The sequence below is a fragment of the Lygodium microphyllum genome, chromosome 7 (assembly GCF_053477565.2).
Source record: "Lygodium microphyllum isolate KBCC chromosome 7, Lygodium_microphyllum_v1.1.10, whole genome shotgun sequence".
NCBI classification, from domain to species: domain Eukaryota; kingdom Viridiplantae; phylum Streptophyta; class Polypodiopsida; order Schizaeales; family Lygodiaceae; genus Lygodium; species Lygodium microphyllum.
In genome coordinates this window covers 119731935-119804023 of record NC_141141.1, presented here as the reverse complement: position 1 = coordinate 119804023, position 72089 = coordinate 119731935, and the positions used below count along the sequence as shown (strand labels likewise).

The 72089-nt window shown below is 36.5% G+C and overlaps 1 protein-coding gene across 1 annotated transcript; it reads right to left on the bottom strand.

Annotated features, from left to right (window-relative positions):
* Window positions 1–28462: 28462 nt before the first annotated feature.
* On the bottom strand, window positions 28463–29903 carry LOC148033879 (17.5 kDa class I heat shock protein-like). Its single transcript, XM_087682380.1, has 2 exons — window positions 29659–29903; window positions 28463–28847 (listed from the first exon to the last, which is right to left on the bottom strand). The coding sequence occupies exons 1-2, from the start codon at window positions 29765–29767 to the stop codon at window positions 28684–28686; spliced, it is 273 nt and encodes a 90-aa protein (XP_087538506.1). The 5' UTR covers window positions 29768–29903; the 3' UTR covers window positions 28463–28683.
* Between the last annotated feature and the right edge of the window lie 42186 nt (window positions 29904–72089).

The window sequence follows — 72089 nt, the reverse complement described above, 5'->3', positions numbered from 1 at the left end:
CTTTTTGACTTCACCATTTGCAGCAACAAAAGAAATAGTACCTGTGCCCGCAGCAGGGCATTTAGTATCATTTCCAACCGTCACAGTGATGGATTCTTATAGAGGCTGCATAGAACTGTATAGACCTTTCTTGTTGGTCATGTGACGGGAGGCCCCACTATCCAATACCCATGAGTCAGTGGTAGATTCTTCTTGCGCTGAGGAGCACACTTCCTCAATGGTCACCATGAATAATTCCAACTCTGCTTCAGCCGTATTGGCTATCTCTTTCCCTTTATATTTAAGGGTACCATTCTTTTCATCTGTCTTCTTGACACGACAATCTGCAATTGCATGTCCTTTTTTCTTACAATAGAAGCACTCTCCTTGAAACTTCTTCTTACCGCCCTTCTTCTTTTTGTCACCATCATTTTTGGTGGAGGAAACACCTTTGCCTTTTGCATTGGCAGAGAATGCAGCATCTCCATTGTTGCTTCCTTCTCGGGCTTTCAGCCTCAACTCCTCCTCCATTAATAATGCACAAAACTCCTCAAAAGTCAAAGCTTGAGGTCTCACCTGAGTATTAAGGGCAATTACTAGTCCATCAAACTTTTATGGACAAATCCGAAGACACCTCCGAGCTAGCTCTTCGCTAGTCTTTTGTATCCGAGCACCAGCCATCTGGTCGCGCAGATTCTTAATCCAAGTGATGAATGCTTCAACCGTCTCTCCTTCAGCAAACTTCTCCGCTGCTAGTTGATTCTCCAAGTTTTGAATCCTTGTTTGGTTTCGTGTTTCATACTGACTCCTTAGTACATTCCAAGCTTGTGATGCTTTGGTTGTATGCTGAATCAAAGTCAAAACACTGTCAGAACAGCTTGTAACTAAGGCACACAATGCATCTGCATTCCTTCATTTCCAAGCTCGTAGAAGATCTGCATTCGAAGGAATCATCACACTAGGATTTGATGGGTCGGGGGTAGGCTGTGGTTCTGCATCAGTCCCCAGCACAGTCTCCAGAAGCTCATAAGAATCAAGGATAGTTGTAATTTTGAACTTCCACAAGGTGTAGTTTGTACCATCTAACTTGCCTTCGTTGAAGGTTGGTGGACGAATCCTCAGTGTTTGAATAGCCGGTACAACAGCACCACCTCCTGCACCGCTTCCTGATGCGCCAGAACCACTTCTCGGAGTCGACATAGTTTCTCTTTGCTGTTGAAGCCTTTGTCTCTTGCACGCTCTCCGATCTCTAGAGCCCCCTGGGCTCTGATACCATATAAAATATTACACGGCGCAGCGAATAGAATCTGAGAAAGAGATAGAGAGTACACAACAGATAAGAGGAGAATCAGTAAATTCTTTAACTCCAAACAATTGGTACAAAGATGGCTCTGTCCACCCATGTGCTTCCTCTATGTGAAGCTTAGATGGCGATCTAGACAGAAGATAGGTGAAGAGCTTAAGGCTAGCTGGAATAACAACTCTGACTGGGTGAAAGATGAGTCAATGATGGCTACGAAGGGGTTTAGCTTTTATAGTCGGCGAAGGTCATTAGGTCAGCTTGCTGACCGACCTACCATATGAGCCTCCACTAGTCAACCAGGGAATATTCCAAGGAATATTTCCTTTACCATATGAGCCTCCACTAGCTGGCCCCCCTGGGACCCCCCAGCCAGGGGCCGCTTCCGCAGCCCCTGGACCCCACAATAGGGGCCCCTTTTAACTCCCTTACACCGCAACTCAATGCAATGTGCCTCGAGTTGCTACCAGCTTAACCACTCCGTCTAACCCAAAGATTAGACCCACAACAATCACCTTTTTTCCATCCAGTCACATAGACCTCATCTGATATACAAGTCAGGACTCAACCAATGTCCGGGCTCACATTTGGCTTCTCCTCATAATGGGGGCCTTACAACTTTGAGCACCATGGATCATTGGTAGCACCTAATGAGGGTGGGGCATTGATCATATCTAACAGGCTACGCAAGATCACTTTGTTTATGCTTATTCATGTATTTATTTATTTATTTTTCAATATTGAGATACAAAGATCAAAGGCCATGCTATTAGTGAAGAGGTTGGCATGTGATCATGTCTTACAATTTGTTAATGAGGGGTAGGATAGAAGGAAAAATAACTTGTAAGATAGATCGAGATTGTATTTCCTACAAATACATGCTTGCTACTCAAAATTTCATCTATATCTTTTATTATAGTAGATGGCATTATGTTGGTAATAGTCTAGTTGCATTAGATCATAATCTTGACGATTTTAGCAAAGATTCTATAATGGACATTGATATTTGGCTCAAAGAGGATATTATTACAATACTAAAGGCTAGATCATCATGTACACTACATCAAGTGAGGGTGGATTTATAGAATGAAGATAACATATTACCATGTTCATTTGCATTCCCACTTAACAACAAATGAGTAAGTTTGTACACCAAGTCATATATATATATATATATGTATATGTGTATATATATATACATATACTCCACTTCTTAAATGGTAAAGATCTACGCTAACTTTTTTGTGGATATCAAAGAGAAGAGAGAGAAAGATACAACACATGGACATTGAAAAATATGTCTCTTTACTTTCAATATGAATATAATCCTAAATATTGTAGCAAATTTATATTTTCTTTCTTCATGATCCATATACATGAGGTTGTACAAGACAATATACAAAGGCTATTTCTTTTTGTAAGGAATATCATTTTTAGGAGTTTTTTTTCCCTTCTCTAATGCTTTGGTTGCCTTAGAGGGTATTTCCTTTTCTACTTCACTCTATGGCATCCTTGACTCCTTGTTCTTCTTGTGTGTAGTTGACAAGTATGTACTTGAAAATATTTGCTCATGCATACCAAACATTCTCATTGTTGAAACTATCACACATTTGAAAGAAATAAATATTAGTTCAGTGCTATTTTGCAATACACTCTCTTTTGAGTGAAACAATATCTTAAAATTAAATATCTTCTACTGTATTAGCTTGATAAATTTGTCATCATTAAGATAAATAAACTTGACCAATCTTGTGGCATTTACAATCTCCCTCCAATCACAAGAATGACTATCATCTTGATGAGGGCTCTATAAATAACAACACAAAGAAAAATTAAACAACTTATTTGTGGTAGTTTATGGAATCAAGTATCTTGATGTATTTGATGAAAGCTTATCTATACTTCATTTGTGTAAGTAGATCAGAAGGCTTAGGAGTCTTCTTTTATAGAACTTCAATTAATCTTTTTGCAACACTATATCAAAATAAAATAAAATTTAGAGTACTCACAATAGGAAAAATTTCAAATGATCGGGGAGCCCTAGAAAAAATCAACTTACATCTTAGCATTTTCATGTACTTCTTTTAAAGAATTGTTTAAAAGATGCTACTTATCTACACATTCTATGGCACTCATGCTTCAATGAGATTTGAAAATAATCATATGCAAATAACTTAGTATAATAAACTCTTTTGAAAGTAAAAGAAATACCAAACAGCTTACTTTTCATGATATAGAATCATAACAAGCTCCAAGGTATCAAAATCAATTCTACTAAGCCAATGGTCAAATGCAATTGCTTCAAGTTCACTTAGCCTCATGTAGTGGGAGATTAAAGAATCAAGAATCTCTCAATCTTTTGATGCATATCAAAAGACAGTTCATGCATCATACACCTAGTAAAAGTAGTAAAATAATGAGTATATGGAAAAACTTTTATTGATAGAAAAACATCATTCTTAAGAATAAGCAAGTTTAGATATATTTTACCCCAATCCAGTAAGAAGGATGGAGTCATTTACTTCTCTCCTCTTATCCTTAAGGATATGTACACATTTTGAGTCCAAAAACATAATATTATTTCTCTTACCTACATTAGCAAGCAAGAAGCAATATACACCAAAACTTGTTGGGTTGACCTTATCAAGCATTTTAAAAAGCTCATCATCTAGAGGTTCTAGTCACTTTGCTTCTTCTTTTTCTACTTTCTTCCTCTTATGCTCCATCCATTCCACTACTTGTTCCTTTGTAGCCTTTTCCTCCTTCTCATGCTGTCTTGTATCACTCTTATGTGTAACATTCTCCACTTTAGGACCTTTGTCCTCCTTCTTCTTCTTGTATAGTGGCATACTAATAATATTATATGTATTTTTGTTTATAAGAGGAACTTTTTGAGAATTAGCAAATCACACTCAGTGTAGCCTCTTCGTATGGAGTGGATTGGCCAAGAGAAATGCAAGCAATCTACAAGAAGGGAATGAATCTCATAAGCACAATGGTGAAAAGTGCTACCTACCCAAAAGACTATAAAGCATTGTACTTGCCTGTCATTTGGATGAAATGTCATTGTACATTTTGTCCTTTTAGTCACTATCATTTTCTACAAACACAAGATTCTGTATATGAGTCCAAGCTTCCATCTTGGAACCTAATTCACTTGTGTGATTATCATTGTCTCTAAGTCAATGTTATCATGAGTCCTCTCTTTCTCTTATATCCGCCAAAGCTATGATGTAGATCAATGCATTCTAACATGGTATCAAAGCCATGGTGAGTATGGCTCAGCTTTGAAATCTCTTCCTTTAGCTCCACTCCATCTCTAGTCAGCTCATGAGTTGATTTCTTACTCTAACCTCCAGCCTTTCCTTCTTGGCAGCCATAGCTAGCCTGTACCCACCCTACTTAGAGCTTTCATATTTCTCAAAGCAAGGCATATCTCACTGAATTTCCTTTTGTGGCCCTCTTTTTCTTCTGAGAGGGGCAACTTCTTATCACCTTAAACCATAACATTGAGCACTTTCAAGCCCAGCATTGTAGAAATTTGTCATCACTGCATGTTTTGTGCCCCTATTTGTACAGTCGACTCTCTCAGGATGCAGTTCAATTTTGGCCGACTTCATAAAGCAACTGAAGTCCATACCCAAGCTCTCTTCCACTCAAAGGGTTTCTAAAATGTTAATATTTGTGAGCTGCAATAAGTGAAAAATCAGGCTCCTATCCTAAAACCCTAAGTAGGAAGCCATAGCCATTTGGATTGAAGCTACTAAAAGACTACATTTTCTCACTCTTGCCACTTAAAGCAAGTTCTTGCCACTCTAATCAATTGACTTAGTAAGTTTTCAGCAAGATTTTCCCATCAAACTAACAAGGAGGGAAAGATCTATGAAGATTTGAAGGATTCAAGCTTATCAATTCAGTTCAACTAGTATCTCTTTATACTATTTATCACTTCCATTGCTTGTATCTCTTGACACAACCAAAGTAAACTCATTTTTGAGAATTTCGGTGCTAATTTGCTATTGTTCTAGTCACTCTAGCATGGGCACAAAGTCTTTGACGTGTTGCTTCAAAGGAGTTGAGTTTCATACTTGTCAAACACGCATAAAGCTTATCTTTATGAAGAAGGGCCTATGGGCCATCACTAGTGGACAAGAGAAGAAGCGTCGGGATGAAAACCTTGCAATTTCCTAGCAAAAAAGTGATGACAAGGCTCAATCCATCGTAAAGATTGACCTAGATGATAGCTATATCCACCACATGGATACTTGTGACACGTCTAATGACACTTGGAAAAGATTGGATACTCTATTTGGTGCACAGTCAAAGTCTTCAAAGTATGGGCTATTAATTGAATTTTTTAGACTAGGAATGAAACATAACACATCTGATCTATATGGAAAGTCTCTTAACCAAACTTGCAAGGATCAACATTATAATAGATGAAGATGTATGCATTGGTGTTTTGTTAAACAGTCTACCTTCAGATTATGATAATGTCTCCACTACTTTAATCAATATACCAAATCCTAAACTTGTTAACATTCAAGTCTCTTTGTTAGAAGAAGAAAAGAAGATCAAAAGTAAAGAAGAGCCAAGTACCTTTAAGGATGAACATGTATTGTATGTTAGTAGTAACAAGTGCAATGGCAAAAAGGACTGTCTAGTTTGTGATTTTTGCAAAAGGACTAGACATACTGAAAAGTTCTGTCATGCCAAAAAAATGCATCAAAAGGCCTATCTTGTAGCTATGAAAGAAGAAGAAGACCATGGACATGAAGAAGTAGTAGAAGAAGAAGAAGACCATTAGGAGTAGAAGAACAAGCCTCACTAGTCCTTCTATTCACACTACTCTAATAAACTTTTTTGAAGCATTGTATAACCTTGACCTAATGTTCCTCTCATAAGCTTGTAATCTCCTTATGTAGCTTGGCACTATAGCCTTTGTACACTTTGTGAAGCCCTTGTTACAACCTTCGCATGTGCACCATGTTTTTGGTACCCACACTTAGCTTTCTTTGCAAGAGCCTCTAGATGATTACCATGTTTGTGGTATGCCCACACTTTGTAGGTGGTTGCTCACTAAAGCCTCTACACACTTTGTGCCTTTTTTGTTGTGATTGAGGAAGGGTATTGAGAATTAGGCAATCACAACCAATGTAGCCTCTTTGTATTGACAGTTGGGCCAAGGGAAATTCAAGCAATCCAAGAGAAGAGACTGAATCCTATAAACACAATGGTGAAAAGTGCTATCTACCCAAGAGACTATAAAGCATTGTACTTTCCTATCATTTGGATGAAATGCCATTGTACTTTTTGTCCTTTCTGTCTCAATGTTATTGTCTATACACACAAAATTGTTTTTATGAGCCCAAGCTTCCATCTTGGAACCTAATTCACTTATGTGGCAATCATTGTCTCTATGTCAATGTTATCATAAGTCCTCTCTTTCTCTTCCATCTACCATAGCCATGCTCTAGATCCATGCATTCTAACAGAATTGACTCTAGAAATTGGAGAATCTATATCTCAATCTTCATAGGATAATCATATCGTTATCCATATGTGTCACTGTATGTGCATAGACAGTACAGATGTATGCATCTTGGAAAACTTCAATCAAGAAGTCCTGTGTAGCCTCCTGGATACAAATAAAAGCACTTCTTGTTCACCTAAAGCTATTGAGACTATACCTGTCACACATCTCCATGATCACTCTCTCGAATAGCAACTTTGCAACTGCAATATTAAGAGCTTTCATTGCCTTCCTCATTTCCCTATGACATCTTATATCTTGTGAAAATCTCATTTTATGCTTCGTTGGTGGCTTGGATGGCTTAAAGGTTTGATTGGATCTTCTCAACAATATTCCCAGGATCAACCTTATACTTCCTTACAGTAGCCTTAGTTCTAGATATGCCTCAACAAAACAAACTGCAACGTGATAAGAAAATTATTTATAAATAAGAAAATAACACAAAACATATGAAACGTGAAAATAGAAATGTGAAATAATGAACCCCATTACTAAATTTGCATTTCACATGACTTAGCCTAAACTATGCACCAATGACTCATATTGCAATTATTTGTCCATCAAGGATAGTGACCCATAAAAGAACATATGAAGCACGAAAAGATATAGTGAAAACAATGAACACAACCACTAAATTCATGTTTCACACAACAAAGCCCAAACTTTGCGATTTTTCTTTCATCAAAGATAGTGACTCAAAAGAAAGGCAAGTGATCTCACATTTTATACAACAATATACACTAATGTATGCAAGTCTACATGATTGCTAAATATTTTTCTTTTAATTACAAATTTCTTCCAAAAGAGGTGGTTGATCTTGCTAGTTTGCTCTTATTTTATTTCAATAGCAATGGAAATATGAAAAATGATTCTTTACTAGTCAGAGGCTGGGTTTTAATTATAAGTTAGCATAGTAATTATTTATTAATGTGGGAGTTCATAGAATGTGGGTTCATTAATCACTTTTTCTAGACCTAAAAATAGTTCTCACATTCTAAAAATAGATTTTTTAATAAAAGTAAATGCTCTCTTTTTTGGGTGAGAGACATCCTTTTTAGCTTAAATTTTGAGAAAATGGATCTATTATTAAATGCATATTTAGAGTGTTTTAAAAGCAATATCTCACATCATCAACCATTCTCATTCGTAATCTTTTCTATCTCCATCAAAATTGAAGCTAGGCTCTCGTGTGCTCTATCCAAGGCGGCAAAGGAAACAATATACAATCAAATTGAACATTGTAAGTGGATAAACCAACTCATTTTTACTCTCATAATAAACAGAATACAAATTTTTAAACCTCTATATGCCATTTTTTCAATTACTATTGTGTTTCATCCCATCAATAGGTCTATCAAAGTGCTTGTGAATGTGTCATATGGAACACAAAGTTAGCAATGTTGATGGCTCCTGCAACTTATAAAATCATATTCCTTATGTTAGACTATCAGATCCTGACAAAAGTTTTGATTTTGGTCCATGTTTCATATGATAACAAATTAACAAGGGAAATTTTCCATGTTTAAAGGACATACGCACAATTTTTACACATATTCTTCTTTGATTCTAATCATATTGTTCATGTTGAGTTATTGGTCACCAAAGCTTTAGTATATTGGTCCTCTTTTAGTTGCATAGATATGGGCTGCTTCAAATATTGGTTCACCTTAAAGGTAGGGGTCGGTTGAGACTCTTTATTTGACAAAAATTATAGACTTTTTGGACTTTGGAATCTTATTTTCTACAAACTTCAATGGTCCTTATTATTGAGATAGTAAACTACTAAAAAAATATGTGTTTATTCTATGTTATATCTTCTTAATCTCATAGCATCCAAAATGGACATGAACCCTAGGCATGTTAATGACTTACTAGGGACTCTATCACCTTGTTGACCATGTCCTCATTAGAGGTGGTTATCACACCATAAGTATGCATGCACCTAGCTACTATGGGGGTAGGGTCATCTCTATTAAGTTTGCAAGCTCAACACTGATGGATAGTTATATGGACATCTATTTAAATGGTTATGGACATTGTTAATTGCACTACTCACAAGAGAGAAGGAGTGGATGCACCTCTTTAGGCCATTGCTAAATGCCACTCTCCCCAAGCTTTAGGATATTTCAATAATAAATTAATTACTTTTTCCTACCTCTCTAAATAGCTTATCAATATCCCCACATCTATATTAAGTTGGCAAGCTCAACAACTTTGGACACTTATTTAAATGGTTAAGCACATTGTTAATTGCACTATTCACAAGAGAAAGGGAGTGGATGGGCCTCTTTAGGCCACCGTTAAATGCCACTCTCCTCCCAAGCTTTAAGATGTTTAAATAATAGATCAATTATTAAATTAATTATTTTTTTCTACCTCTTTAAATATCCTATCAATATTCCCACCCCCCTCTCAGGTCAGTTGAAATCCCCCCATTTTGAATCAAATATAATTACTCAATATAGTAGTTAGTATCCACCCCCCTTTGCATCTTGGTAGCTTAACATTTATCCCTCCCCCAAATTTTTCTAACAAACATATACATACACATTTTTCTTGCTAAGTTGTCATATGAAATGCAAAAGAAATCGCATTACTGTCTAATGCCTTCTACTAAACTTGTATCTCAAATGTCGTCAAGGATTAGGTTTTTGGCATACAATGTAGTTATTTAATTTTTCCTGCTAGTAAGGGATACACTTTCATAAATTTTATTGTTGGACTATTTAGGCATGTTAAAGACAAAACTTTTCCTTGATGAGATGGAGCAAGAGGAGCTTGAGAATAATTGTGATGACATGCTTTTTGACTTTCTATAGAATATAAGAAACTCATCCAAATTCATGTACATTAAAAAGATGCTCAAATTCCCATTGAATTTGCAAGAAATACCAAGTTATGTTGATGAGAATCTTAGGGAGTACAAAGAGTTCTATTCGAGACATGCAGAGTCTGTCTTGATGTATAATTATGTCCATTTTAATGATGCGATCCAAGCAACCAATACTCCTAGGACAACTTTGATTACCAAAAACTATCTTACTAACAAATAGTTTAGAAGACGTGAGATAAACTACCTCTTTCATAGGGATAAGTAGCACTACCTTTTGATTTACAAAGACATAGGTTTTCTTGTGTTTCTCCAATATATGGAGGATTCCTCTTCGTAGAAAGGGTAAGAGAGCACGAGTGAAGATGCTTCATATATGGATAAGGAGGTTGAAGGGAAGGCATAGATATTTTAAGAGGATGTTGAGAACCAATTGGTGTAAGGTTTTGATCCTACTATATTCAAGAGTCAGAACATTAAAAAGATAGAATAAGAGTAGATGGAATTGGATAAAAAGATTGAAAAAGGCCCCTTAGATTTTATCCCTACATTTCCTACCTACCTTATCAACAAAAAAAATGTATGTATTGCTCAAAGATATTCAATATATTTTTATGTCAAAGAAGACTCCTACTTAGCCATCCTAGTAGTATGGAGCCACATTGATAAATATTTCATAAGTTATGAACCATGACTACTAACAACTCGAACTATTGAGCAGGAGAATTTTCAAGATAGCTCAATGGCCTTGCACACATGTATCAATGAGATTGTGGAATATGAAAAGAAGGGGATATCCACAGAGGAAGAGTTCTTAGAGGTGCAAAAGAGGCTTGGCATTGAGGGCATGGGGTATGAAGACACATTTCAGTAGCCATCAAAGGAGAATCCAAAGAACTCAATAAATCTCTATGATGAGAACCTTCGTAAAGATGATGAAAACCCAAAGATATTAAACACATTTCCATGACCTTTGTAGGTTTATTGATAGGTATTAAAGATAAGTGGATTTAAGATTTGTATCAATTGACAATGAAATTTTTTTTCTTTCTTATGTAGATTGAAATTGAAGATCTTGATAACTTTCTTGGAAGAGCCAAGGGATCTTGGCCATTGAAGCTTGAAAAAGGTCAAGGACTTGGCCACTATAATAGAAGTTGAAATAATCAAACTATTGCAATTTATTACAATTGAGTCTCAAGCTCTCCATATTTGCCATTGATGGCTTTAAAAGCTATTTGCAAAGTTAGTGGATCTAAGTTTTCAATAGAGGAATTGAGAATATAATTTTGGTAGAGAAGGAAGAAGCCATAAGGGCTTTCAACTACATGCCTTATTACACTAGATCTAGAGCTAGATGCTTTGGAGCCCTTGGCTCCTATTTACTCTGCCATGTGGGAGATATTGAATATTTGAAGCTTCTACTAGACCACAGAAAGCAAGAGCTTTTGAAATGTAGAGCTCTTATTGAGTGGGATGAATCCAAGGATTCCTCTACAATAGAGACAGATTGAAATATCCTAAATAATCAAGGGTTTCTTGAAATCCATCTTTCGCCTTCTATTTTTTTAGTTTTAAACCATTCTAAAACTTCTCCTTTACACAAGAGTTTGGATATCTCTATTTCCTTTTCTATGTAACCAATTGCATGGTTTTTACCAAAGATGATGTATAATTACATGATGTGATGGTATCTTTAAGCTTGAAATTATGCTAAATTTGTTTGTAAAACCATTGAAAGACCCCTAATAAATTGTTGTATCTTTAAGCTTGAAATTATGCCAAATCTATTTGTAAAACCATTGAAATACCTCTAAAAATTTGTTTTCTTTAACTCTTCCTCCTCCGTGTCTTGTGTGCCTAAAGTATTTTTTCCTTACTTGATAATGTAATTTCTCCATACCTTGGATTGACCAAATAGATAGACCTCCATACTGTTTGAGAAAATATGGAGCATGTTTGTATAAAATATGTTGCACAATTTAAAATAAAGAGATTTATTCAAAAATATCATCTTATTTGGTTGATAAGAATTTTAGCTTCCAAGGAAACCCTATGTAAAGATTAATGAGTTTTCTAATTATTCTATATATTGCATGAATTGTACATATATGAGCATTGGCCAAAGGAATGTCTAAAATTGGCTTGAATTGTGGGTTTGTGATATGCCTTGAGGGGGCTCTATTCTAGTTACTTGAGCTCACTTGTGTAGCTTGGGATATTGAATATAGATAGGGACATATAGAGTATGCTCCTTTAGATGCATTGTGCATGCATTTGAGTGTCTCTAAGTGACCAACTATGTCTCATTTGACCTTGTAGTTCCCAAATATTGTATTTAGATTGAACACTAAATGACATTGAATAATTGCAATGACTTGATGAAACTGCTCTATTCATCAAAGTAATGGAGACCCTATCTAATTTTGTACACTTTAAAATCTTACATTCATCAAGTTTAATCATAAACTTGGCTACTTCTTGTGTCTCTTCTAAAGACGAATCATATAATGTGATGATCAAACATTACATGGTAAGCATGTCAAGGAAAATGTTATTAAATTCATTGTAAACAATCCCTTTCTTCTTATTCTTGAAGTTGGCCTTGATATGGAAAGGCTCACCCACAACTTCAATCACCTTGCCATTGGCTCTTTGTCTAGTAGTCTTTACCATAGATTGCCTTGGAAGTAAGCAATTCTGTATCTGATTGTGTTTCATATTTGATTGTATTAACTTTAAAACTTGTGTATATGACTTTCGACTAATATCAATACTATCCAAAGTCTTCTACATCAACTCGAAATCCAAAGAATGATACCTAATAAAGGACTTCAAGCATTGTCTCTTTACTTTTTTGAACTTCTTTTTCTCAAGAATATCCTTTGGCATTGTCAAGAACAAGAGATGATAATAAAACTTAGATGCCTTTGAAGTAGTTCTCTCACTCAAATTTGATTGAATAAGAAACCTTAAAAAAAGATCAACATTATAACTCAGATATTATTAGAAGCAACGCTATATTCAACATTTCTTAACTAAATAGATATATCTTGTTACTTGGATTCCTTTACTACAACTACCTTCTCCTCATTTGAGATGCTCAATATGCTTGAGAGATCTTTGTTGATTTCAAAGGCCTAAACTAGTATGTTTTCTCTGGTATGCTTAGATGCATTTTTTAAATGAATAGTTTTTCTATTGACAATCATGTACATTTTGTAATAACTCATCTCTATGCTTTATTAACAAGTGATTCTCCAATTTAATCATATTTTATCTATCTAGGATCTCTTATAGGGCATTTTTGAGACTTCAAATCTCCCCTAATGCCTCTTTTTCCCCTCCTCATCTTGCAAAGCTATGTCATGGTGACTGAACTCTAATATGAAACCCCCGTCCTCTTCATCCATGGTGGCCATGACTCTTCTTCAATGGCAAAACCAAAAACAAGGGAATATATGGTTTTATAATTTTTGTGTTTCTTTAAAAGATTGAATGATTGTTTGAAGATAACAACAACATCAATGTGCTTTTCTAAGGTATGGTCATCACTGTTGAGATATCAAGCTCCACTCGTGATATGCCTAGGTGACCGTTGTGCATTTATGTCACCGACTTGTTAGCTACAGATGCGGTTGGTACACCGCCCATGAATAATAGCTAGATGACAACTATCCTTATCTACTCTAGTTTGTGGCTCAGTTAGTATGCCACCTCAGTTAGTTGAGTTTGGTTTTGAGACCCACATATAGGATTCCTCTATTTCTTTTGTACTAGAGTTTTTTTGGCTTACACAACTAAGAAGAGGAAAACTGTTTTCAGCCTCCACCTGTGTGTGTATTCCCCTATTGTGCAAGCAAGAAAGCTACAAGTGAGACTCCTTCCTTCTCTCCCAAAATCTTGACATGGTAAGGAGCTCAAGAAAGCAAACCAAGTTCGCGGCATTCTCGTAAGAGAACCAGTGTTGCTTTCATTTTTCGAGTTTGGGAGCAAGTCTTTGCAAGTAGCACAGTCGGAAAGTGCAAGAGTGCATTGTCTCAGATTGAGACGCCCTTCGAGGTGTAGCAAGAGGGCAGTATAAGTTGCGGGTGAGGGATTTAGCCCTCAGTTTTCCTGTTTTTTTTACTCGAGGCCATTTCTGGGCCTGTTTTGGAGGCGGAAGTTTTTCTGTACATACTCAGGAAAAGGCCCTGTTTTTTGCTGTGCGACCACTATTCTACAAGTAGGTGAAAAGTTACTGTAGAAATTGCATCGTATGCCTGTGCATAGAGACATTGGGAGCTACAGAATCATTCTTGTTGCCTGTTGATGCAAAATAATCACTAGGAAGTGATTGTGTGGTCAAATACCACTTTCGTCAGTTTTGCAAATTTGCCCTTGTGAGGCTGAAGCTGTGTTTTTTGCAGTCACAGAAGTTTTTGATGTGTTCTGTAATGGCATCTGATTCTCTTTCACAAATTGTCACTGAAAATCTTAACAAGAACAACTTCCAAGCATGGAAGTTTAGAATGACGAATTTCCTTATGGAAAAAGGATATTGGGAATTTGTTGCAGGAAATGAAAAAGAACCAGTTCTTCCTGATGTTCCCAATCAACAGCAAATGCAGGAATTTAAAGGATGGCATGAGAGAGCCAGAAAAGTTATGTACTGGCTGTCTATTAGTATTTCTGACTCTATGATTGTGCATATTCAGGATGCAAGTACACCAAAGGAGGCATGGGATACTTTGTCAAAAATGTATAGCACAAATACGCAAGTCAGGAAAATGCAGCTCAAGCAAGAGTTGCACAATGTGCAAAGAGAAAGTATGAGCATCAATGACTACCACATGAAGGTGAAGAAGATTGCAGATGCACTTGCTTCCATTGGGTCACCAGTGGAAGATGATGATTTAGTTTCTGTGACCTTGAATGGTCTAGGAAAGGATTATGCACAGTTTCGAACATCGATTTCCGTCCATGAAAGATTTCCTAATTTTGAGGAGTTGATTGCTCTTCTAATATCTGAGGAGCAGAGAAATGGTGGTGCATCTTCTTCAGGAGGAACCTCAAAAGAAGCTGTCTTCTACTCAAATGCTAGAAGAGGTAGAGGTAGAGGTAGAGGAGGCCGATCTGGAGGCCGTGGTAGAAATCAGAATATGCAGCAAACTCAAGAAAACCAGTCCTATGGAGGAGGATGTGGTAACTCTAGAGGCAAGGGGAGCCAAAGGGGTCGTGGTGGATGACAAAGAGGTCAAAATGAAAACATCAATGTTGAATGCTACTACTGTGGTAAAATGGGTCATATGGCTAAAGACTGCTATAAAAAGTAAAATGACATCATAAATGGAAAATTGCAACAAGGGAATTATGCATCTTCTAGTAGACAGGGTGATGACAGAAATGAGCATTTGTTGATGGTGCAGCACATGACCAATTATGTGACAAGTGCAGAAGAAAGCAACGATGTGTGGTATGTTGAGTCAGGTGCATCAAACCACATGACAGGTCATGTAGAATGGATGCAGGATGCAAGGAAAATGGAAAAACTAAGATTTTTGGAGACTGGTGATGATATTGCACATCCTATTGTGAAGATTAGAAAAATTCCTTTGTCTATGCAGGATGGGAAAAAGAAATACCTGTCGGATGTATTTCATGTCCCGAATATCATCAAGAACCTGGTTTCTGTTGGTCAAATGGTTGAGCAGGGCTTGCATGTCAGATTTAATTCCCATGGATGCTTTGTTGAGGATATGAAAAATAAAGGTCGCTTGATAGCAAAAGTAAAGAAGAATGGCAGAATGTTTACGTTGGATGCAGACATGATTGAATTGAGTGGAGCAATGTTTGCACATGGGACCGGTGTAGTTGCAGATATTGATATATGGCATAAATGCATTGGTCATGTTAATGTACAACGACTTAAATCAATGCAAGCCCAAAATATTGTTGCAGGATTTCCTAAATTCAAGGTTGCAGAAATGCATAAGGTATGTGAAGCCTGTCAATTTGCAAAACAGGCAAGGGAACCATTTCCTAGACATGTTCAAGAGAGTAAGAAGCCATTGGAATTAATCCACTCTGATGTGTGGACTACTAAAGCTGCATCTATTGGAGGCTGTCATTATTTTTTCACTTCTATTGATGACTATAGTAGAAAAGTTTGGGTGTATTTTATGAAAAAGAAAAGTGAAGTTTTTGGGCATTTCAAAACTCTTAAAGCTATGGTTGAAAAAGAAACATGCCTGCAAATAAAATGCCTAAGGTCAGATGGAGGGGGAGAGTACCTCTCAAATGAGTTTGTAAGGTTCCTGCAGGAGCATGGCATAAAGTAGCAATACTCATGTAGTCATACCCCACAACAAAATGCTCAATGAAAAAGACTTGCCAGATTTTTACTGGGCTAAGGCAGTTGCTACAGTAGTCTACATAATGAACAAGACTCCCACTGCAGCAATACATGGCATGACTCCAGAGAAGAGGTATACTGGTAGGAAACCAGATATTTCTTATTTGAAAATTTTTAGTTGCATTGCCTATGTTCTTGTGCCAGATGAGTTTAGATCCAAGTTGGATCCAAAAGCTGAGAAGTGCATCTTTATTGGTTACTCTCTACAGCAAAAAGGGTATAGATGCGATAACCCTTCTACTCGTAAGTTTACAGTGAGCAGAGATGTTGTTTTTGATGAGATGAGTAGCTGGTATCAACCAATAAATGTGATTGATGATGTAGATGGACAAAATGGTAATGCTGCACAAAATTCACAGTAGCAGTCACAAAATATTAGTGGACCTGGAGTGTCCTCTAGCAGTGGTTCACATTCTTTGCCATGGACAGGTAGATTGATATCAGGAGAATCTCCTCAAAGCAATGTAGATAGTAGTATGCAAGTTTCACGAAAAGGAAAAGAGAAGGTAGATTAGCCCATGTTTGATGTGAATGCAGGTCACTCTTATGTGGATGGTGAATCCAGTGGCTAGGAACATAGCATTTATGATGAGTTGGGTATCCCTTCTATTGTTACACATGGAGTAAGGAAGACTAGGGATGTTTTGAGAGCACATGGGAGTGAATCTACTTTGCGCAGGTCTACCAGAGCTAGGTATCCTGTGGATAGGCTGAAATATGATGGATTTACGGCCATTCACTATGCCTATATGGTCAAAGTGATACAGGAACCAGAACCCACTTCTTTTGAGCAAGCCATGGGAAAAGAAAAATGGGAGAAAGCCATAGATGAAGAAATGGATGCCTTGGAAGCAAATGCTACATGGGAATTGGTACCTTTACCTAAAGATAAGAATGCAATTGGTTGTAAGTGGGTTTATAAGGTGAAGCACAATGAAGATGGTTCTGTGAACAGATATAAGGCAAGATTAGAAGTCAAGGGGTATGCACAAGTATATGGCATTGATTATGAAGAAACATTCAGTCCAGTTGCAAGGATGGCAACCGTAAGAGCAGTCATTGCTATGGCTGCATCAAAGGGATGGTCTTTACATCAGATGGATGTAAAGAATGTGTTCTTGCATGGTGATTTGCAAGAAGAAGTCTATATGGAGCAGCCACCAGGTTATATGCATGCTTTTCATCCAGAGTTTATTTGCAAGTTGAAGAAAGCCTTGTATGGCTTGAAGCAAGCACCTAGAGCATGGTCTGACAAGATAGGATAGTATCTTGTCACTATTGGCTTTCAGATTTCCAAGGCACATTTCTCACTTTATGTGAGATAAACAGAGAAAGGTATTATGCTGCTAGTAATTTATGTTGATGATTTGATCATCACAGGTGATAATGATGAAGATATTCTTCATGTGAAAATGCTATTGAAGCAGAAGTTTGAGATGAAGGATTTGGGAGAGCTACGTTATTTCTTGGGCATTGAGGTGATTAGATCACCAAGTGGGATATGGCTCTTGCAGAGGCAGTATGGATTGGACATGCTATCCAAATATGGGATGACAGGTTGTAAGCCTATTTTAGTTCCTTTGGAGCAGAATGTGAACCTGAGCACAGATACAGGTGAGCTTCTGGAAGACCCTACTATGTATAGATGCATAGTAAGAAGTTTGATTTATATGACTATTACCAGGCCAGATTTGAGCTATGCTGTTGGATTGGTAAGTCAGTTTATGCAGGCTCCAAGGAAACCGCATTTGGATGCAGCTAGACGCATACTCAGGTATGTGAAGTCCACATTGCAGTATGGACTACTTTATGAGACTGGCATTCAGATACAGTTGCATGGATACACTGATGTTGATTGGGCTGGTAGTATTTCTTATAGACGATCTACCAGTGGATATGTGTTCTCTTTTGGGAGTGCTGCAGTCACTTGGAGCAGCAAGAAACAGCTTACAGTTGCCTTGTCGAGTACAGAGGCTGAGTACAGGGGTGCAGCAATGGCTGCATGTGAGGTAGCTTGGTTGCATAAGCTACTTTATGGTATGCATCAGCCTACAGATGGGCCAGTTGTCATTTATTGTGACAACATGAGCAGTATACACTTGGCAAATAACCCAGTCTATCATGCTAGAACAAAGCACATTGAGGTGCATTATCACTATGTGTGGGAGAGGGTTTTACTAGGTCTTATTGATCTAGTTTATGTCAACACAGAGGATCAGGTAGTTGACATATTCACGAAGGCATTGGGCGCAGAGAAGCTGTGCAAGTTCAGAGACCTACTTGGTGTGCAGGAATTGGGATTGAGCTCGAGGGGGAGTGTTGAGATATTGAGCTCCACTCGTGATATGCCAGGGTGATTGTTGTGCATTTATGTCACCAACTTGTTAGCTGCTGCAGATGTGGTTGGTACACCGCCCATGAATAATAGCTAGATGACAGCTATCCTTATCTGCTCTAGTTTGTGGCTGAGTTAGTATGCCACCTTAGTTAGTTGAGTTTGGTTTTGAGACCCATATATAGGGTTCTTCTATTTCTTTTGTACTAGAGCTTTTTTAGCTTACACAACTAAGAAGAGAAAAACTGTTTTTAGCCTCCACCTGTGTGTGTATTCCGCCATTGTGCAAGCAAGAAAGCTATAAGTGAGACTCCTTCCTTCTCTCCCACAATCTTGACAATCGCCACAATAATTCCTTTGAGTGTCTCTTAGAGAAATCCATGTTCCATTTCAATCATCCCATCTCTTGTTCACAAGGTCTATATCCCCTCTCCCATTTTCAAAAAATGCCTACTTTTGACTAGCAACTTTTTCCCCTCATTATAAACAATATTCGCCACACCATCACATCAAGAAAATTTATTCCACCTCAGAGGGGGGAAGAGAGCACCTCCACAATTGCCACCATATACCCACACAATGCTTTACATCTTCAGTTTTCTCACTCTCATCCTCCAAGTGATGTGTCACCAAGACAAATAATAGATAAGTCCTTTAAATAAAAAATAAATAAATAATAAAAAAACCTATAGAAAGAACTTAAACCTTCAAAAATCCTAGAGCCAATAATCAACCTTTAAAATGGAAATTCTGAAGGAATGAATATTAAATCTTGATGCTCACATCTAATAACCCTATTAAACTCCCACATAAGCAAATACCTAAAGATTTTCATAAAACCAAACCCTATTTTTTTAAAGGTCCTTTGAGCTACATGATGGAGTCATCTTTCTTAAAATACACAACACAAAGAAGTAGCTCTTGTGATTCTTGTTAGAGATTTAACCCTATCCTTTGAAGAGTAATCAAACTTTTTAGTGTGGAACTCATCAAGAGAAGGGTTCCCTTGCCATAGTGGTAATAGATTTAGATTCCCTGTACCTACTATGGCCATGCCATCATTATCATTGAAGTTGTTTCACAAATGAAACTTGGTAATTTACTTGATAATATCAAAATATTTTCCAATGATTTCAAATAAATTTTGTCTTTTTATTTTGAACATTAAGAGTTGCAATTCAAGCACTTACCTTGTTGTTTGGATACCTTTGTATATTGCTAGTTCTTGGTTGGAAATTATAAGAGCTACTAGAGGGAAAATAGTTAGGGTGATAAGACACAAAAGGTCTATTCGAATTGTGGTTATTATCGAAGAAATGAGGTCAAGTGGATTGTTGACCACAAACCATATGGGCAATGGATTGAAATTCTTTCTTACCATAATGGGCATAAGAAATAGCATCATGAATAGAAGTGGTTTTAAGAGAAGTCAATTTACTTGGATGTCGAATTGAAGACTATCTTTGAATTTGCATTGCAGCGCACTCTCAAAAACTTTCTCAAGCATGCACAATAGCAAAAACCTTTACCAGAATCTTTCCTTGTAGATAGAAATATCATCACCTTCTTGGCACAATTAATTAGACCAATTAGGCCTTGCTTGAAGATGAAAGTGAGCTAAAATGAAAGTTTCCTAAAATGTTCTTTAAAGTAAGTCCATGTCTTCAATTAGCAAGTGCTACGGCATAAGATGTTCCACCAAAGCAAAGCTTTATTCATCGAATAATTGGTTATGCACTTAATTTTATCCTTCTCACGAAAGCATAGATTGTTCCACTAAAGCAAAGCTTTATTCATCGAATAATTGGTTATGCACTTGATTTTATCCTTCTCACGAAAGCATAGATTGTTCCACCAAAGTAAGGCTTTATTCACCAAATAATTTGTTATGCACTTGATTTTATCATTTTGAGGAAAGCTTCTTTGTTGAAGTAATAATCAAACTAGCTCAATCAAAACAAAATTGCTATCATTTTTTTCATCAAATTTCGGAAACTAAACATACGTATGGATTTTTTTTAAACCCTTCTTGATTTGTTATGTATTAAATACACCCTTTAGAATTAGAGCAATATGATAATGTTTGTATTGAACTATAGAATTTTATTGACATTTATGCTTGTGAAGCTCACTTTTGACGACATTCAAGATACATTAAAGAAAATAGATTATTTTTGTAAGAATTTTTTTGAAAAAAGTGATTCATATTCTTCATATTGACTTAATCAGTGTTGGAAGATCGCAATGTGATAGAAGAGATTTGATGCATAACGAATAACCTCAAATAAGTTTCAATGTATGTGAATAAACCTTAGAAGAACCTATGATAATAAATTCCATGTGTACGAACAAGGACACTATATTTTTTTGTATGTAGAAAAAAAAAACTTATGAGCCCTTCTACGGAGAAATAAACTAGGAGGACGCCCATGTAGGAAGAAGTCCTATAGAACAATGGGCCATTGATATAGTGGGTACAGGCTTTATAAATGGCCCCCTCCCCCCTTTAAAAAAGTTAGGCACTAGATACAAAAGTTTAAGAAATTATAAGGTTTATGCTTTTGAACTAAAGCTTTAATAAAGTGTATTAGAGCTTGGAAATTGGACTGATTTTGGTGCTTGATTAAATAAGGCGGAAATCTTCCATGAGGCAGTACCTAATAGATGTAGTATGGTGACATCATGGTGTCTCTTTTGTTGAGAGTAGATGAATGGAGATTATGATTCAAGCACCCTCTCCTCTACCCTCTGAAGAAATTGATTGCCACTTGAATCTGAGCAAAACCACATAGCTACTAGTTTTGCCACAGCCTATCATGGTTTTTTTTAAAGAAATAGAAGAGAAAGAGACTTTTATTAAACCTTTGATAGGTCTTTTTCACCTTGTGTACCTTGGAAATAGAATATACTCTCGAAGACTCTAAGTTGTAGGCCAGAAATCATTCAATAAAACTTAAGACTAATGGATATTCAAGTGATGCTTGATATAGATGATGGTACAATGTTCAAGATGGAGGTATGCCTCTTCTATGATGTTCATGTGTAGACCAACCACCTTGCTCCAACACTAATGGTGTTAGCCTTTATCACAAGGTTGCCAATAATTGAGATAAAAATAAGAAGAGAAAAAATTGCACAAGAGAAGAAAGTTGCAAAATTTTCACAATACAAGATTGTGTGCAATCTTTCCCCATGCATGGGCGAGCACCTTCCCCATGCATGAATTTAAAATATTGAATTAAGATTTTGAACTCAAAATACATTGAAAGCATGCTTGTTGAGTTCTTACTTTTTGTCGTCACTAGAATTGCACAACTTGCCTTTGTTCAAGCAAATCAAACACATTTTTCTAATAGATTTACAATAAAAAATAAATTTTTATCTTCTCTAATAAATACGTTAAAATAAATATATTGTGCATGTGTGCACACAAAGTTCTTGCATTAATAGGAACATAGAGAATATAATATTTTTCATGCTATTAGGCATATAAATTCTATGGATTAAAACATACACTTCAAAGTAATAATTGTATTTAACATCATCTAATTCTATACTCACCACAACACAAAAGAAATTACTATCCTTCCATATGTCTATTGGGCATAATGCAACTAGTACTACATGTACATGTTCGCATGATAAGTCATGGATTATAGGGAAAATAGACAAAATCCACACAATAATATAACTCCATAACATATTATATTTGCTAAAGGGACTCATGATATGGTTCAATTGTACAGTGGATTCATGCTCTTAAATTTTGCACTTGACCTTCACTTTTGGAGACATCCCATCATGCTCCTATTCCTTAGTCTCATGTAAAAGTACTATCAAATTGTAGATGATTTGAATAGCCTTAGTAGCAATAAGAAGTGTAGCAGCCACAGTTGATGATGAATGGTCATGTTAATCCCCCTTTTAAAAAGGTCCACCATAGAAGAAAAAATCATTTTCCTTATCCTCCCAAGTGAGCATTTTAATTTCTCATACTCCCTCCCCCCACTTTTAAAACAACAATCGTTGTACCCATCCTCCACCTCGACACACTATCCTCCACCCTCATACCCCTTTGTTTGTTCATAGTGTACACTAGAGTAGATTAGTCCCCCATTGATACACTATGCCCACCTTTATCCCCACCATGAAATATTCTTCTCTCTCATCCTCTAGAACTACACCTTTAGTCTCCACTCACAAATAGTGACAAGCCCTACATACCCATATCATCTTGAAAGTAGCCCTTCCATGACAAGAAAAAAATACAAAACTAGGATAGAAGCATGAAAAATACATGCACATGGCTAAGTCATTGATCTCAAAACTTAAAAGAAACCACAAATCTCTCTATGAAAAATGAAAAAACTTGTCATCTTCATATTAGACATATCCATATTCTTTGCACAAGAGGAAAGACGAAAGAGGGTAATAGGTTTTGCATATAGAAGTAAGAAGAGAGAGGAAAATTTCCACCATCCACAAAGGGAATGTTTGAGTCTTGGATGAAAGGGGAAAGGAGACACACAAAATCCCTCATCGACTCAACCTATCTTTTCCCCAAAAGGCACACAACCATTCAAAACTTTTATTATTTATTTAAAGTATTGATAAATTTCTATTTTCTATGGCTTTGGCCTTTATGTTTTTAATACCCACAACAACCAAAGCACAACTCAATTACACAATAGTGAAGGGAAACTTGATTACATTCCTAATTGGACTAATAATATATTATAGCAAGAAGTAAGGACTAAAGGAAAATTAGGTACACCTATCTCTTTACATACTTTATTAAATATGAAAGGTTTTATGCATGATTAAGATGTGACTATTTTGCATGATGATAGTAGTTCTCATGATATTATTTCATAAAAATTAATTAGGGGGTTGCAACTAGAAACTAGTTGTTCATTGTGTAGGGCTAAATCTACATTTTAAGGCATTCAATACAATGACACCTAAAAATCAAGGGTTTAGAAGTTTCTATGGGTAAATACAAAGAAAAACGTAATTTCTTAGTTACATCTCTTCAATGATCCAACATTATCCTTGGTATGCCTTTCAGGCATCAATTTAATCCTCACATCAATTTGTCACACTCGCATTAATAATGTTTGAGTTCCAAGGATGAACAATCTTTTTAACTAGTAACCTCGAAATTGAATTGTTTCCACTAATTAGTCATATGAAAGCAAACTGAGCACTTGAAAGTAATATAAGACATGCATGATTTTTGTGACTGAAGTTGAACAGTTTGATTTTTCAACATTGTTATCCCCATACAAAAAGTTATTAGACTCATACAAACTTTTTTTTGTGGATGATTATCCATGTAAGTTTCCACCATCATGAGGAGAATTATATCACAAAATTAAACTTATTTCTAGTGTTACTCTATCCCACAAAGCTCCATATAGACATAGTCATTTCTATCAAAAAGAAATTAAAAGATAAGTGATTGAACAAAGGAGCTAAAAATTTTAGCAAGGTAGATCTTAAATTAGAATATCATAAAATTTGCATGGATTCCACTAATGTGTTTGAGACTACATTGAGGACACAATTTGGTGACTATGACTTTATTGTTGTGTCGTTTAGCCTTACCAATTCATAAGCTATGTTTGCCACATGATGAATATAATTTTTCTGCAGTATATAGGTTTTTTTAAATTTTTTCTTTGATGATATAATTTTCTTCAATAAATCAAAAGAGGAACATAGGGAATACTTCATTTGATGTACTATACAAAAATCACTTATATGCCAATCCAAATAAAAGTTTATTCTTTCAACATCAAATTAACTATTTTGGGTTATCAAGTTTTTAGTGAAGATATCATCATTGATTCGACAAAAATTTAGATCATAAAATAATGGCCTAATTCTAGGAGTGTGCATGAAGTTTGACCTTTCCTTGGATTAGCTAGGTTTTACAAAAAGATTTGCTAGAAAATTTTCCCAATTATTTTGCTTTGTGCTATGTTGTTGTGCAAGACTATTCTCTTATGTTGGGTCCCTAGTCAACAAAAAGCTTTAATTACTTTAAACTACCTCTTGACCCATGCACCTATTTTTCAATTGCCCAGTTTTTCCCAACATTTCTTTCTTGTTGTCATCACTAATGCTCATCATATTGCCTATGAAAGTCGTGAATGGATTTTTATACTATCAAAGAAAGCTATGTGTTACCATATCTTTTAGAATTGTTGCTATGATTGAAATGCATCAACTTGCATATATTGGACATAGCAATTTTCAATCTATAATAGGTGCATACAAAGAGCATTTTTATTGGCTTCCCATGAAGCATGACATAGCAAAATTTGTGGCTGAATGTATTGTGTACCAATAAACAAATTGTCACCATGGAAAATCACAGTTTTCTTATGAACCTATCTATTCCTAATTGCCCATGGAAGCAAATTTCTATGGACTTTATCTAGTCTTTCTACTATGTCTTCTCATCATGATATGATTTAGACAATTGTGGATATATTTAGTGACAAGCTTATTTTATTCATTATAAAAAGACCTTATTCATCCCACAAGCTACTAAATTGTTCATTAAAAACATATTTACCTATCACAAGTTTCCTAAGCTTATATTATATTATCATGATGGCCAATTCTATTATCATTTTTGGGTAGCTTTTCTTAAGAAGTTAAGTTCTAATGTGGACTTCACTTCACCTTTTCACCCTAAGAGTAATGGGCATATTGAAGCAACCAATAGTATTATTGACCTTCTTAGATTCTATACTATCAATCCACCTAGTAATTGGGACCAAGATCTATTTGTTCTTCAATTTGCTTACAATAGAATCCCACATTCTGCTACTAGACAAGCTCCTTGAGGTAGTTTATGGAAAGAAACTGCATGTCATTATGATGACCATTGCTACCAATATTCCAGCTACTAATTTATTGGCAACTAGCCATAGAAAGTTTTTGGATAAAGTCACCAAAGAGACTGAGCAATCCCAATTGGCATGTAGCATTTGAGCTAATAAAAAGTAAGAGGTGATTAAATTTTAGGAGAATGATCTAGTTTGGTTGAGAATTAAAAAGAAGATGCTAAATCCATTGAAAGGCATTCAAAAATTAAAATTAGCACCAATATATTATGTTCCACTCTACATTGTTCACAAGATTATTGAGAATGCATTTAGATTGAAATTCCTCCTCACTAGGTAGCCAATACATCATTCTTTTCAAACTAGGAATATCTCCAATTACTCCTGTTGTTGATGTCCCTCCTTTATTAGAGGACAATATTGAAATTTTCCTTCCTAAAGTCATCCTTAACCATGGCCAAACAACTACTTGAATAGAAAATCAATATTGTAGATATTTATCCAACTAGAGAAATCATTTAATGGAAAAATTATAATGGATTCAAAAATTAGTACTAACTCCACATATGACAATCTAATTGATGCCTACCACTCACAATTAATTTTAATATCCCATGGGCATAGATTCGCTATAGAAGGCACTATTTTGTGTAAAATCCATGAAATTTTAAAGTACATAGGAATGATGATGTTCTTCTTGAGAGAAGACATTTGCAAAGAAAATGAGAAATTAATAGTGACATGCTACATAGTAGAGAGAGAGAAGGGGGAGGAAACATATATAAGGGTTGGAGTGTTCAGGCCCTATTTATAAATATCATTATTTTTTATTTTTTTGACTAAACACAACTCTTTTTTATTCAATCTGTAAATAACCCCTTTTTGTGATACCCTTTTGTTTGTAAAAAAATGTATTTTTAAAATCCCTTATTTTGAACTCACATGATACATACAGATATTCATGAGTAATCCCCTTGAGATAAGTAGTACACAAATCTCATACCATTTTTCAAAGATAGCATACATAGAAAAGTCACAATTTCTATCTCCCAAAAGTATGTAAAACTTACACTAGATAGTCATATATTACGTTTAGACTTAGGGATCTTGGAGATATAAATAGTATAAGTACTATACATATCTCTAACACTAGTAACACTAAAAGGAAAAGCAAGAAGGATGATAAACTAGAAGGCCACTATATAAAACCATTAGTAATAAGGTGAGTTTCAAGCTTAGGGGGTGCATCTATAACATTGTGTGCATTCAATTCATAATAAGAAATCCCCTTTACTTACATATCATAGTGAAATAAAATAACCACTCTTGCTTAAGAAACATATATATTATTCTGAAAACTATAATAGATTATTCCCTTTTGGAAATAGAATCTTATAAGTTATCCAATGTTTGTACTCAAATTAAATTCCTTCTTATTGATTGTGTGTGTTAGACTTGTATTTCTTGTGTTTCACCATCAAGTTCTTAGGACTAAAAAACTCCAACACAAGCTTTGGATAACTTACTATTGAGTTGGAGATTTTGAGGTATATAATCATTCCTTATATCTAGCAAGCTAGCAAGAATATCAATTATAAGATTTAATTTATAATGTTATTAATAAAGAAATAAAGTGGTGAGACATGTAATAAGAGGATTAGAACTAAATGTTTTTTACCTAAGGAAAATAGGTCACTATCAATTAGTAAGCAAATGCAACCATAGCTTCCTCAAGAAGCTAACTTTTTGAGCCCATATCTTAAGACTTCAAACACACTATATCAAGATTCATGACCACATCAAGCATTAGCCAACTAACTAAACCAATGAGAATATTGAATAGAAACTTAAAGAGAACCCATTAGCTTGTATCTACGTAGGGGTGGTAACCATGAACCTTGAATCATCCCTACCTTGAATGAACATAGGGTTAAGTTAACTCTCCACATAAGATAAGATTTTGTCTCTACTACATTATGGAATTAAAGCCGCTTGAATGCAGAGTAAATGCCTTGAAATGAATATTTTCTTAACCATAGATTGGTTGTTCTTGGAAAATATTATTATGAAAAGTAAAATGATTCCCCATGAAGAAAATCCCTTGCTCAACCAAAATATTTTGGATGAACAAGACAATATGTGTTTTTAACACAATTTAGTCTCTCCAATATCCTTTTCCATGCCCCTATTTAGGTGATGTCACCCTCAAGGTGATGAGCTTCATGTGAAAGGCCAAAAATGAGCATCTATATGCACCTATGGAGCATAAGAAGCGAGTGGGGCTCTAGCTAAAAATTCTCATGATCCCAACTAGGATAGGGACTAGGAACTTTGATGTACTCATACATCATAGGCTATTGAAAGATATAATTCTATGTAGTCATACACTAAACTTTAAGATAAGTTTTTAATGCATATAGTCCCTTGGATCTCAGTCCAAAGTATGTAATGAAGAACATTAAAATTTAGTAAATATAAGTTTCTTTTGAAAGGACTTATTAACTCTTTTTGCTAGCATGTCGCTAAAGAATATGCCAAGGAAGCTTACATAAAAGGTTAATCAAGTAAGATGCTTCTATATATCAAAGTGTGTAATAATATGACTTTTTTACAAAACTAAAGAATATATCATTCACATGGATAAAAAGTGGAAGACTTATTTTTTAATGTGCTTCTATCAGTGACACACCCTATGGATGGGTAAACTCCATTAGTTGGTAATATCTAAAAACCTACAATAGGCACTTGAAAGTAGCATTATGCTAGGACCCTCAATGCTTCATGAAAAAATGTACAAGTACTAATGACTAGAAGAGCAATTTCTTCTCTCATATAAACCAAGTGTGAATTGATCATTCCATGTAAGTGCTTCCTACTACTAGGACTACAACGCTTTGTGAACAAAATAGCCTATGTTTGTGACTCAAGACCAATCAACAAAGTAATCCTTTCCACATTTATAATGGGATAGACTTAGGGTTTTAGGATGTGGTCTAATCAATTGCTACTACATATTTCAACTAATTGTCATTTGTTCAATGGTTTTCTTTTTAGTAGGATACAAATGAAGCTTATGATTTAAGATTCCTATTGTTGATTTGTTTTGATCCCATTTGATATGCTAAACATAATTAAAACCACACGTATCACATCATTTTCCATCCTTAGTACCATTCTTACAAAAATATCCAAGCAAGTCTTATCAATCTTTGCTTGTAAATAGTTCTAGAGCTCTTTTGTAAAAAATTTTCTCATTCTTCATAAAGGGAGTTGAAAGGAGAAGTTTTGAAATGCAACTTGTGCTATGTTTATTGGACCATCGGTATAGCTTGTCAAGAAATACGTAAAGCTTATGGAACTCGAGGAATTAAAGTAATGGAGACAAGCCTCATTATGAAAAGATACTACATCAATTATTATAAATGGACTGCTCTAGTGTGAGAAGCTGATTTTTCTCACTTGGGGATGGTGATAGTGAGAACTCCATCTTTCCAAGTTGCAGAGGTATCAGATGTGCGTGCATTTTTGGGAATGGGAAATCTTCTTGTATGCTTAGCCATGCGAAGTATTAAAATTTGTTCATCCTCCAGTTGCACTTGGACATCCTCGACTCGAAAGCCTACATTATCATAAAAAGATGATTAGATTAACTACGTTGGTCATGCCTAGGTAGGAAAAGTTTTGTGTAATTTTTTTTTGTGTGTGCATGTGTGTTTAGTAAGCTCACATATAGCTTAGTACGTCAATTATCAAATTGTATTCAGTATCTTGGATTTGAATTCAATGTTAATAAGATGTTCACGCCCTAGTGTTTAAAGCAAATATAGTCAAACTAACCTTAAGCTCTGAGCCTAGATAGTCTCTTTGAAAAATGTGAATTATTTTTTCTATGAATGGATAATTCACTTTGGCATTAAACCTCATTTTCTCTTTAATATTTATTAGGTGGAGCCAGTTTTGGCAACATTTCTTGAATGTTTGGTTGTAATATGCAAAGCCAATTGTTTGGTTGCAAAAGTGTTTCAAACGTATGAAATGAATAAAGTATATTATGGGACTGCCACATTATTTAATGATAAAAAAATATTGCAAGAAAATCTATAGCACATGCATGCACTCAAGGCCTTCAAGAAAAGTTCATTTTATACAATTTTCTAGTCTCAGCTTAAAACCTCACAAGATCAAATGTGCCATTTTAATAAGGTCACCTTATAATGTACTTTTGTTTCATTTAGGCATGCATAAATTCTCCCCTACACTTACTAGTTAATTTTCTCAAAGTAACAATTTCATGCTTAGAAAGCCTTCTCTGAATATAATTTCCCGCTTTTCCTCCCCCAAAAAAGGGAAAGCCTTTCTCTAACAGCCTTCCCAATGAAAAAAAGAAACAAAAGGATGCAAGTATGTATTCAGCATAGCGCATGGCTTGCCTGAGAGATTGGCAGTAAAAGTGGAAGCTTGGGCGGAGTCCTGATGCTCTATGTGCGGCTGGCCCTCAGTGCCTGACATCATTTGAAGAGCTGCATGAGCTGCTGCCATGGCGCACAGATTATCTTTGTATATATTTCTACAGCTAGAAACAAACGGTAATGGGTAGCTTAATTAACCATGCATGTGCTCTTTAATTGCAAGAGCCGCACAGGTTGAAGTCTTAACAGCAAAGGGGCCATTATTTTATACATGGGACGATACGACAGCTCTGATCGAATACCTGGGACGATAACGGAGACGTACACAGGGTTTGATCGATCTCAATCTCTTTGCAACTTGCAAGGATATATCCTATGTTCACGATTCAGCTAGCTGCCACGGACTATCCTGCCGCCAATTATTAGGTTCTCTTTTGGAGGAAAGGGGCGCGGGGCCAAAGCGCACGTCGGCGATTGAGCAGCCTCTCTCTCTCTCTCTCTCTCTCTCTCTCTCTCTCTCTCTCATATGCGTCGCAGCTGCAGCGCACTCACAATCGCTCTTCTATGATCGTCCCAGTTCGTCCAAGTTCATATCATAGAGACTAATGAGTGCCCCAGAACATTATATCGTAAAGACGGAGTGTCCCACAGCATTTGTCGGCATGCCTCGGTCTTTCTCCGGCCTCTCTCTCGGGATGATTAAATAGAGCGCGTGCGGTGGGCATCTGCCAGCAATCTCGCGAGTCGCAGCCGTATATGTTGGACCGCATATTTTGGAGACAGCTAAAATCTACTTTAGAAAGTCACACGAGAAAAAGTTTCGCCTTTCAACTGCAAGTTTAAAGAGAGAGTGAGAGAGAGAGACCCTTCCTTATGAAGGTGTCTTAAAGATACGTCGCTCAAGTGTTGTGCACTCAAACTTAAAAATTAGAGATCTTGAATACACATGATATAGAGAGTTTACATATTATGAATTCTTTGAGATATATGATTCTCTATGGTTAGCTCCAACTAATAAAGTTTAAGTCAAAGGGTATTATCGAGCCTTTCTTACTTCATGTTATACTTGTATAGGATTAGCTTTGGCACATGTAGTTTGTGCTTTCAAAGGCTCATCTTGTGGAGATTGTGGTATATAGTCTATTTCCTCAAAGTTTGGTGAAGTAACAAATGCTTTGTGGGCCCAAACATCATCAACTCCCTTATATGTCCTTGATGCTACTTGTGTAGTATGAGGTATCCTTGAGGTTAAAAAGGGGGGTTTCCTTCTCAACATGTGGTCATTATGAGGCATTGGGAGCTTCAAAGAGAGACTATAGGAAGAAGAAGTCAAAGGACCAGTGTGAACATTATGGTAACAAGAGTCATTTGCACAAGGACTGTAAGGAGTTAACGACCTTGAGAAAGAACTTAGGACCTCAAGAAAGAAGGAGCATTTGCATGAGGAGTTAGTGGGCTCGAGAAAGAAGAAGGAGAAGCATGATACCAACTCCTTAGCCAAGTCATCCTTATTCTCCTTTGAGTTCTCGACTCAAATCGTCCAATCAAGGCAAAGACTAGGGTATGGAAGGGATATTCTTTAGTGAAGGGAACAACGTTAGCCGCCTAAGAGTTTATGGTATACCAATGCACAAGATCCAAATAGGGATATTCCTTGACACATCACAATCTTTGTCCCCTTTGCAATACGGCTAAAGGTAGGGAATTCACAATCATTGGTCAAACGCATTGCTAATAGGGTGGTTGCAAATGCTATTGTGATTGCACCATTGTATTGTATCCTATTACCCATGATCTTTGAGAGAATGTTAGAAAATTAGTTAGCTCATGAGTGAGTCTAGTGGGTTGGCACATTATTTAGTTTGTATATTTGATTTGCCCCTCATTGATGAGGTCTTGGTCATTTTTTGGATAAGTGATCAACTTTTATTATTTTATAATTTGTTGGCTAACTTTTCTTGATTGTTGGTGGTATATTTTTGGCCTAGGCTCTCTCCTTTGTTATTCACTTGCATAGTTTTGAAGAAGTTTGATCAAAGTGAGGGAGCTAGTGCCATTGCCCATATTAGCGGATGATTGACTGTTGTATTCAATTGTCTAATTACTTGATGTATGGTTTCCATTTTCTTAGTATTCTTTTAAGTTCTTCTCTTACAATGTTCTTTTTTTGTTTTGCAATCATTATTCTTTATCATTTTATGTAGTTTATTATAATATATTTCTCATGCTTCCATCGCCACATCTACTTCTAATAGTAACCACTAGTCAAATCTGAGATTATATTAAAAGTTGGAAGGATAGTAGGCTAGAGACCAAAACCCAATAGCCTAGAGACCAAATTTAATTAATATTATAACAATGCAACCACCCAAAAATGAAGGTAGTTGATTACTAGTAGAAGTGGAAAGTAAGATCCTAATGATTGAAAGTGGTATTTGGATCCAGATAATGTAATGAGAAGATTATGTCCTATTATATTGGCAGGATTTACTTTTGGTGTCTACTACTTGGAGATAGCATTGAATATAACTAGCTACTCTATGGACTTGACAACACTTGATTTGACTTATTTGTGTGAATTTTAAGATAGTTTCACAAGCTAGGCAAATTTCCATGAATGTGGCTATAGAAGCAAGTCAATGTAGTTGGAGCTTAGTCTCCTACAACTATTCCTTCGTCTAATAGTAATGTTTGACATTATGTCCTTTCCCACTTAGATTTAGATGATCAATGAAAGAAAGTCTCAATTGGGATTCTAAAGTCATACTCAGAGTAGCTCAAATTCATCCCACTTAATGTATCCCTATTGTATTATATCCACAGTAAAAATTTAGGAGCCCCTATCATTTTCAACTTATAGATGGGTGACCAAATGTTTGGATGCTTTGAGACAAACTATTTGTGAGTGGGAGGGTCCCAAATCAAAGTTTCAATTGGGATTCTAAAGACATAGAACTCAAATGGGGCCATCTAAATCTAAGTGGGATTGGTACAATCTCCTTAGAAAGATCTTTGTGAGTTTTGCAAAAAATGGGATCACAAATTCACCAGATATCATTTCAAGATTGTAGTTATAGGATTTAGTCCATCTAAGTGCTCTAAACCTACAATGCAATAATAGGGATAGTACAAGATATCCGAAATAGGCATCAAGGAGGATTTTGGAGAAGTTCTTGTCAACTCATTATTGAGCTAATATGATCAATTGAAGCATTTTAGCCCTTTTTAATTGTATATTCTCCTATTATTAAGCTAATTGATTTGTTAGTCACTTTCCAAGAAGTCTAGATCTATGAATAGTATGTCAACTATGTACACACTATATATGTGATCTATGGTTCAATCTACATATTTTTAATCAAATTTGAGCTCAGTTAAGCAATTTTTTGAGTCAAGGTTTTAGCATCTAGACGTTACAGCTTGCCCTAGCTAGCCAACACAGAGTCTCTAGTGCTAGTTTGAATTGCAAGATAACTTGAATATATCAAATAGTTTTTTTCATGTTCAATGGGGATTTTGGCTCCTTGTAGGGGTTAGTGAAAGCGATTTTCAAACTCATATGATACAGTCCTTATAAGGTTAAAATGCTACTTAGTTGGGATTTTCGGACCATAAGTTATCCAATAGATTTGCCATCAAAATTAGAATGATATAACAATCAATTTATGATTCCTACTAGTAAGTGTGGATAACCCAAGCTCATATATTTAAGCTTTCTACTAAAATTAATAGAATGTATCAGTTTGTGGATTGGATAGTAAACAAAATGATGCTTTTTTTTGCACGGCTATCTTCAATTGATACAAATATTAGTTTTTAAATAAAGGGTGCTTCATAGTTGATTCAAAATAAATATAAAAATTTTGAATTAGTATTTATTTTTTGTTAAGTATTTTTCTTCTCATCAAATAATTCTTTCAAACTCCATTTTTTCAAACAATCATTTCCAACCAAAACATTTGAGTAAAGTAAGATGGGTCATTTCAAGGCCTTATAACATGTAAAGAAAGGGTATTTCTTAATATTTTTTGAATGCATGTTATATAGATGATTTTTTATAAATGCACCTCCCAAGTGCTCAATCCAATTAACTTACAAAAGTAGAATGAAATACATAACTTTGGTTCCACAATATAATAAACTATAAACAACGTGTAATACATACAAATCTCAATCCCAATTTCATTTGATTTGCTATATAAAGCCTTAGTCCTATTCATGCATCATCTTAATTATTTTTCCTAATCTTTTCACACCTTATTTACCATTAAATATAGTAAATTTAAGCTTGATTACTACCTTGGCAAACCAACATTTGATTTATGGCCCAACAAAAATGATGTTGACTCTACATTAGGGTCAAAAAAGCTTAAAATGAGTCATTTGCTAATTCCTTGATTAAGAAAAGATCTAGTCAAATTATAGTATGTATACAAAAATATGGTATTCTTAACTCTTTGCTTTGATAATAGTATATGCAACTGTTTTCAATTTTCTTGACAAGCGGTTTGAACATGCATATTGTTAAAAGTATTATAATGTTTTTTAATATGGTTTTAGATGCACTTTTCCTTGATAGTTCTAACACTAGTCTATCACAATGTACACAAACTAGTTTATGCTTGTGCTTGTGGACTATTTGATGTCTATTTAAATTTCTTTTACACTTAGTGAATGCATTATTTAAGGAGATTATTAACACACTAATTGTACATGTATTTTCATTATGCTTAGCATGTTATTCAACTGATTTTAATTGAATTTATCAATTATCTTTTTTTTAAATTGCTGATTTTTTGTGTATGTTGGGTGGAGCTCATCATCAAGCTATCAAAGGTATGATTATCTATATTCAATTGAAGAAGAAGAAGAAGAAGAAGAAGATATGCAAGATCTTCTCCAAGTTGGTCCCTCAGTCTCACTCATACTCTCCATCTCTCTCAATCCCTCTCTACCTCTCTCACACACTTAATAAGATAGACACGAGGAAAAAGAGAGCCACAACTTTGCACACTCCAAGAATGAGCTTATCCTCTTATTCTTAGCATATATGCATGTCCTCTTTTTTAGGCATCCACCCACCCTTCGGTCCTGGCCCTCCTTTCTCAATACATGTCATGCATTCATTCTAAGCCTACAAAGCACAAATTATTCCATATGTCATTGTGAACTCTCTAATTTTATAACTTGCATACGAGGAAGCATGGAGCTTGTACGACTTAAATGATTTTCTTTGTTTGGTTCATTTTAAAATCTTGCTCCTACACTCTCTTCTTCACTTTAGAAAATTTTATTGCACTTTCTTTTAATGCTACTTTCATCATGAAAGGTGTTTACATTACCCCCTCCTAACCAAGTGCTAGTCCCATGGTACAATGAGATCCATGTATAGTCAGTGCTAGTTTGGAGATATAGAGAGTACAAGTAGTATCCTTGTGCTTTAGGCTAGCGTGTGGAAAGAATGGAATTAACTTTAGATTAGTATTTTGGGATAGGTTTGGTGTCGTGATAAAAGAGGAAAGGATCAAGATGATATGGGCTACTAATGTTGCTAGTTTTATCAAGCTATTGTTATAGACTTTGTTTTCACTATAGAAGGGTGTATGCACTACCTAAGAGGATATCCATCTCATTGTGTTGGGACTTTTATGCTCATGTGTGTATATTGGGAGATGAGTCAAACCCCAAGCAAGCTTGGAGTATTGTCTCACACTTCAAGGCCCAGTTAGTGTTAGGGAGAAAGTGTGGTGTAAAACTCAAGGAGAGAATTCTACCAAGCTTCTTGGGGCATCGATCTAATCACTACAAGGGAATGGAGACATAGTGACGACAGTTTGCAATGCAAAAGAGTAGTGTTTCTATTTACGTTGCTATTAGCATCTCAAATAGCATCGCTATTACTTTAATAGTGGCATCATTATTTATGTCCTTATTAGCATCACTAATAGCAATGCAAATAATGATACTTAGTGATGTTAACTGCGGTACTAATAGTGACTCTCAGCGATGCTAATTGTGATGCAAGTAGTAACACCGGTTTTAGAGAAAAAAGTGATGAAAAATTGACTGCGGCATTTTTAGCAAACATTTTTTAGAGAGAGTGAAAGAGAGAGTTTGTCACCCTGAGAGGGAGAGGGAGAGAAAGAGGGAAAGAGAGAGAAGGAGAGCTACTCACCGCCACCACCATACATGAAGAAGAGGGAGAAGTCTACAAGGGAGTGTTGAGAGAGAGAGAGAGTACGAGAGAGATACACAAGACATGCTCCCAAAGAATGATTCATATTGATGTAGAGTTAGTATATATAGGTGAGACCCAAGTCAAGTGAGAGATGATATATATAGTTGTAACATCCCCACTCAAACAAAGGTCTATGGCTGCGAGTGAAAAAACCCTTGGGGAGAACAAGGGAAAAACCCGAGCCCCTACACATACCTACGATACAAAAATGATTTACTATAAAGTTTTCTTGAATACAATGATACATGCCTCAATCAGTGAGACAAGAACTTGGAGCAATACCAAGTTCATGTCTTAATGAGCTAAAGCGAGCTTCACTAAGAGCTTTTGTGAAGATGTCTGCAACCATTTGATCACTGGTACAATGCTCCACCATAATGGAACCTTTCTTGACTCATGTCGAACATAATGATAATGAATAGCAATATGCTTTGATTTACTATGTTGTATATAGTCTTTGGTAAGACTAATAGCACTTTGGATATCGCATCGAAGAGATGTACTAGATGATGAAGGATGTCCCAAATCTGCAAGTAGTTGTCAAAGCCAAACTAGCTCGCGAGCTGCTAATGATGCAGCAACATATTCAACTTCAGTTGTAGAAACCGCAACACATCGTTATTTCTTGCTGGACCAAGAAACCAAACATCCATTTACAAAGAAACAATTCCCACTTGTAGATCGCATGGATAAGTGTGAACTGGCCCAATCAGCATCTGTATATCCAATAAGGTCAAGAGAAGTTGAAGAAGATAAAGAAGAATCCTCTCGATGACAATAAATAAGACCAAATTCCTTAGTACCCTTGAGGTACTTAAGAATACGTTTTGCAGCACTCCAATGAATAGTGGAAGGGGAAGAAAGATACTGTCCCAAAAAGTTAGCTGCAAATAAAATATCTGGTCTTGTGTTTAAACCAATAAATTGAAGACAACCAACAAGATTAGCAAAAGGTTGATGAATGGCTGATTCTTCATTGCATGTTGTAGATATACCCTTGGTAGAGCTTGAAAGAATGGGAGTGTTAGCAGAGTGCGCATTTGTCAACCCAAACTTCTTAACAATATCATTAATAAACTTTGTCTGGCGAAGAAGAAGAATGCCTTGTTGTCGGTGTCATTGAACTTGAATATCCAAACAAGAATGTATCTCACCAAGATCCACCATTTCAAATGGAGTCGATAAAAGCTTCTTCATAGCATCCAAGAAAGCAATATTATTTGACACAAGAATAGTATCATCAACATATAGAGCAATAATAATAAAATATTTGTCCTCCTTTTTTATGTAAAGATTTGGGTCAGTAAAACATGCAACAAAACCTTTAGATGTGAGGAACTGATCAATCTTAATATACCAAGCACGAGAGGCTTGCTTCAATCCATATAATGCAGGATGAAGCTGACATACAAGATGCTCCTTTCCTGCAATCATAAAACCTTCAGGTTGCTCCATTTAGATTTCTTCTTCAAGATCTCCATTGAGAAAAGCCGTTTTAACATCCATTTGGTGAATTTCTAGATCAAATAGTGTTGCAAAAGCCAAAATCATACGAACAGTTGTGGAGTGCACAATGGGACAAAATGTTTCTTGATAATCTACTCCTGCAATCTGTGAGTAACCTTTTGCAACAAGTCGTGCTTTGAACTTATCAAACGAGCCATCAGCTTTGGTCTTGGTTTTATAAACCCATTTACATTTGATAGGAACACGATTTGGGGGGAGTTCAGTAAGAATCCATGTACCTTTGGAGATTAAAGAATCGTACTCAGCTTACATAGCTTCTTGCCATTGATCCCTTTGAGACAAATTGATAGCTTCCATATACGATATTGGATCCTCTTGGACAGACATAGCATCATCAAAGACATCATATTCAATAGAATAGAATCCATGCTCTATCTCAATAGGAAGATCAACATAGATCTCCAAATTTTCATCAATCTTCTTTGGAGGTGAAGGAGGTTTATGATCATCAGAATTAGTAGAATCACAAAGCAAGTAAGGAAATGCACTAAGCAAAGATTGTGTATCATCTGAAACATCTGACGACCATGTGCCACCCATAGTCTTCTCATCAAATATAGCATCATGACTAATGATAACCTTTTGAAAAGAAGGATCATAAAATTTGTAACCTTTGGAATGATCTGAATAACCAAGAAAAATAACCTTCAAACCTAGAGGATCCAACTTATGTCGAGTGTCCTTGGGCACATGAATATAAGCAATGCAGCCAAATGTGCGAAAGTGAGAGACTGAAGGTGTCTTCCCTGTCCAAATTGTTATAGGAATTTTACCAACAGGTGCAGTAGTTGGAAGATGATTTTGAATAAAAACAGCTGTTAGAAGTGCTTCAGTCCAAAACTTTCGAGACAAACTAGAGTGTATAAGCATGCAACTTATAGCATTAAGCGCTTAGCAACAACATTTTGCTGAGGAGAATAAGGAACTGTAAACTCATGATGAATACCTTGATCCTTACAGAAGTCATCAAATAGATTGGATACATATTCACCGTCGTTGTCACTGCGAAGCGTCTTTATAGAGAATCCAGTTTGAAGCTCCACACTTATCTTGTATTGTTTAAATATAGATAAAGCCTCATACTTATGTCGAAGAAGATAGACATGTGTGTACTATGAGAAATCATCAATGAAAGTTATAAAATATCGATATTGAGACTTTGAGGCAGGAAAAGGACCGCAAATATCGGTATGAACCAAATCCAAGAGAGCACAGGAATGTGATGAAGTGAAAGTGTGGAAAGGCGGACGATGGTGTTTTGCAAGTGCACAATACTCACATATTCCCATATGTGGATGAGATTTAAGATCTATACCTTGCACAAGACTATGACGATGAAGATCAAGAATTTTGGCAAAATCGGAGTGTGCAAATCGTTGATGCCATAATTTGCAATCTGCATCTCTAGGGGTAGTAACAACATTTGCAACTATATCATTCAATGATAGCTCAAATAGATTACCATGTCGAGGAGCCACTGCTATAGTATGCCCGTCTTTCTCTATACGACATTGATTATGATCAAAGCCAACAAACAAACCAAGATCAACTAGACGAGCAACAGAAAGAAGATTTCTTTGCAAATCTGGAACATGAAGAACTCCTCTTAATATTCTAGTGGATGAAACAGTCCCTAGATATAAATCACCCACTCCTTTGACTTGACAAGTCGTATCATCCGCAAGGTAAACAAACTTCTTGACAGGAAGAGAATGATAATTGTGAAGCCACTGCGATTGGTATGTCATGTTTCCAGTGGCACCTGAATCAACGATGAATAGAGAACCATCATGAACATGAAGTACCTTTTCTGGAGAGATATCATAATGGACGAAATTGAGCTCCTAAAGAGTATAATCATCATAAGTTGTAGTTTGTTGAACAATATAAGCTCGAGAACATTCTTCATCATATCTGCGTTTATAACAACGACGAGATGGATGATCTGTATGTGCACAATAATCACAAGGAGGAAAACTTTTGGATGAGCAAGGTTGCTTTGTAGTAACTCCATGCTCCTCATCATATTGATGTGCCCAGCAATCAGAAACCAAATGACTTTTCTTATCACAATAAGAACAATGTTTGTTAGGATAAGCAAGACGAGAAGATTTACTACTTGGATTAGAGCGTCCACCCTGCTGAAAATGTGAAGTAGGACGCTTGCGAGCAATAAAAGCAGCATCAAAATCCCTTTGTTCCCGAGTGACCAAAACAGCATCAGATTTTTCCAAATGATGCTCATGACGTTGAGAATATTCAATAAGAGATATACATGCTTTGTCAAAGTGGATATCATCCTTGTTAGACAAAATAGTGATGATATTGTCATATAAAGGATCTTTGATGGTATGAAGAAGTTGAGTAACAATCTGATTTTTAGCAACAGAAGCACCGCAGCACCAAGCTGATTGATAATGTCTTTAAAAGCCTCAATATGAGAGTGCATAGAGGTACCAACCTTATATTGAAGATTCTTCAAAACAAGTTTGGAGATATAAAATTTCGGTGACCGATTTCTTCTCAAACGTTGAGATAAGATACTCCCAAATAGCATGAGAGGTTTCCAGATGAAAGACATCCAACATAAGTGAGTCAGGAAGTGCAGACAATATATAACGACAAGCTGCTTTGTCATGACGAATCCAATCAGTATGATCAATTTTCCATTGTTCAAATAATGGACCATCAGTAATCATAGAATTGTTATTCATCACATCAATAGGTTGAATTGGGCAAGACAAGTCGCCCAAAACAATATCAAATAATTCGTCACCTTCAAGAATTAGCATCATCTTTGCTTTCCAACCAGGAAAGCCTTGTCCTTGGAAGAAGGGAACCGAACGTTGGCCAGACGGATATCCGTTAACAATTATGCAATTGGCCATGCCTGTATATCAAGAGAAAACAAATAAGATGAGATTGCAGAATTTGCAAACTATGATCAAGACGAGCGTAGTTGAGACGCATGACAATCAAAATAGGGATATGCACGTAAGAACGACGAAAATTATTGAGTGACTAAAAAGAAAGCTTGAAATAGAGAGGCGTAACGTGCAAGACGAGATGACGCATATAAGAAAAGTGCTATTTCGGTCGAGCAAAGAACGTGAACGATAATAAAACATCACTAAAAATAGCAAGATGTTTACTTGTTCTAATCAACATTATTAACGAAGACGAGCGATTAATAAATTGTAATTGGGGATTAAAAAACTGTAATTAGAAATACAATTTTAAATAAAGAATCGCAGATTTGAGCAGAATTACTGTCTTGAATCCTGAACTGTCATAACTTTTGTTCCAGAACTCCGATTGACAAGCGATTTTGACAGGATTCGAGAGCACGACGAGAGCTACACACCTTCTAATTTGAACAAGTTCATGTATCAAATCATCACTTGTGCAAAGAATTCAATCAAGTATAAAAAATGAAACAACTTATCTTCCTTGTTGTTGCTACGCATCCATAGCTCTGATACCATGTTGAGAGAGAGAGAGAGAGAGAGTATGAGAGAGATACACAAGACATGCTCCCAAAGAATGATTCATATTGATGTAGAGTTAGTATATATAGGTGAGACCCAAGTCAAGTGAGAGATGATATATATAGCTGTAACAGGGAGAAAGGAGGGATGTCACAAAGTGTAAGCGGAAAATAATTCACCCTCGAGCCTTTGTGGTAGGTATAGTGCCTCCTCTTGCATTGTTTTTGTGTTTTCTTCCTTTCTTTTATTTGTTTTTTTTTTTGTAATGACATGCATTGAAAGAGAGAGAGGAAGAAAGAAAACAAGAGAGGGAGAAGAAACAAGGAAAAGGAAGAGAGAACGAGAAAGAGAAAAAGAGGAAAGGTAACAAAGAGAGAGAGCAAGAGAGAAACAAGATATGAAGGAAGAGAGAGGAAGAGAGAAAGAGAGAGAGAAAGGGGAAAAAGGTAACAAACAAAGAGAGGAAGAGAGAAACGAGATATGAAGGGAGGGAGAGAGGAGAATGAGTGAGAGAAACAACGGGGGGAGAGAAACAAAGAGAGAGGCAACAAAGAGAAAGAGAGAAAGAAAGAGAGGGGGGAAAGAAAGAGGAACGGAGAGTAACAGAAGAGGTGGAAGAAAAGGATGAAGTAAAGAGAGGAAGGAGATTAAAAAGAAAAGAGAGAGAGAGAGGGAGAGGGAGAAAAAGAGAGATAGAGAGATAGAGAGGGTGTAACATACTGTTTGAGCTATTCCTTGATGATACATTCTTAGTAGCTCATCAAGAGATGTCCTAGGAAGCATTGTCTGGGATTTTGATAAAACCCTCGGAGTTTACTAACTAGGCTCGCTTAAGTCCACCTCGCAATGGAAGTTCAGGCCGCTCCCATGAGGATTGACCTGAGTTTTTTTGGTCAAATTTATTAGTATTGGTTAATTGATATTAATGGATTCTAAAGTGATGTGAGGCAGTCTTTCTGGTTTCTAATGATCCATCAAGTGCATTTTTTATTCCTTTTTCGGAAAGCTCTTGGCTTATCTAGACCACCTAGCCATAGATCTAGATCGGCTATCCTCTCATTTCCCTTGAGAGGGCAGTTTTAGTTATTTAATTATCTACCACTTTAGGTTCAACATATAAAATCAGCTTTCTTGAATTATCTCCTCATACAAATTGATTACATGCCTTTAATTTACGATACAAAAATAGAGTAAGGCAATTCCTTTTTAATAGTTTCTTTTAGAAAAATGACTTTTACAATGTCTTTTGTTTGAAGTATTATTCTCTCCAAGTTCCATTCCCCAACTAGTAGTGGAACCCCCAAAACAAAGTCTGGAAATCGAAGATTAGTTGGTAGTTCATAAGATCCTAAGGAGTTTATGACTAGAGCCCCTTTGATTCCATAGGAAGGAATAGGATAGAAGGGATGGAGGAATTGAATTTGAGAGCTTGCAGAGTATCCTCCTTATCTTCTTAACGAGAAATTCCCATGCTCACACTTCTCTTACCTCACTCCCTCTTGTTCCTACACTCCTGAGAAGAGCCTCTCCCCTCTTGCTTGGAGTACTCTCAATGGCTTCCCATGCCTCTTATTTATAGCTAAATTAGAGAGGAAGGGTTGTGGCTAAGAAGAAGAGTTCTTTATGGAGGGGATCTTGGCAAAATCAGTAATGTGATGCTCATATCACAAATCTGATGGTTCCATTGGCTCGGAAAGGGGGGTAAAACTCCAAGACATGGCTTGGAAATCTTCTAGATCACTCCTTCTTCTCCATGTTCAAAGTGTTGTTTGTTGCCTGTAAAGTGCGATCGTGACATGCGCGATCTCACTGATCCCTTTTTTTGCATTATATCTCCAAAAATGGCTTTAAAAAACCACTTGCTTTTATTTTTACATGACATCTTGTTCTAGAAAATTTCATATCTTTTTAAAATATTTACAATGAATAATATCTAAAATATGCTAGCCTTATCCAAAAATCTAATATTTTTGGACCATCCATACTATACACATTGACACTAATGACTAATATGGCTCATAACTCTCATTCATGTGGTAAATTGTAAATATAGAAAATGTGGGGTTATGATTCTTGGGTCTTTTTGCTCAAGATCTTCTTTATTTAATGATTTTAAAGTCCATTTTGCGAGAAGTTGAAAATTTTTTAATTTAAAGTTGAGATATCACATCCTCTCCGCCTCTTAGAGGAATCGAGATGTCCACATCTCAAATGAAACTAGGGATATCGGTTACATAGCAATTCATGATCAACCCAAGTGGCATCCTCTTCAAGGTAGTCTTTCCACTGGACGAGATATTCTCTAAGGGTTTTGCTTCTTAGAGTCTTCTCTCGCATGTCAAGTGTCTTTTCTAGTTGAAGTTCAAGGACTCTCTGACTTGGTGTGACAATTTATTGGTCATTAAGTACATATTCTGGGTTAGGGACATATGCTTTAAATAGACTGATATGAAAAACATTATGTACTTTCAAGTTGTTAGGGAGTTGTAGCTTGTAGGCATTTGGTCCTATACACTTTAGCACCTTATATGGCCCACAATACTTGGGACTTAGCTTCTTGAATTCCCCCAAAGATATGGAACTTTTCTTTGGGCAAACTCCTAGGAAAACCATGTCACTTCTTTGAAGATGCGTTCTTGCCTTTGTTGATTGGCATATGCCTTTTGTTGTTCCTTGGCAGCTTGAATATCTTGCCTTACAGCTTTCATTTGTTGATTCGTTTCTTCTAGCATTTACCTAGATGCTTCTACCCGTAGGGTAGGATTACAAAATTTAATGGAGTAAGACAACCTTACTCATACAATGCCTAAGAAGGAGTCATTTGAATACTTTGATGGTATGATGCATTGTAGACAAATTCAACTAAGGGTAGATATTGGATCCACCATTTGGGTTCTCTATTACAATAAGCCATCAGTATGTCCTTAATAACTTGGTTGACCCACTCTGTTTAACCATCGTTTTGGGGATGGTAAGCAGTACTGAAGCATAGCTAGGTTCCTAGAGCTTCAAACAAACTCTTCCAAAAGTTTGAGGTGAAGAGAGAATCGCGGTCATTGATGATTCTTTGGGGTAATCCATGTAACCTTTAATTTTTCTTAATGAAAAGCCTAGCAATATCAACTTTGTAATTTGTTTTTACAGGAATAAGGTGTTCAACTTTTGTCAGCATATCAATGACAACCGTTATGGAGTTATATCCTCCTTGTACTAGGGGTAATCCAACTCTGAAGTCCATGTTGATATACTCCCATTTCATTTTAGGGATGTCAAGTGGTTGGAGCTTTCCTGGCATCTTGACACGCTCCACCTTAATTCATTGGCAGTTTACGCATTCAATGACATACTTGAGTACAACACCCTTGAGTCTTTACTAGTAGAAGCCTGTTCTGACTATATTAAGAGTCTTAGCATAACCAGGATGAGCTAAAAATGGGGAATTGTGAGCTTCCCAAAGTATTTTCCTTTTGAGTTCTTGACTTGTAGGAACTCATAATCTTGTGCTAGAATAGGCAAGCTCCTCGTTTATGGAAAAATCTTAATACTTAGTCTTGAGTTTTGGATTTGAATCCTTGACATAAATTGCTCTTAACAAGTCATGATAGCTTGAATCCTTCGCCACCTCTTCTTTAGCCATTTCTAGGTGAGGGTTACTGGGCATTGAAATCATTGTGGCAAGAGTTCCAACTCTAGAGGGTTCTTCTGGGATTAGAGAATTAAGGAATGATTTACGGCTTAGGGCATCTGCAATCACATTCTCCTTACCTGATCTATACTTGATTTCAAAGTCAAATTCTTGCAAGGTCTCAATCCATTGGTATTGTCTCATATTGAGATCTAGCTGAGTAAAAATCTACTTTAGGCTCTTTTGATCAGTGAATTTTACTTATCTCAACCACCATTGAGAGATATAGTTTGTTGCTTGATCTCTCATAGCCTCATCCACTAGAGCTATCCACTAAGCTCCTCGGTGGAAAGATTTAAGAAAGAAGGTGTAGTTTGGCCCATCAGATGGTGCAAGTAGGTGGGTTTTGCCACCCCTCAATTTGTTGACCACAAATATCTCCACCTTTAGGGAAATCCAAAACTACGCTCTTCTTGCCACTCTCATGTACTAGGGGAATTGAAAACTCTACTTGTCTAGTCACTCCCATGTATATCCACGAGCCATAATAGAAGTACTCTTGTATCATAAGCTATGGTTGGAGAGGGAATGTGTAGGGAACTACTACTACCGTAGAAGTAGTAGCAATGTGGGAAGGAGGACTAGGTTGTTGATAAGAATAGCTAGTATGGGCACATTAGGAAAAAATTGGACTGAAAAATGGGCCCTTAGAAATATTATATTTTAATAGGTGGGCCTTTTGGATTATGGAATAGGAAGACTAAATGTTGACATCCATGGAGAATGAATTTACTCTCTCCAAATATTGGATTCTTAATTTTAAAAAGGGATAGTGGGAGATTTTAAAAATGAATAATGCACAACCTTTGAGTTTCTCTAACCTTGTACTTTTCCCTTCTTTTTTGGTAAAATTTTAGTTTTTACTTTTTCTACCTCTTACAAAATCAAATTGAATTTTTTTTTAGCAATGGATTACTTTCCTTCTCTTCTCCATTCTACTAAATTTTCATCCCTATTGAAGCTCTCTATACAAAGTTATTAGGGTTTTCATCATTCCACTTATCTCTATACTTGTTTCTCCTTTTAGCTCTAGAATTTGGACAAACCATAGGTGCCCATATCTCTTAGCATTTTCTCTTATGTATTGTTTTTTCACTAGGGTTTGTTGTCATTTCTAACTTTTGTTGTTGTTTTGTTACAAAGATTGTTTTGGGCAGGAGGTACAAGTGCTCACACGCACACACGCACGCATACTCTCTCTCCCCACCCCTTTGTCCCTCTCTCTCTCTATGTCTATGTTATTTCTATTTTCTATTATGTTTTCAACAGACCTTGATGTTGGTTCTAATTGTTGTTGCCTTCTTGTAGAGTTCACTTACAGCAAGAGGTAAAGCTCTCTCTCTCTCTCTCTCTCTCTCTCATTTTTCTTTTCTACTATTTTTCAATATAGCATGATCTTAATTCTAACTCTTGTTTCATTTTATTGTAGAGATAATTTTGGGATAGATTATATTAGTGCTCATCTCTCTTTTCTTTTCCTCACTATCTCTATCTATGTTTGTTTTGTCTTTTCCACAATTTGTTTAGTATACCTTCATGTGAATTCTAACTCTTCCTATTGCCTTTTTGCAGAGATCAATTTGGGAAAGATTGTATAGGTGCTATTTCTTTTGCTCTCCTACTCACTCACATAATCTCTCTCTTTGCTCTATGTTTTCTCTTTTGTGCTATCTTTAGAATAGGGTTTGATGCTAGTTCTAACTTTAGGATCGCTTATTGCTACAATACTTAAATTAAGGTATAATAGAGGTTTTATAGTGTAATTTACAAGTAAATTTGTAAAATTTTGTATTACTTCAATTCATGTAGCTCACTAGTTATTTTAGTTAGGAGGGATTCATCATTTGAACAATTCATTCATCGTTTGAACAATTTTTCATCATTTGAACAATTTATTCATCGTTTTCTCATATCTATAATTTTCAATAGGTTTTGATGATCATAATGTTAGAACTAGTTGTTGCTACAATAATCAAGAGAGTAGTGTGAATATTGTATTTTATAGGTGGATTTTCTCTCCTTTCAAGTGTTTCAAGAATTTGTATTAATGATTAGTTATTTTGATTGTTATTGAAGTATTATGTTTTTGTAACATAATATCCAACTACTATGTAAGGCTTAGGTGAAGCACATGACTCTCAATATACTATTTTAATGTAGTGAATAATTCATTTATATTTAGACCATATGGATTTGCTAAAAGAGGAGGCTCAAAAGTCCTCTAATGTATGAGTCCTATGTGTCCATTTGGATCCCCATGCCATTTGACTACAATCTATGTAACTCTTATAATATGTCGTTCATATAATGCACAATATATTGAGTCGCATAATATCTTAGGCGCCAATCCAAAGTGCCCATTTGAAATTGCATGTCATATGGCTATCATTCTTGTAACAATTACTTTGTAATACCCACACATACATATAATATGTTGAGTCTTATCTTTGTTCATTATAATAAAACTTATTTTTACAAAACTCTTTGAGTATACTTGTACTATTATTTCCATACTATTTTATGTAAATGGTATGAGCAAAGTGACGCCTTGAATTTGAATTTGTACTTTTTGTTAATATACACACCTATATGCATTCCATTTGATATTTGTGTGTCGTTACAAAAGTGTGAATATATCTTAATGATATAGTTCATTTATATGGCATATTGGTGGTTATTGGTCATACTTAGAATGCTTAATATATAGGATTTAACACATACTTCTTTACATTTATTGCCTAGGTTACAATGCTTGAGAGAAGAACAAGCATTCTCTTGATAGAAGTACGTAATAAGAACCATTAGGGGAAATATAAACTAGAAAAGGGCTTTCTAGCTAAGTAGTTAATCACCTCTTAAACAAAAAGAATTTGAGTTGGACCAATTGGAGAGGGGGTGGTGTGCACTTTTTATCCAGTTTTAGCAAAGAGATGAATGGTTTTGGTGAAAAGAAAGGTGGTTTCAAAATATAAAAATCTTTCAACTTCCATATTTTAATAGCCAGTTTGCAAGCTCCCTATGCTTTCTCAAACCATAGAATGCCAGGTGAAAGGATTTTTCAACTTCATTGGCAAGTTGCAGGTGCCAAAGTATATTGTCATTATTTTAAAACATTTTTCTTTTCGAACCTCAAAATGTGAGCGCACTAGTACCCGACATGTGGACATGTTGAGGAAAAGTAGCTTGAAATGCACATCTCACCTATGTGGGATTTGACCCCACAATCTCTGGATCATAATGATATGGCCTTACCACTAAGATAAAGACCAAGTGGGACATGATACATAGAACACAATATTGGTGAGTTTGGGAATATGATGTGAAGTATCATTGGAAAGTGCTTGAAAAATGGAATCTATTAAGCTATAGAGTGCTCAATTTGGAGTTATAGCATTCAAGTTATGACAAATCAAAAGATTTGACCACGTGTCCCAAACTTATGGGAGATTTTCATATTCCCCAATATTGTGTTATAGGCACTAATGTTATAAGCTAATAACTATGGCCTCTTTTTCTTATTTTTAAATTGGAAAACCACTTTTTACCAAACAAAATCATTGGCAAATACCATCATCAGATTTGAGACCTAGCATTCCTCTTGCATTAGCAAAATTAATCCTATACTAATCCAGTTCTTACAAGGCCCTTTTTGGGCCCATGCTTCTCTTAATGGATCTCCGGGGGTTCACTATATATATATTCTCTATATAACATGCGTTCATGGCCTATTTATAAATATCCTAACATGTGAATTTTTCTTGAATAAAACACAACCCTTTTCTATTCAATCTGTAAGTAACCCCTTTATATGACACCCTTCTATATGTAAAAAAATGTATTAAAATGGTGTTTTAAAAATCCCTTATTTTGAACTCGCGTTATATATACATATATTCATGAGTGACCCCCCCGAGTAATGGATGAAGAAGGGAATTCGATCACTAACATGCATCACTATTCATCTTGGGTACATATGTATCCAAGTATGAAGAAAGCTTTTAGAGTGTAAGAATCTATGGTAAATATATCAAAGCACTAAAATGGTAAAATTTTATTTCTCAAACAAAGAAAAGTTGATTCTCACCTTGTAATACAGGCATTGATATAACACATATTTATGCAAAAAAAAAACATATTGGACCCACTATAACTGTTAAACGAAACATTGTAAAAAATAATGTCAAGAATTTTGTGGTGGGGGGACTTGCTTGAGCTGTTGCGCCAAACACACACTATATACACAAGAGGAAGCTCACTCAAGAACATAAGAAGCGAGATGGAGACCCAAAAAACTTGTCTTGCTGATTTCTTCTTCTTCTTTCACACACTATACAATGTACAAAAAGTATAGATAATATGCAACATAAAGGAAAGTGGCCTACTAAGTCAAAGAATGTATAACAAACTACATTAATCAACAATCGCTATATCTTTGCCAGCTGTAGGTAGGTGTAACAAACTAAATATAATAAGTGATAAGTTCGTGGCCATGTGATTATCATAATGACTACCAACGTGCTAAGTGTATATGTGCAGACCCATCTAGGCAAGTGGTCCATCATCAATGTCTGCACATGTTGAACTTGCCATCTCAACACTCCCCCTCAAGCTCAACTCTATCTTTGCAACTCCAAGTAAGCTTCGAAACTTTCCAAGCTTCTTTGCACCCAATGCCTTTGTGAAAATGTTAGTTATCTGATCATGTGTGCTGACATATACCAAGTCAATCTCTCTTGCAAGTATCTTCTCTCTCTCACAAAGTGGTAGTGCACCTCAATATGTTTTGTCCTAGCATGGAACACTAGATCCCTAGCTAGCTGTATGCTGCCCATGTTGTCATAATGAATGACAACTAAACCATCTCCTTGCACATCCAAATCACCCAATAACTTTTGCAACCATACCACCTCACATGCTGCCATAACAGAACCTCTATACTCAACCTCTGTACTCGATAAAGCAACTGTAGGTTGCTTTTTGCTACTCCATGTAACTACTTCACTACCAAGGGAAAAAATCAATCCACTTGTAGATCTTCTATCTAACATTCTACCAGCCCAATCTGCATCTCTGTATCCAAAGACTTGTACTTCCTTACCTGCCTCATAAAAAGTCCATAATTTAAAGTGAACTTCACATACCTCAATATACATCTAACTGCATCCAAATGAGGCTTTCTAGGCATCTGCATGAACTGACTAACAAGGCCAACAACATTGCTCAAGTCTGGCCTTGTGATAGTCATATAAATCAAACTCCCTACTATCCTCTCAAACATAGTAGGGTCTTCTATCTCATCCCTAATGTTGGCACTCAACTTCACATTTTTCTCTAATGGTACTGAAAGGGGCTTACATACTGTCATACCATACTTGGATAACATATCCAAGCCATACTACCTTTGTGATAGCCATATACTATCATCACATCTGATCACCTCAATACCAAGAAAGTATCTTAGCTTACCCAAATCCTTCACCTCAAGCTTCTTCTTCAAGAAGTTCTTAACTTCAGCAATCCCATTGTCACTGTCACATGTAATAATCAAGTCATCCATATAAATGACTATGATAACAAAACATACATATCCCTTTCTCACATAAAGTGAGTGATCAGCATCAAAAATAAAAAATCCAATATTGGCACTATACTCTCTAATCTTGTTAGACCATGGTCTAGGTACTTGTTTCAGCCCATAGAGCGCCTTCTTTAACCTGCATACATATATAGGATGCTCTAAATCCTCATAACCTACTGGGTGCTCCATGTACACTTCTTCTTGCAATTCACCATGCAAGAAGGCATTCATAATATCCATTTGGTGCAAATTCCAACCTTTGGTTGCTACCATGGTAATCACACATCTAGCAGTTTGCCATCCTGGCAACTAGACTAAATGTCTCTTCATAATCTATGTCATATGTTTGAGCATAGCCTTTTGCAACCACCCTAAGCTTTATACCTGCTAACATAACCATCTGTATTATGCTTAAGTTTGTAAACACACTTATATCCAATAGCTTTCTTACCCTTAGGCAAGGGTACCAAATCCCAAGCCTTATTGGCTTCTAATGCAGCCGTCTTCTCATCCATTGCTGCATCTCAATGAGCATGACCAATAGCATTCTCAAAAAAGTTGGGCTCAGCATCCTCAACTAGTTTCACTATATAAGTATAATGTTGAGCCGCATAACCTTCAAAACCAAATCTTTTATTAGGGTATTTGACCCTGCTAGACCTGCGTACCATTGGATCACTCAATGGAGCCTTTACATTACTATGAGCTCTCTGTACACCTAGTGTCATGACTGAAGGAATACCAAGCTCATCATCCAAACTCGCTGAACCACTAGAATCTCCATCAAATCCCAAATTACTAGTAGATGCATCATTACCATCCAACACTTTCTTCTTTCCTTTGTCTTTGCGATGCAGCACTTATAGATCCGTGTGAAGATGTGGGGCTACTCCTTGGTCTAGGACAAGGGCTCACTGCAGGTGTAGTACCAAATTATGTTTCTCGTCCAGTAAGACTCCATGATTCTTGCTTTTCTTTCAGCACATAGCTATCATGATCATTAATCATCATCTAATACATCACTAGTAGGTGCATACTAACTACTCCTCTCATAAAAAATAACATCCATGCTCACTCTGAACTCACCTGTGATGACAGGGTTATAACAACGATACCCTTTCTACTTTAAAGAGTATCCAATAAAAATACATTTTTCAGCCTTTCAATCAAGCTTCTTGCTAGTAAAACATTCTTCGGGAGTCATCCCATGAATTGCAGTTGTGGGAGTTCTGTTCATAATATAAACACTAGTATGGATAGCTTTAGTCCAAAAATATTTTGTCATATTCTTTTCAGCCATTAATGCACATGCAACTTCTGCAATATATGCCTATTTTTTCTTTCTACAACCCCTTTTTGTTATGGGGAATGCTTGCAAGTAAGTTTTTTCTTATCACATGAGTCCTCAAGAAGCCACTAAACTCATTAGAGAGATACTCTCCCCCTCCATCTTATCTCAAGCACTTCACTTTCAAGCCTACTCCAATACAACCAAGTTAAAGAGAACTAAAAAGGTCATCCTAAGTGGTGGTCTGAACTGTTTCAATAGCTGCCTTGAAAGATTTGAAGCACTCAAATGCATCACTCTTTTCCTTCATGAAATATTCCCATAGCTTCCTTGAATAGTCATCAATAAATGTGACAAAGGATTTGCTTCCACCAAGAGATAAATTAAAAAGGCATACATCTTCCTTTCTGACATAAAGGATGTGTATCTTCCTTTATAGGAATAGTATGCATAGCCAAAATGGGGGGAATGCCCCTAAGTTTGTCATAGATCCAGGTGAAGATGTCACAGAACTCCTGAATCGGGGACACATAAGCCTCTCTCTCTTCTAAATTGAGCATGGAACCTAATTTAATTGGCCATGAATCATTAGGCATACCAAGGTCCAACTCAATAATGTCAGCATTTCTTATTCGATCTTGAGACTCTATCAGCTTATTCAATGTTATCTGATAAATTTCCTCTGTAGTGGACCCCTCTTTAGATCCGTCGCTCGATGACGTCTCACTACTAGATGGATCATTTACCGTTTCTAGTTCATTAGAGGATAAATGAGCTCTCTCACTCTGAGGAGACTCACGGTAAGCATCCACTATTGCATGATTGGCACCTCTCCCTAGAATCACTTGACCAGCCAAGTATATCAGCTTGGTAGTCTGTTCATAAGATCCATGGCCTACCTAGCAAAACTTGATAGCTAGAACGTCCTGTAAACCTTATCACCCTAAATTCCGGATAGCATTCCACGCTTGCGACTGTAACGTGAACTTTAGTGATGCAACCTTCCGGTTGTCTTAGACTGTCATCTGCCATCCTAAGAAGTGTGGAGTTATCTTTTTGAATTTCAAGAACTAGCCTCTCCATCAAGTCTAAACTCATGGTATTGACGTAGGACCCAATGTCCATGATAACGTGCTCTGCTAATATTTCATCCACGTATGCTCGAACCCTAGGACAATGCTTTTCAACATGATCGAACCAATCTTCTCCCCTCATGCGATGCCCAAAGGTTCTACAATATACCCAATATGCAGGATTTTCTTAAATTCCTTGTGTACTCATGGATAAAGTTTAATTAATTGCAGGAGATTCACCTCTAGTTGAACTTCACAAAGAGAACTTACTAGATCAAAGTCGTGATAGTTAGCCAAAGCTCTCTTCTTGCACCAAAACATTCCCTCCTTTGGTCTTTGGACCGCCAGCTTTGGTGCCTCGTTTTTAACTTTTTCCTTTTTTCTTGGAATTCCCTTATCCTTGTTGGGATCAACTTGACTATCAACAGGCCTTAGAGGTCCACCCCATATCAAGATTCAGAACTTGCTTTCCCCTAGTATCTTGCTTAGGGTTTCCCTCCACAAGTTTTATAGTTGATTTATCACCCTCTTTAAACTTTTGACCTCTTGTTACGGCTCGTAGATTAGAAGTTTCAGCGTCTTTGGCACATACAACCTCAATAAGGCTGACTCCACTACCATGAGGCAACTCCTCTACAATAGCATTTCCTCATTGCAATATTTATCTTGGTCCCTCATCTTGCTAGAGATTACTCCCTTGTGTAAGATGGTTAAGTGGACCTGGTAGTTTACTCCCTTATTGGAGAGAACTGATCTTACTCCAACAGGTAGCAACTAAATGGCTAGAGTTTTGGCAAATATTGCATTTGACATTTGAACAATTCCTAGGGAAATGTTGGCCACCACACCACTTACAATTGAATCTTGAGGGGGCACCCTCTTCATCAGGGGCATCGACTCCCTATTAAATTTTACTGCTTCTTAAGAAAATTGACATCCACAACTATTTTTCTATATTGTTTAGAAATCATATCGGTGTAGTGCTTCATCATGTCCTTAACTTTGCCAAGGACATTAGAGGCACTTGACTCATAGCCGCGATCGTCTGTCTGTCATCCCATCGGCTTAACCACTTGATTAGGAATTCATCGTTGACCTATTGGGACAACATTAGGATTCATTATTTGGCCTCCACCATTTAGTGGGCCCACTTCACTAGCCATAGGCATAGTCATACTGTAACATAGGCAAATTTGGCATGATACTTTCTCTTCCATTCCCATTTGACATGGATCACCTTGACTCCCATTGGTTAATACTAAATTATTACCATTGCAATTTATCCTTGCTACATAGGCCGCTTGCAAGCATGACTCTACTCCTTCTACTTAGATGATAACACTATGAATATCGGCCAAAGAAACACTACTGAGCTGCACCTAGATATTGAAATCCAATCCATGTAGGAAAATATTGCAACTGTGCAACCAGTGGAATGAGGATATAAGTATTAAGTTTGCAAAGAACTTGCTTTAGCTTCTTGGCAAAGGCCTAGACATTCTCATTTGGCTCTTGGCGTGTTACATTTAAGACACACAACCAATACTATCCACCCCCGTCAGGAGCAAACTCTCTACGGAAGACCATGAAGAATTGGTTAGTGCTAGTTATGCTTTCGGCCTCTAGACTATGATACCATACTGCTGCACTTCCTTTTAATGTCATATTGAAGAATATCATTAGGTGTCCTTCATCTTGGATTCGATAATTGAACATGAGCGTTTGAAAATCCTTAATATGGAGTTGTCCATCTTCTTCTACCAACCCATGGAAAATGGGCAAAGGTACTCCTAATACCAATAAATTCAGTGCCCCTACTGGAATTCGATGGGTTGTGCCATGGCTACAACTGGATTGACAACAGCAGTTTGTGTAGGTAAAACTACACCCCCACTTGAAGTGGGTTGATTGATTGGAAGTGGGGAAGTGCTAAGACTTCCACTTGTGCTCAAAGGGCTACTTATGATACTTAGGTTATTATAATCACTACCGCTTATGCGTAGTGGGCTACTTCTTTAAGGGGAATAACGCCTTACAATCTCCAACCATCGTCTAGCTCTCTCAGCACGTTCTGCTTTTTGTATTTCAGCTTGACGGTTCTTGTTAGAGGACATAAACCAACTATTTGATCCCTAAAAACCCTAGATTCGGAACTTCCACTTATTGGCGGCTTTCAGCAGATGCACCATTGATGGAACCTAAAATGGACTGGCACTGGCTATGGCACTAGCCGGACCTCATGTACACAACAGAGAACCCCACCACATAGCCTCGCGGTCCAGGAGCATCTGTAGTATATTGATGTACACTAGATAGACTTAGTTATATATTCCTAGCTGATATGTAGTCCAATGTTTACCTGCCCTTCTCCTTAGAGGGAGATCCCATAGCATATAGGCATCGTGCCTAGTAACACACACATAGAGAAGCACCTCTTGGTTGATTGCCAAGGCTCCACTGCGACTCTCCTACACCTCAAGGATTAGCCCCAAGATGCGTCGCTTCAACATATGGAATATAATGCACAAACCCTACTCTTTTATTATTTTGTACAATCTAGGAATATATAAATCCTCACCAAACAGTCCCAAGGAAAGCGTACAACTGCCACAGCAAAGGCTCCTTTCCACTCAACGTATAGTGCATAGTGTATATGATTCTAGTGCACAAATAATATTTATCAAATCACCATTTTGTGATGTGGGAAAACAACATATTCATGATTTTCACTAAACGTATGCTTCGATGTATGGAGACTAGTGCCGATTCATCGTGCTACTAGCCTCTTAAACTGAAATATCGCAATTCTAAATGCAATGCACAATCAAATATTTTAAAGATTCACAACCCTCTCATCCCTCTCAATCTCTTAACCTCACCCTTCCCTCTAATGTTTAGGTTATGCTGTGTTGCATAGGTGTAGGGTATTATTTTGTATGTATTTTTCGTATAAAATGGAAAAACCATGAACTATAACATAGAAACAATGCCAAAGTGAAGCCAACATTCATGCCTCAACTTTGTTATACTGCCACAACCACTTACCATAATTTTTTAGATTTTTATAACGCGAAAATCCTAAATTTTCCAAATTTTAGCTATTTTTTAAATTTATTTGTGCATAAAATTAGATTATTTTTTTATTTATGATTAGTGACTGATTATGACAGCTGAAAGATGTTTTGTCTCAGAATTGTATCCCATGCGTATCTATTTTTTCCACCCGAAACCAATAAAACCCTTATTTTTACACTAAAAATGCACTTTTCAGACTCTAATTTAATTATTGCAACTAATTTTTATTATAGATCTGTATTTTTTTAATGCAGAGCCCTCAATCATAATGCAAAAAAGCTCCATATAAATTTTTGTTCCATATGAATTCCATTTCAACCATTAAACATCAAGAAGAAGCAAATTTCCTTTGTAAAAATGGCGCATACAGCTTGCTTGCGTATTGGAGGTTTTTAAATTAATTTTTTTGGGTTGCTAATGGACCAAACAGCAGCAAATATTCAATCCTGAATATCTTCCCTTAGCCTCCTCTTGATCTTGGAGCAATCTGGCTTATGCCGAGCAAGCATCCTTCAACCGTTCTTCATTCGTCTTCTTGTGCTTGAACTGCCTCTTAAGGGGAGAGAGAGGGAGGAGAGAGAAAGGCGGGCAGCCATCTCACATGCGAAGCCAAGCATTAGAGAGCGTGGGGAAGCACAAGGTCAGGGATATAATCAAAGGGGGGGTTGCTTTGAAGCTCCATAGCCCCCCCCAAAAAAAATCATTGTGTACAGAAGGGCATCGCCATTTCCTTCATGCGGCTGCAAAAATGGTCCGGCCTCCTCCAAGGGTCACCCCCTTTCACTTCTCCTTTGGGCCCCTTCTCACCAAGTTTGGCCAATTTTCCAATTGTTGGCCCCAATTGTTGGCCATTCAAGGTCCGAAAAATCCTACACATCCATCTCGAAGTCCCCCACTATCAAGCATCTCTTGGAATCACATCTGACATATCAAGAAATTATGAAAATTTCCCAATTGTCGCTTAGTGGGTCTTTAAAAGCACTTTAGGGCCTTGCCGTTCAAAATCGTACTGATTGCAGCTGTTGCCTTTGACGAAGTCTATTTTTTCCTTTTAAGCACTTTTCAGAGTCAGAAATTAGCGGTCAATCTACCACGTCCCCTTTATGAACTTGAGTAAAATGCTTGGACCTATTCACCATTTCTTTCAGACAAGTCACCCTACATATTGATCTCTTTAGTAATCATGAGAGAAACTAGCTCATCAACATCTAGAAATGTCTTCCATACATATACTGAAGTAACAAATGATTTACATGCCTTCTCATTATTAAGGCCACTCAAAGTGGATGAAACCAAATTATCATCATCAAGCATTGCATCAATCGTTGCTAAAGCATCTACAATGCTCCTCACCTTCAAAACATATTCATTGATAGACACTTTTCATTTCTTCAAGGTATTCAACTCTTGCTTGAGTTGAATCTTTCATGACTTTGTATTTACCAAAAACATGTTCTTAAAAATTGTCCAAGCTGCATGTGAAGTTTTTACATTCCTAATATGTCCCAGCATTGTATTATCAAGGACTGCACATAGCCAATACATCACATTTTTTCCTTTTTCATTCCATTTTTTCCATGCCTTTAATTTATCTGCAATCGGAGGGATACCCAGCTCTGGCTCCTTTTCTTCACTTGAAACAAACTCATAAAGGCCATTTTCAATGAGGAAGTTCATTACACGAAACTACTGTGAAGGGTAGTTGTTCTTGTCAAGCTTCTCAATAATGGAATTTCCACTGTTCTCTGCCATTATCACAAAAAAGGATACAACACAGCAAGCTAGTCTTCTGCAATCTTTCACAACAAGTACGCAACAATACACCAAGCAATCTTTTTCACTGATTCCTCAATAGTATATGTAATCTAAAACCTGTTTGTAGATAAACCTTATGTTTGCTTCCTAGAAGATACCTCCAAAATTTTAGATTCAAAGTCTGTAACCTATGCATCCACTTTCATTCAATACAACTGCAATCAGAGTGTATCCTGAAACTATTGTCTGCAGCCTTGCGGCTCTAAAATGGGGCTTCTTACCCATTGCTTGCTTCACTACAATAAGTAGCAGTTATAGACGCGCTCGGTACACGCGCATAGTCAGGCGCGTTTAACTGTGCGTATATAAGCACGTCTATAAGTGCAAGTATATAGATGCAATTCATGCTCTATATACACGCGCTTTCAGATGCGCGCATAGACACTTTGAAAAGAGAGAGAGGGGGACACACACATACTCCCTCCGTCCCTCCCTCTCTCTCTTTCTCTCTCTATCTTTGCTTTGAGTTGTATTTTGCTACCTTCTTAGCTTCTGGTATGTTTGTTACGATGAGGAGAACAGTGAAAGAGCAAGGAGATAGAGAAGAAGAAGGAGTTTGTAGTTGTGCCACTACCCATTACAACAAATATTCAAGGTGAGTCCTTATTCTCTTCTCTCTCTCTCTCTCTCTCTCTCTCTCTCTCTCTCTCTCTCTCTCTCTCTCTCTCTCTCTCTCTCTCTCTCTCTCTCTCTCTCTCTCTCTCTGTTTACTCTGAGTTGTATTTTGGTTCCTTCTTAGCTTTGGGTATGTTAGTTGTTGCTTGCTTTTCCTAGTTTTATTTTGTGCTTCACTGCTAATTCGCATCTACAAGCATGTCTGATATACAGAGTAGATGCGCAAGTGTTAAAGATCCATGCAACCTCCTAGGTTTTTTAAGTTTTTGGAGCTCGTGCGTGTAAGAGAGCGTCTGATCCATAGAGTAGACGCGTCTATACATGCGCTCGTGTTAAATAACCACAACTCCTCTAAGGTTTTTTGAGTTTTGTGGACCTGGCGCGTGTAGGAGCATGTCTAGTGTGCAGTGTGCATGCGCTAATAGACACGCAAATTTGTTTTGCAAAATATGCAAAAAGAGAGAGAGGGAGAGAGAGAGAGAGAGATAGACAAACATATAGAGAGACAAACAGATAGACATGTAGACAGAAATACTCACTACAATGCAATGGTACCTTAAGTATAAGAGTAACATTAGTAGGCTACATAATATATTCAAAATTGGAGAGAAAAGAGAAGGCAAAGGATAATATAGATAGCACGAGATGGCAAGGTGTAAACATGGGAGCGGATAGCAAGCCGATAATCACCACAACTAATATTTTGATTGTGTTATATAGCCTAACAATGTTACTCTTAACCTTAAGGTGTCTTTGCATTGAAATAAGCATGTTCTCTATTTCTAGTATTAACAAAATAGTTGAGAAATCCCTACATGCATGCTATCATAAGCTATACAGCCTGCTTACGTTGGGACTACACAATCCTTGCAACGGATCCTAGCTTATAAAATCACTTTTTTTTTGCTGTATTAGCTACCTTGTAAAATTACTTATCTCTCACACTAGTACTACATGATCTTTGCAATGGACTTTTATGAGAAGGGGCTCATCATAGATAAGGTATGTTTTGTTATTGCATGAGAAGTATGGCTAATATTCTTGAGTAATGTTCTTGTGTTTTCCCCAAACATACAAAATTTGATGGAGGGAAAAAAAGCACCGTTTTGCGTGTCTATATATGCGTCTAAGTTGCAGGTGAAATCGCATCTATGTGCATGTGTATATACGCATCTATATGCGCATCTATAAGTGCGTCTATATGAGCATCTATATTCGGGTGTATATGCACGTTTATTTAAGCGTGTATATGCGCGTCTATAGCGCGTCTATTAGTACGTATAGATTTCCATATACACACGACTATAGACACGAAATTATACATATGCACTTAGACGGGCTTATAGACGCACTCGTAAGATTTTCTCTCAATTCAAAAATTGTATCTAAGAGCACGTCTAAGAGGCCTTTTTATTGTAGTGCTTGCTCGAACCTTGCTTCTTTTCCTTCACTTTAGCCTTCAAGATCAGCCTCTCTCAGTGGCCTGGCTCTGATACCATGTTAAGAATCATGTGGTGGGGAGATTGCTTGAGCTATTGCGCCAAACACACTGTATACACAAGAGGAAGCTCACTCAAGAACACAAGAAGAGAGCTGCATGCCCAAAAACATTTTCTTGCTGATTTCTTCTTCTTCTTCCACACACTATAATGTACACAAAGTATAGATAAGAAACAACATAAAGGAAAGTAGCCTACTAAGTCAAACAATGCATGACAGACTACATTAATCGATTGGCACTATATCTTTGCTAGTTGTAGGTAGGTGTAACAAACTAGATATAATAAGTGATAAGTCAATGGCCATATGAGTAATGACCACTAGCATGCTAAGTATAGACGTTGTCATGACACTGCATGTCTACTATTGCAAATCTGAGGGCGAAGTTTTTTGCCAAGAATTTGAAAACATTAGTTAGCGTCATTAGGGATTTAATTGTTTATATTTTGCATTTGCATTTTCATGACGCACAAAGCACTTGTAGTTAGGCTAGGCACATTCTCCTCGGTGCATTCATAACTTTTGTGAACATCGTTTGGTTGGTGGCATATCATGGAATTGATATTGCATTTTATCTCAAATTATGAGTGATTGGGCACGAAATTCCCCAAAGCATATTTTTTAGGATACATTGCATGGAAGAAACATGAAGGAAATTTCAATTTGACTGAACCCACAAAAGATTTATTGCAGGCTTAGAAGGGAAGTAAGATCCATTCGAGGAGCTTGATTATGGAGCTACTATTAAGGTTGACATAGTTGGCCATTTGCTGGAGCTCATCTATTGGTGTCATTAGAAAAGATTCACCTTAAATTTTCTTAAGTTGTGAACAATGGCAAAAATTTGAAAGTATAAAGGCTTGTATTATCAAAGCTCAAGTATCCTTACTAGGCGGTTGCCTTTGAACACGTGCTGGGTATGGGTTTCAATATGTATCAATTATTTTCCTTGAGCCTATTGTCACAGCTTTTCAAGTTGGATGGACTTATTGAGTTTTTGAAAAGTTGAGCTATATTTTAGTATGCCAAGCAAGGCTTGCAAATTGCAATTACTTGCCATTGCTTTACATGAAGTGCTTGAAAGGGAGGAATGGAAGTCAAATGGCCGTGGTGATTTGTAGTTCATTTTGGATCCTCCATGATGACACTACTGACCATTCAACAAGTTTTGAACTTAGCTGTCAATATGAAGATGATATCAGACGTTCAAAAGAGGCAGCCTGATTTTCTTCTGAAATTAATGAGATGTCGAGGTGCACCAAATAGACGTCATTATTGATGATGCTTCCTGAAGTCTTTTTAAAGAGGAAAGAAAGCATCGTTATTAACGATACTATCTGAAAGTTTTTGAAGCTTTTTTTTGTTGGCGCCTTATCAAAAGAAGCAGAACAATATTTTGGTTTGAAGCTTTTTCTTAAGCAATGGGACGACGGAAGAACTATGACGGAGGAAAGCTGAAGGTGACAACGGACATCAGTGAGGCCAAAGATGAAGAGAGGCGACAACTGAGGACGTCTGGAGCTGCAGATGTGGTGGCTTTGGTGAGCTCGGAGAAGACGAAGGAGAAGGAGTGTTGCATGGACTTGAATATGGTAGTCAACAGTCAAATGGCGGACTGAGAAGACGAATATGGGAAGTGACGAAGCCGACAACAAAAAGGAAGCTAATAAGGATTGTCAAACTGGGAAGGTCGTGGAAAAGAGTCAAAACGTAGATTCTGCAGAAGACGACGGCTAGCCAGAAGGATCAGAGAAGATGAAGCTGCAGGAACGAGCCAAAAGCGAGGAACGAAGACAACGATTGTCGACTGGCACTTGATTGACGACGAAGGCATTAATGACAAAGCTGAAGCTGACGGCGAAGAAGGAATCGAAGGACAACGTTGCTGTACTGAAGAAGGTTGAGGAAGACGAAGCAAGGTTGAACGCATTTAGAGGGCTGAGATGAAGAGTATTTAGTGGAGCTTTTTCGGACTACAATTGGTACCGCTTCAACAGTCATAAAGCGGAGGAAGAATTGTACTAAATTGACGAGATCGACTGGTGATAAACTGGATTCAAAGCAAGAAAAAAAACTCGATCTCTGTAGGAGGTGCTTCCAAACAGTCTGCAGCCATCATATTGTATTGTGGCTTCTGCTTCCGTGATTTCTCTCATGATGACTATCCTGACGGCTTTTTGATATAGAGGCAGAAATCCACGTAGGCTAATTGCATGGGATAAAGCTGAAAGTCTAATTGATTCTCTAAAGCTAGAGAAGATGAATTCCTTCAGTCATGCAATATGAAGAGTCTCTAATTCACTTACACCTATTATGCCTTTGCTTGATGATATGCGGGAGCTCTACTCAAGTTCTTTTTGTCTTGCTTTCTTGTCTCCCAAGTCTTATGCACCAAGAACCCAAAAATATTCCTTAAAGTCTTGGAGTGTGTAATCCTTGTTCTCATATCCAAGGGATGGGAATCCTTAGAAGAATCCAATGCACATAATGTAAACATGTGTACTTCCAACAATTGATTTCTCTTGTGAAAAGAATTTTGATATCTATGTGTTTATCTTGAGTCGAGCACTCTTCTTCATCCTTCCTCCCATCTCAAAGCATCCTAGTGGCGAGTGACTTCCACGAACCCCCCTCCACGCATATCCCGAGCAACAACGTGTGACCCATCTAGCTAAGCGGTCCATCATCAATGTCCACACGTGTTGAGCTTTCCATCTCAACAAATAAGTTTTTGCAACATATTGAGAATAAGAAATTTAATTATATTCATATAACTAACTTTGAAGAGTAGCAAAAGATCAAGGGTTTCATAGGCTCTATTCAGTGTTACCACATCAAAATTGGTAGCTTGCTTTTTGAGGGATGTACACCAAGCAGCTCACAATGGACCTTATTATTTTCTATGACTCCAAGTACATACTACCCAAGGGGAGGTTGAGAATATGAAACCCTTGAGTTTATGTATATAGCAAATCTCAATAGCATAGAATGACCATTATGTAGTAGTGACATTTTGCGCATATGTAATAGCACAAAAATTTTAGCAAACATATTGAACTCTATGAAGTCGAGTACTAGCTCAAAGAGTATATACCTAAGTTGGTTCATACCAATTGATAATTATTTGGCCACAAGGTTCTCATCTTGCAATGTATCTTATCATGTATTGCTATGTATTTTCATATGGATATATGTGGATATTCATACTTTTTCTCTATAGAAATAGTCATTTTAGGTTATCAAAACTCAACTTTTATGTCAAAATTTTGAATATTGGATGACCATTATGATTTCTAGGGCTTAAGAATGATATTACTTTTCATTAGATTTTTTTGCGAATTTAATTTTTTTGCCTAAAAAGTAAAGAATATTTAAAATAAATAAATTAACCCCAAGTGTTGCAGATAGAGGATGATTGGCCTTTGAGTATAATGTGCCAAGAAATCAAAATATTAATGGAGAATTCACCTACTAGCTTTTATTTCAAATTAGATGGTGAGAGGATTCGAAGCTAAGCAAAGGATGCTATTACTAGTGGAAGGTGTATGGCTCCAAATATTTTAGAAATTGTGGAGTCTTCTTTAAAATCCCAACTCCACAAGTTGTAATATCCAATACTTATAAACTTTCAAAATTTTTTGGCTAATGGAATATAACTACTTTACAAAGTCGTACTCTTACAATATTTTATTATTATTATTATTATTTTAACTTATTATATATCTAAACATTTATATTTAAAACTATTTAGGCATGTATATACTTATTTTACAATTTGAGATAAAACATATATGTTTGACTTCACATCGGAGGAGAAGAAACACTTCCCTTATCCCTAGATTTTTAAATATGTATAAACACATTTTTATCAAGATAAGACAACTAGATCCACTCATCTGCCTAAGGAAATGGGAAAGGCATCTCCTATCCAGTGAGGATTGATAGAGTATGTGTGCATTCTTGCAATGTACTATGAATTTTTCGAGCATATGTAGATATCCTTTTTATCAAAATATAACACACACATATGCATGTCTATTTGTCGATGTCAGAGAGAGGATTGGAGAGAGAGAAAGAGGAGAGAGAAGACTGTTGTATAGAGAGGGAAGAGTGCAAAAGAGAGAGAAATAGAGTGACAAGGAGAGAGAAAGACTAGAATAAGAGAGACAAAGACAATAAAGAGAAAGAAGCCATTGAAGCTGTGAGCAAGGAGAGAGAGGAAGGATAGTAATTGTATTAATGTGTCAAAAGATAGAAAAAATTGTATGTCCTCTCCTTTTATACCAATGTCAGTGTGACATGGCATAACATCAATATTATTTACATACTAAGTCCTTATTCTTCCGAGCTTCTTACAATCCATCCCATCCCGAAGGTTTTTGCCCTAAAAAACAAACTTAAAAGATTGGAAAAGGATGGGTAGAATAGAGTACTACCTTGTTTTACAACTTTACAAATGAAAAAATGAGTGAAGAATGACAGACATATGGACTAGAATGAAAGAACAAAAGAAAGCTTCAGCTATATACATGATCAGGAATGCTTCAAAAGTATATGGAGCCATAAAATCTTCAACTGATGAACTCAAAATAAAGTAGACAGCTTGCTATGTAAACAGAACTTGTTGAACCAAATCTACCATAACTTCTAATAGAAGTGTGAAGCATGATACATGTCAAAATGTAGCTCTTGAAAAGTACTTTGACACTATGTAAGTGGCTTAATTTTTGAAAATCAGGTACAGTAAAAACTGTTCTAAAACAATGTACTATCTTGACTCTCTGGGCACCAAAACTAGCTCCATAGTCAATAGTCTTCAGCCACCAATGTGTTCCTTACGAAATGAAACTTGTCTAATATAGAATCAGGACTCCAAGAATCTTCCTCAAGTGATAAACCTCTACATTTGATCAAATATTTAATGGTGGAATGAGATCAAAGCTTCTTTTCATACTGACTTATGACAGCCTTTGGGATGTACTAAATAAGACCTTCTTCATCAATAGGTGGCAGTTCATTAATTGTATCTACAGGATCACTATAGAAAGGCTTGAGATGACTAACATCGAAGGCATTATGAATCTTTGTGGAAGAGGGCAGCTCCAATCTATATGCCAAGTCTCCAATACGCTTCAGGATCTGATAACGGCCATAAAATCTATGAGCAAGCTTATTATTAGATCTACCTTTCAAAGTAGAGTACCTAGACTTGGGCACCTTCAATAAGACCAACTCTCCATCTTGGAACTCTAAAGGCTACCTCATCTCATCAGCATACATCTTCATTTCATCGTGAGCTTTCCTCATATTCATATTACATTGCTGAAGAAGGGTTTATATTCTTTCCAACTCTTCTTTCCCGTGAGGATTGATTCTTTCATTAAAGATGACTGTGGGTAAGGGCACCTTATAGCCATCCATAGCCTCAAAGGGGAAAACTCCAATGCAAGGATGAGTAGAGTTGTTATAGGAAAACTCAGCTAAGTGTAACCAAGAATCCCATGAATTTTGGACATTGTAGCAGAAATGGCGAAGATAAGTCTCCAACCATTTATTTACCCTTTTTGTCTATCCATCAGTTTGTGGATGATAGGCCGTAGAAGGAGTCGATTTAGCACCCATAGATGTGAATATCCTTGTCGTGCCGCTACACGCACATCATGTGAAAAACTCTAGAAAGCAGCTTCTTTATAGATCTAGAGAGCCAATGCCACTTTAGGAATTAGTGTTCGTATCCATGGTTCAAAAACATTATATTTTTGGACAAATTTTAGCCAATTTTTGATATTTTAGATATTATCTCTTGTAAAAATCCATAAAATTGTAGACAACTTCTAGATTAGGATAACATGTAAAAGAAAGTATGTAACTTTCAGCTAATTTGAGAGGATTTTATGTAAAAAGAAAGATTAGCAAAATCGTGCGACATGCGATCAATGTTTTCAGGCAATAAACATCATCCTAAAGCAAGAGATGAAGAGGGAGTGATTTGGCAAAATTCTAACCACGTGTGTTGGTAATTTACCACCCTTTCGGAGCCAATGGAAGCTTCAAATTGGTGATCTGAGCAGCATAGAGAAAGGTATTATTTTATACACGTTTTTGTTTACAAGAGTTTTGTCTTCTCATAATGCAAAAATAAATTGGTAAGCTTCATCTCTATTAGTATTCTTCTACATTTTCTATTTCTTTTTATGAGTATTCTTCTATGTCTTCTATTTCTACAAACCTCTTCTCTTTCATCTACTCTTCTCCGTGAATCTCTCTTTATCCCGCTGTCTCTTGCCCTCGTGGTAGACTTTTAACACTAAAGGCACCAACACCGTGTTAGGGGAAGTTTATGCTATCATCAGAGGTGAATTCTAGAATATATTTGGGCTAATCTGGGGCTGATATCTTCAACCATATTCAAAGAATTAGCTATAGCAGTGTTCTTGTAATTCATTTCTTACTCTACAAAAGACATCTTATCAAAATATGCAACTATTATGTGCCCCTATGGTGGCAGGGCAATGTTTGTAGATCATTCATAGATACTTTGAGTTGAATTAAAAGGATATTTTTCTCTTATTTCTTGGCTATGGTAACTTATCCTTATCAAGAACTCAATTTGAAGCTCTCTTGAAGCAAGTCTCTTTGCCCTACACGCCTTGTAATTGACTCATAAGCTTTTGTCCCTAGCAATCTACATTGAATGTAATCATGCAAAGTTGATTCATGGTATAGCATCATGTATGAATGATGGGATGTAGAGCTATTTATGATACATGACAGCATATTGTACTTGATTTTATAATTTGTGATTACTCTTATAGTCAAGAAAACAAGCTTGATTTGAGTTAGAACTTATAAGATAATACTCTTGTGATCTTTACTAAGAATATGTAGTTGGAAGCTCTATTAACATGTTCAAGGACTTGGCTTGAAACCTTCAACCCTTCTCTTATCTCTACTGTCTTCGGAGTCTAAGCTCTTGAACCTCCATATATTCTTCTCTCTCAAACCCCTGTGATTGACCGTGAAGTACCTCTTGAACCTTTAAACATTCACTATAATTTACTTATCTCTTGAAGACGGATCTCCATCTATCTTATCCAGTTTTCTTGCCAAACCCCTACAGTGACCTTCAACCCTACGCTCTGCGACATTGGTGAACCCGACGTGAAGATCGATGTAAGAGAACTCCAAGATGGAGGATTGTTCAGGAGATGCTCTACAATAGTTGTGGTGCACATACTACAACAGACTTAGCAACAATAAATCCAAATGTTGCAACAACAACAACAAAGGCAAGACGAAGAGAAGATTGATTCCACAACTATTAAGGCCCTAAAGGAAGTTGGGTGAGAATTCAAGCAATATAATGGTCAAAATGTATCTATTTTCATTCACTTATATGTTGAGAAAATTCTCTTGTTTGGGGTATTGCAACATGCATGGAGTTGCTATTTTGCCAAACTAGCCAAGCATGGTCTTCAAGAAAGAATCCATGGTCTTTTTCAGTGAGATGTGGATTGGTTGCATTCAAAAAAGCCCTGAGCAAAGAATTACTCTTAGAGGACTCTGGCCGAATGACAAAGAAAATTTTCACTGATTGGGTTGAGAAACCTAACAAAGGTTTAGCTACAACAACTTTATACCATGAGTTTGAAAGTAAATTTGGACAACTTAATGCTGAAGACCAATAAAGCATGGAAGGTTAGAAGATTGAATTGTTCCTTAAGACTGCAAATCCCATTCTGCAAGAGAATCTTGCTAATCGCCTAGAAGATGCTACCTCCAAATCAAGAGTCAAGACTGCATGGACAGATGTTACTGATGCAATTAACATGATTGCTCGAAGAGAGCATATGCGACTAAGATTGGGCTCTACTTCAACTTCAAAAACTCCATTGATGAATCTTGTTCCACCTTCAAAATCCCCTATTCCTTTGACTAATTAACCAACTCTTTCTTCTTTTGTTCCTTCTAAAAATGATGTCATGGATGAACTCATTAAAAGCATACGTGACCTTCATCTGAATCTTATAGAAATTAGTTCCAAGGTGGAGAAGCTGGATGTCAAAGTTGAAGAACAAGGACGATCATCAACTCAAAGACTCATGAGAGAAGGCTATAAGAGGCACTGTATTTGGTGTGATAGCCAACAACATGACAAAAGGGAGTGTTCTACCTTCCGTGAGGTTGAAGCACAAAAGCTCATCTTTTGGAAAGACGAGAAAATTCATGCAACTGAGACTGGTCTTCCACTTGAGCCAAATTTTGGCGATGGTGGAATGAAGAAAATATTAGAAGATTTAGCTATAAAGAATACCTATGCAGCAATTGACACAGCTAACTATGGGTTGTAAATTGAGCCAACTAAATCAAATTTGAAAGCATGTAAAGCTAATGTGCGATCTAAAGTATGGATGCAGATATTAGACCAAATGGAACGTGGCAAAGTAGCCAAAGATGATCTGACTAATGCCAGTTAGTGCATCTGAGGAATAACTGGTTGGAAAGCACCGATAGATTCTTTTTCTGCATTTGTACATTTGATTGATGTCAATCATAAAGAAGTCTTGATTGAAGAAAGAGAAGAAGAGAAGATGAACCAAGGCCTTTCTCTTCTGCCCCCCTGAAATGGCTAACTAGAAGAATGCCTGAACAACGAAGCTTGCTGAAAATATAACCCCAAATCAAGAGATGGAAGATGTGTCACAAAAAAAGAAGACCAAAGGAAAGAATAAAGACAAGCATCCACACTATAAATTGTAGCCTGACATAGAATTTGTAACCGATCTCAAACGAGTTCTAGAATAACAAATTCTAGGAAGTAAAATTGAGTTCACCTTAGGTGGAATTCTCAGAATTGCCATTTAACGTGAATTTCATTATGTAATTATTAATGTAATCAAAAGAAAAAGACAATATTTTTGTGATGATGCTGAAGAAACAGTACATGCTTTTTTGCAAGTCCTTAGAGTCTTTTTGTAGGACATGAAGAGAAGTTGATTGCACAAGGAATTTAGCTTGAAGGAGTTAAAGAGTTAATTGTAGTAATTGAAGCTAAAGATAAAGAAAGCATGGATGCAAAAATTAAAGAAGTGAAGACTGAAAATGTAATGGTCAGCTTGTCCAAACTAGTTGGACAGCCCACCTGTCAAAAAGAAGGTCGCATATAGCACATGCATGATGAGAAAGAAGCCTGATTCATTCCAAGTAGTCACTACTTCCATACACATTGGGCAAGAGCAACAACAGAGGTAGTCATCAAAATTGGAGAAAAAGAAACACCATGTATTGCACTCTTAGTCCATGGTTTTGAGATAAACGTCATTGCAAGGAGTCTCTATGAAAGTGTCGGATGGCCCATACATGTTGATCTAGGTTGGCGAATGAGAGCTACAAATAGCTCTTTTGGAGAGTTATATGCTGCATGTCCTAATGTGCAAGTAACTATTGGAGACAAAAAAGTCATTTTTCATTTTTTTGTGCAAGACTCTTATAGTTACCCTATCATTCTTAGGCAACCTTACATTTCTGAAGCCCATTTGGAAACAAAAGCTCTTGATGATAGTTCTTTCTATGCTCGAATCTGAAGCAATGATAATGAAGAAGCTGTCCAATTTCTTACTATGTGTGTTAACCATCATCGAAACAGAGATCGATTACGTGATTATCTTGCCTCCTAATGCTTGAGAATTCAAGGGTTTCTGGGCTGTACTATTATAAAAGGAGGCTATGGGAGTGTGTCATGTAAAAATATTGAACCTCCTTATGTTATAGAAATTGTGTCTCTAGCAAATCTATATGTATGCATAGCCAATAGTATGGATTGTTATAAGTCTCTTCCAGCCATGACTAAAGCTGAAAGAAAATATCTATGTCATGTAAAAAAGGTGTTGAGAACTTATGACATGATGGCTGAAAATGAAGATATTTTGAGCATTTTTTTAGACTAATTACTCCTAACACATTGGCTAAAATATATGGAGTTTCTCATATAGAAAATTAGGCTGAAAATCGGTCCATAGAAATATATATATTGGATTTTTATCAAACAATTCAAGAATTTGTTGAGCAGGAAGACATTGGTTTACTCAACAAGGATGAAGCGCAAGTGGAGACAAAATACAAGATGGTGGATAAGAAAGTCAAGCCTATGGTAGTCCCATTGCCTCTCCTAAAAGTGAAGGGCTGGTTGATAAGGTAGCAAATCAGCCAAGTCTTCATGATCCTTCCAACATTGGTCACAAGTTCACATTTGAAAGTATAAAAGAACTCAAAATAGGTGATAATTCTTTTCTTTCACCGGTTGAAAAACACTCTTTTATGGAAATGCTAATGAAACATGGAAAAGATTTTGCATTTCAACCAAGTAAAATAGGCAGTGTAGATCCAAATATTGTGGCTGCTATGGTTATTTTTACGGTCCCACATGTGCCTTGGAACCTCAAGCCCATTCATATTCCAAGGGCACTTTTGCCCAGATTATTGAAACTTCTAAATGAGAATATCAGAATGCAGATTTTAGAACCTTCTTTAGCACCTTACTCAAATCGATGGTTTACTGTGCCCAAGAAAAATTAATCTTTATGATTCATTCAAGATCTACAACCTATTGATCATGTCAGAATCCAAAATGTTGGTTCAGGTCCAATTGTTGATGAGTTTGTTGAAGCTTTTGCATGTAGATCAATTTATTCTATGGGCAAACTTTAGGATATGACCAATTTTAGCTTTCATTAGAAAGCCGAGACATTATCACAATGAAGACACCTCTTGGATTGATCCACATATGCACTCAACCACAAGGTGCAACAAACTCCATAGCTCATATGATGAATGCCATGCACAAAGTCTTAAGGGACTATATTCCACAACTTACTCTTCCATTTCTTGATGATGTACCTATCAAGGGATGTGAAGTCAATGAAAAGAATGAGGAGCTTGACGAAGATGGCTGCAAGACATTTGTAGTTAACCATATTCATGATTGTGACAGGATTTTGACAAGGCTAGAAGAGATACATCTTACTCTTTCTAGATCTAAGTCGATTTTTGGAGTAGAATAAGTCCTAGTGGTTTGATATCTATGTGGCCCCTACAAACGTAAACCTTCACCAATCAAGATAGATGCCATCAGTAGAATGTGAGAAAAATGCACAAATATTTCAGAGGTGAGAAGATTTCTTGGCGCATGTGTATTGTATCTCATATGGATACTACATTTTTTCTCATGTAGTTGAAAATCTCTATCAAGTATTAAGAAAAAGCCAAAGATTCTCTTGGGGGGAAGAGCATACTCTTACTGTATGCAAACTAAAGAAGTTGTTAATTTCAGCCCCCACTCTCAAAAGGGGTGATTATTCAAATGGTCAATCCATCATCCTTACTGTGGATACAAGTCCCATTGGGATAGGATGGGTTGTTGGTCAAGAAGACCTTGAAGGTAACATGTATGCAATTCCTTTTGGATCAAAGGTTCTCAATGAATGTCAAAGAAGGTATGCACAAGTAAAAAGGAAATTTGTGGGGAGTTGTAACAGCATTAAAGTGTAATCGTGAATACTTTATAGGTGCTTTCGTAGTGGTAGAAACTATTGTCTTCCACTCTTGGGCACGATTGCCAACTGCTCTACACCCGACATTGATATGCTAAGATGGATTGCATATATTAAATCTCTCAACCCTGAATTAAAGCATATTGCAGGAAAGGCAATTTCTCTTGTTGACATGCTGTCATGTGCAAGATATGATAATGAAGAAGAGTTTATGGAAGAAGATGAAGCTGAAGAATATATACTTACTAAATTTCATTCCATGGCTACTAAAAGTTCCTTTTTAGTTGCTGCATATACAAACCCAAAGTTGAATCTTGTAGGTGAAGCTGAGCTTTTTAATGGTATAGCATTAAGTACAGTAATAATAGGAAAAGGTGCTACTATAAATCAGCATACAACAACAAAGATCAAAGATTTATCTATGGAAGAAGGGTGGTCAACTAGAAGCCACCATACTCATTGCATTGCTTAAGTTCTAGTTTATATCCTTGAAGAAGATTGGCTAAAGATCCACCAATATTTGAGCACAATGAAGAAAAAAGAGAGTTGGACTGATGAAGAGTTCAAGCATATTAAGAGGAAAGCTTATGGTTTCTTTCTTAAAAATGGCATGTATGGAAGCATGCAAAGAAGAAGAAAGGAGTGCCTATTCGAGTTTTAGGTAATAAAAGGTTGCAACTATAGGTAATGAAGGAATTTCATGTAAGTTTGTGGGTTGGCCATAGAGGTATATGGGGAACCTTTATTAAAGTCAAAGAAAAATATTGGTGGCAGAAATATGTATCGAGATATAGAGAATTTTTTTGAAACCTGTTGTGTGTGTCAAATGTATTCTATGGTCAAGCATCGAGATGGGTTACAACCAACTTATGCCTTGTCTATACATTATAGATGGGTTATTGATCTTGTAACGTCCATGCCTACATGGATATGGAATATGTGGTATTTAGTGCTTGTAAGAGAAGATCTAACCAATCAAGTTGAAGGTAAATCTTTAACAACTAAGGCCACTCAAGCTATT

Excerpts from the sequence above, each read along its gene's own strand:
- LOC148033879 (XM_087682380.1), bottom strand. The coding sequence starts at position 29,767 with ATGGCAGCAGCTCATGCAGCTCTTCAAATGATGTCAGGCACTGAGGGC. Across the intron at positions 28,848-29,658 it reads TTTTACTGCCAATCTCTCAG|GCTTTCGAGTCGAGGATGTC; the intron begins GCAAGCCATGCG and ends ATGATAATGTAG.